Genomic DNA, 64,067 nt, shown 5'->3' with positions numbered 1-64,067 from the left:
TATTATAGAAAGAGAAGATTTTGATTCGGTCTCCTAATATGACGTGTCACATATATACATATTTAATATATATCTATATCACATGCAAATATATATACATATATAGTAAGTGTATAAGCAATCACACATCATATGAGCAATCACACCAGATGATATAAGCAGGCTTGAGCCAATGGGCCCAATCACTCATATCATGATCTATGTGTGCATAAGCGCATCTCCATACCCTATGATCATCCATCTCATCATCCTCGGTTCTGTCGGTATCTTGGCATATCTCCATGCATCGTGATCATCAGCTTCGTGGGTCCCGCTATCACCCCCACACTCCCACCGTGCCTCCTCGTATAGTTACAACATAATTACAAACACGCAAGCCCGACAATAAATAATAAAAAATAGAGGCTCATAGGCTCCAATAATAATAACAATCATAATATACATATACATCATATCATACAGTCCATAATCATCTGTCTAAATCACATATCACATGCATATGTCATCATGTAGGACTACTAGATAATAATAGTTAATTAATTATTTTATAGTATTTTGAGAATCCTACCATAGGGACCCACATGGCAAGTAATCCCTTATGTGGCTAGAAAATCTTAGCCACTAGGGACTCTCCTGTGGCCAGGAATCTTAGGCCACAAGACTGCCTTATGTGGCTAGGAAACCCTAGCCACTAAGAAGTCGTCTACAGCTAGAAAACCCTTGCTGCAAGGCAACCTTGGGTGGCTATGAAACCCTAGCCGCCAGAGGTGCCCCTTGCAGCTAGGAAACCATGGCTATAGGGGCTGCCAATGCTTAGGCTATGAGCAGCCTTGCTACTCTCGACCTTGCTACCTTTGGCTAGATCGAGAGTAGCAAGGTTTGCTTTCGGCCAAACTGTAGGGTAGCAACTATTGCTGCCCTTTTTCCTCTGTTATGCGACAACAATTTTGGCAACAAAATATTGATCTGAAGCATCCAATAACAAAAAGGAGATGTGTAGTCCAAATTTAAAAACTACGACAAAAATCATAGTAATTGTGCAAAAACAATTATACGCGATTGAACACAACACACATTGGTTATAAACCAATCTTTCATATGAACAACAAAGTCCTAGCCCTAGTGTGTCCATGCTTATCTGAATATATGATGTGACACATAAGATTGGTCACTCGACCAAGCAAACACTAGTTCGAACTCGACCAATATATGGTACACCTCCTAAAACATTTCTAAGTCGGAGGCTGGCACCACTAAGTCTGAGTCAAAGGACTCCACCATTGGTAGTGGAGCCACACCACACGGTTGATTCACCTCCATAGGGGGACATCCTCTAGTGGTGCAATCGATTTGCCACCTTTCGAGGCTAAAATTTTTGTTGTCAACACCAAGATCGTGATAGGATCGGTGACCTATCTGAGTCCAAAGTATTAGAAGAGAAGGTTGTGGATATCATTATAAATCTTTCACAATGTGAATGGCTCCTAGGGTCTTATTCGAGGGTGTTCAAGTAGTAAACTAATGAGCCACACCACATGGTGGATTCGCCTCTATAGGGAGGGGAAGCCTCCATCGATGTAGTCAATTCACCCGCTTTTGAGGCTGAAATTTTCACTATCAACACCAATAATTATGATGGGATCGGTGACATATTTGAGTCTAAAGTATTGGAAGAAAAGGTTGACAACATCATTGTGAACTTTCATTATGTGAATGGCTCCTAGTGTCTTATAGGGGGTGTTCAAGTTGTAAACTATAGTGAGAAGCAACTATGGCAGTAAACCATAATTTATATGGGCGAGGGTGGTGCTTCCTCTACCTGACCCTGTTCAACTCTTGAACGCTTTAAAGAGAGTGGAACATGTAGTGTCATCTAGCACACCCTAAGACGTATGGCACAATCCGAACAATACAATGATCATTCGTATCGTTAAGGAGATCATGCTAAATTTGTCATTATTTATGTTATGGCCATGCAGTAAGTAACAGTTATGTCATGTTCCCCTTCACCGCAGGCAGGTATGATGCATGATCAGTTGTAAGATCACATCCATATCCATTTGGATTCTCCTGCCCACCACAAGAAGAGTCATATTTAGTACATGCCCACATCGCCTTTGTGTGTTGCCAAGCCACCGACCCTCTACGCTGCCACACCCAGCCCCATTGGCCCTCTATGCCACTACACCTAGCCTATTGACCCCTTGTGCACCATCACACTTGGCCTTACTAGCCCTTTGCATCACCACACCTAGCTTATTGACCATTTGTTCACCATCACGCTTGGCCTTATTGGCCCTTTGCATCGCTACACCTAGCCTACTGACCATTTGTGCACCATCACGCTTGGCCTTACCGACCCTCTGCTCTACTGCACCCAGCCTATTGGCTCTTTGTGCATCATCATGTCTAACCTTACTAGTCCTTTGTGCTACCACACCTAATCTAGTGGTCCTATGTACACTGTCGCACTTGACCTTACTAGCCATCTACACCACCACGCCCAGCCTATTGACAATTTGTGCACCATCATACTCGACCTTGCTGAACCTTTGCTCCACCACCCTAACCTACTAGCCCTTTGTGTGCCATCGTGTCTAGTCTTACTGGCCTTTTGTGCCACCATACCTAACCTACTAGCCCTTTGTGCCACCATATCAAGTCTACTAGCCCTTTATGCACCATCGTGCTCAGCCCCACTAGCCCTTTAACACCACCACACCTAGCCTTCTAGCCCTTTGTGTGCCATCATATCCGACCCATTAGCCCTCTATGCCACTACGCTTAGCATACTAGCTCTTTGTGTATCATCATGCCTGGACCCCATTGGTCCTCTACACCAATGCACCCTGAGCTACTAACTTATCGTGCTATTGCATTATACCATCGCAATCGATCGTATCATCCCATTGTGCTATCGTGTTTGATTGAAGTACACCCATAACATATTGTGTTAGACATTCTAAATTGAGCGTCCCTTTGTCTTTAACACCAACAACAAATACAAACCTAATAGTACTTTCCAACCGGTTTCCTCTGTGTTGTGAGGGATGTGTTAGGGTGAAAATGACGTGGCTAATCCATCATTACTAATAGCATCACTATAACTCTACGTTTGACACCTCATTTGCATGTAGATGAGCTACCTAGCTAGCACTTGGAAAATGAGTAACTGCACCTTGACAACTCTATTTTTCACACCTCATTTAAGTGACATTCTGTCACGTCTAACTACACCTTGTAAGTGCCAACTAGAAAATGAGTATGAACACACACCTGTTATTGCACAAATAATAGATGAACAAGGATAATGGTTCGACATTGGTTGGGGGTGATTTTAATTGGCATAACAAACGAATATAATGACTCAGCATCAACTAAAGGCGATATGATCATTTCTTACACTTTCGTGATCATAACGAGCTATGTAACATACCCTTGTTCAATTAGATCACTGACTTGAGCATCATAAAGGTATTGTTGGGAAAGCCCCTAATGAAGTTTTTGCATGTTTGAGTGTTTGATTCAAAAATTTCACCTTGAGACTAGCTCGAAAAAGAACTAGATTTGAGTAAATTTTTAGCTTGGACAATCAAAATCTACTCTAACATAAATATTTTATAAATATCTTGAGAAGAAGCACCCTGCACAAATATGGGATGAAAAAAACCCAAACTCTAATTTTTGGGTACCCAACTAATCATACTTTTTATTATTTAGTTGAAAAAATCATGAAAAATTAGCTAGATTTGTTTTCATCAAACAACACCCTTTTAATTTTGGTGAAAACATAGTTTTATTGATTATTATCAAGATGCTATACATGTTCCTCTTTCTACTGTTACACATGTCGTTCATAATCTTTATAAAAAAAAGTTTATGAAATTTGTTCTAATTTTTTATGGATATGTTTATATTTGTTCTGTGGAGTGATCAATGACAAATGCATTCCTACATGAGAGTCACAAGCTGATTGACAATGATTGGACCATACAAAAAGGAGTTATCACATTTATATTTTTTTAATAAATGACATACAACTGATAATATCTATAGAATGATAAAAATTACTTTGGAAAAATAGGATTTGGTTATTTTTTAATAATTTTTTTGATAATATATCTACAAATATGATTGCTATTCCTGAATTATAAGAATTGTGTTAACTTGACTTTTGATGGTCCTCTTTTACATATCAGGTGTTCTTATCGTATTTTAAATTTATGCTTACAAGAACATGATAGATCTCTTGAAACTTTTTTTCTTCTATTAAATAAACTGTTATATTCTTATGCGGACCATCAAGTAATAAAAAAGTGAGCTGGATTTTGTGAATTAAATGGTAAAATCCCAAAAGATTTTCTAGGGATATCTAACTTGTGAATTACTTAATAAAGGTTTTAAATATAAATAATTATTATGTATTTTTATTATAAATAATGTAGAACAAGTAAGTTTACACTCACAATATTATAATGTTTATGCAAAAAAATTAGAAAATCTAAAATTTTTAAGGATGCTACTTATATGTTATCCCCACTACTCATGTGTTTTTAATTGTTAGCACTAATGTTGTTGAAGCTTTAGAAAAAAATATATGAACATGATACTGATTTAAACATGAATATTATGTCAATGAAAACTAAATGGATAGTTATTTTTGTGTTTTGATCTGATTATTTAACTACTTATTATGTAAGTTTAAGATTAGAGGTTGATATTGTAAAAAAAAAATTAAGAAAAATAATAAAATTAGAAGGCTAAAAGTAGAATTTAGAAAGAAAAAGCTGTTTGGCAATTATTTAACAGAGGTTTGTAATAAAAAATATTAGAGGAATTTTTTCGGTAAATTGTTTTTTAAGAAATTCCAAAAAAAACGATTCGCCGAAGGCAACGGTTCGCCGGGACCCACAAGTGCATGATAATTCACGTAATGAGAACGACCTACCTGCTTCGTGAATGGCTGCAAAGGTAGTCCCACAGTACGATTTTTGTGGGCATTATTTTGTTTCGAATCACGTGGCAGGAAGGTTGCCCATAATGCAGGTGGTGCACAAAGATGGGCCCCGAAGGACTATTTTCTGGGCCTTACCCATTGTCTCAAACCACATGGCAGGTACGTTTGCCCATTTCGTAGGAAAAAGGTGTGGCTCGTCAAAGCGATGCAAAGCGCGGGAAAGTGTTCCTGAGGAATCCCTTTTAAGGGGGAGTTCTCGGCGCATCTGAAGGAGAAAGAAGCTCGGCTGAACTGGCAACGGTTCTCGAAAAGGCTCGGATCGAGACAACAGATTGAGGCGCGTCGGCGACGGAGACTAAACAAGGTATTCTCATCCTTTGCTTCTTACCACCGTGTGCTGCATCGATCAACGGGTTTGGGGATATGCTGCACTGTTTTCTTGACCGAATCGTTAGGGTTTTCTTTGAATGTGTAGCGATTCGTTTTCTGCTGGAACGGGGACCAATTTTCTACGTAGTTGAGGTGGAACAAGAAAAACCCCGAACCAGCCCTTAACCCCAACCATTCCGTGATACCACCATGAATTCCGACAGTCGGCGGCGGGAAAGGTTGACCTATGGAAGAAACCCGTCGAAGCAGAAACACCGGCTCAATGCCGAGGAGGTGCTTGAGCGCAAGCTAGGGTTCGATCTCTTCACCGAGGGCGACAAGAGGCTTGGATGGCTGCTTACCTTCTCTCCTGTAAGAAAATTTCATCCACCCTTTCCCATTATTTTCTTGTAGCCGCACATTTACTTAGTACTTCCAAACCGTTCTCCTCACAGTATTCGTTTCTTGCTTGTGTCTGATATGTTATTGAATTTCCAGTCATCATGGGAGGATCAAGAAACCAACAAGATCTACAGTTGCGTGGATCTTTACTTTGTTTCTCAGGTTAGTTTTGACTAAGATATGTACCTAGATGATCTGCGCTGGCAAAGGAATTATCTTGGTTATTAGTCTGGTTTGTCATTTAATCGTGATGCAATTTTTTTTTTTTTTCGGTTTATAGGATGGATTGACCTTCAAAGTGAAACACAAATTTCCACCTTATTTTTATGCTGCCACCAAAGTGAGTGATAAATCCTCTTCAGAAGGAACTCTGGAAGTTCGTAGCTTAATGGCTTTCTGATGCTTGAGGCGTGATTCTTGACCGAATGTTTCTTTATTGTAAGTTAAAGTCTGATATGGTTGCAATTCTGCAGGATAAGATGGAGTTGGAAGTTGAAGCATATCTTAGGCGTAGATATGAAAGACAAATAACTGATGTGGAGATTGTGGACAAAGAGGACCTGGATTTAGTAAGCTAATGCTATCCAATGATGCGTTCTCTGATATATCATTTTGTATTACTTTTTTGTTTTGATGTTTCATTATTCATATCTTCAGCTTGATAAAATGATTTCTTCCATTAAGAATAATAATGCATAAATCAATATCCTGGAGCAGGTCATTCTCGCCTTTTGTTCATCTTGATCCAAGTGTGACATGCCATCATGGAATGCTTCGATAACTTAAGGAGATTGCCTTCTGTGCCATTTGCTCGAATAGTTTAAAGTGATTAGTGTTACAAACTATCTGTTTCTTAATGTCATTATCTAATCTTGACAAAGGTTACACTTTGGAAAAAATTGTAAGTAGTCACAAATGAATTATATGAATATGTTTATCCCAATTACATTGGCAAACAATTAAACCAGCATTATATGCATCTACAAAAATAAAAGTGGAGGAAGAGAAGGAACAAGGAGAAAATACATGAAAATAAAGAAACAAAAAATCTAGCTTGACCTTTCTTTAATCATGAAATGCCCATCATTTAAATCCAACATGTCCTTTATTTGGGGATATCTAGTTAGATGTTTTATTATAACTTCAATATGAACCAAAGGTAGTGAAAAGCCAGTACGATGAAACTTCGTCACATGTAGGATTATCCTTAGTTAAGAATATTTGTCCAACAAAATAGTATTTAAAGAATTCCATGATATTTTTGACTTCCATCATATTGATCTAATAAACCCTAGAATCTAATATTGGCCTAAAGTGATATTCACACATATTAGTCACATAATACTCTAAATACTAACAATCACAAAAAAATATTATTGAAATTTAACTGTCTAGGACTAAGAAATTGGTGTGTATATATGACAAACTTCTTGCATGGATCATGTAGACTACTGGACCTTTTCTAGCAAGGTTTTCAATTTTGAATGCTAGACCAGCATTGGTCCTTGGACCGGTATTCGGTTGGTCCATTCTAGCATATCGACACATGCTATGTTGGAACATATTGTGCTACAGAGATGGGGGATGAATACTGGTCGGACTGTACCGAACAGGGTGAAATTGCAGTCCTTATTTCTTGGAATATATGGTATAGAAAATAGAAGCATAGCCTAATAACTATATTGATCATGTCTTTTGAAGCACACATCTACTAGCAAGAGTCAATTTGACATGTGTTGGATGCTATGCAATATCAAGCCCTTGTTCTATGAAATAGTCTATTTGATATAAGGAATCAAATCATATCTCTGACTCATCTTTTTGACCCATTTACCTTGAACTAGTGAGTACATAGATTTCCATGGCTCATAAATTTGAGTTGTTGGATCTCATAAGATCCCTAATGAGCCATAACCTGGCTGCATGCAAAAAAATAAAATCCAAATAAAAGAAAAGGAAGGTGGAAACATTGAAAATTCTTTGTAAACCATCCTTTTCTTGCCTCATTCTTTTGTTGCTAAAGTCAGGGAAGGTTGGCCTTTTGTTGGTTCAGGTTGAGGTTCAAATCTACCCCACTTAGCCTTACCAAATGACTGCAATCAAAGCTAGGTTCTTCGTGAGCTCTCGTATCAGGTTTCATATGATGTTAGGTTGGTGAAGGATGATATTTGGATGCAAGGCATCTATTTCTTCTGATGGGAGATTTAATCAATTTACTATTCTTGTGAGGTTGTAAGTTTGTTGTCCATCTTTGAGAGCTCTGTTTCTTATGTTGATCCTGTTCCACCTATTCCTTTATCAGAAACTTGCTTGTTTCTCTTTCTTTCTACTTGGAGGGTCACTTCAATAAGATAATTATTATTTTTGATGCGCTTTTCCTTAATTTTAAATCATACATTGTGTTCACTGGTCTTCTTGATTATTGGGTCCTGATGTTTTTCTAAAGATCTATCTAGCTAAAACGGATAAGAGTACTAGTTGGTTCCTCAAATACAAGGATCAAACTAGCTTGGCATGATTGCTAGACCCATGCCTGTTACTCAGTAGCTTCACATGGTCTCTGATGGCATATCATGCCTTTATGTCTTGCTAGTAGCCTAGTACTTTGCTAGCATCATCATATATATCAATATTTTAAATGATTATAGCCCAAATATTGAATTTACCAAAGTACCTTGATGCTTTGACTTGGGTATGATGTGTCGAGCACAACTGATCATGTGCCCGACATGTTTCTTGCGGTAATTCAGGATATGAAAATACAACTTAAAAGAGTCCAAGTTTGGGATGGTGATACAGCACATATGAGTCCATAATTAAAATATTTGAAGACACATATAACGTGTTTGCATAACAAATAACTTTATGTTTATATATTATTGAAAATCACTATATATTTCTGAATGTTTTATTTAGCCATCCGAAAACTAAAAAGAGGTTTAATAGATTTATAATATTTTTGAAAATGATTCATTTTTTTGTTCTCTTTTTTATTCTTGTCTCTTATCTTCTTTCCTATCTTTGCTCTCTTTCCTTTAAGATGTGTTTATGTAGAGCTCGAATGAAAATGCATTAATGGAGAGGATCTATAGGACTCCTTTCTCTCTCTCTCAATAGTTGTGTGGAAAATATTGGAAACTCTAAACATGGTTCACTTATTCTTCTCTATTTCAAGCAGCTTGTAGTGACAATGACATGCCTTGTATAATGGTATGCAGTACCGAATGGTACCGCCCGGTACGGGTGGTACGTACCGGTCCGACGGCATACCAGTATGCGGACCGCCCAGTACCGCTACAGTGCTATATTGTAGTAGTGCTACAGTGCTATAGTATGAAAAATATATAAAATTATTCGGTACACCGGTAATGTACCGTACCGAGCCAATCTCGAAACACTGGTACGGTACGGTATTGCATACCTTGCCTTGTATACCTTTTGTCTTTCTCTTGCCTATTTCCTCTCACGTTCTTCTTTTCCCCTCACTGCTGCTATGGACCTTGAAGGAGTCCAATAATCTGAAACCTGGACTAATATTTTGACAAGGGATTTTTATTTTTCATTTTTCTTAATAAATTTCGTTGCTGTTGCACCCTCTCTTCTTCTCTTGATCTCTTCCCTCTGTTGATTACCTTCTCCTCCTTTGCTTCTGCTTCTATTTGTGTTCTTCTTTTGCTAGTGTGGTTGGTTGGAATCGGCTGATTGCAATTCGAATGAGCCAAGTTGGACTCATATTTCATATTGACATTTATGTATTATTGACAAAAGTTAAGTGGGGGTAAAATGTGGATAGATGGTAGTATCTATTTCATGTATAATAATATTCTGAAGATATCTGTATTTTGCTACATGCAATATTTTCAGTCATGAGACTTATGATTCTTAAACTATATACACCCTTTACACGATTATGGATCAAAGGAATTTCCAAATCCTCATATCTAGTTTAGCTTGATTAATTTCTTCCTAATGAAAATAAAATTATAGGTTTGACGGATTTGGTAGATCTTTGTTGTTACAAAGTCAATTGTTCTTTTATCCTTGATGAATGCATGTGTTGAGTACATGGGATTGCAATTATACTGGATATCTAAGTTAAGGAAATTGAAGCCGCAAACTATCTATCTTGGCATATGCTGTAAACTGCTTTAGGTTGTATGTTGCAGATGTTTAACTATTGTACACTGTACATGTCAACTGATATTTTACCCCTTGTAGTGTATCTAAACTATCATCATTTGCTTTTCTTATTTATAAAATGTTGAGCTGGGCTGCTGTGCTGCCGCCTATCCTAAAAGCTTAAGCTGATTGGAAGGAACTAAATTTATATTTAAATCTTGACATCCTTCCTCACCATGGACCTGACCCCCTTCTATTTTGAGCTTAAAGTTCCCTCTCACCTGCAAGCTGAATGAAAGACTAATGGACTTGACACATGAATGCAATTATAACTGATGGGCTGCTTTGATTCCATGATAAAACGATGAGTTTGGTTATCACATATCCTAAAAGCATAAGCTTTTGGGGATGGTGGCAACCTAACAGGTCAAGTTATTGTGGTATATGTTATAACAAATGTTTTGTATTTCTTACATGTGATTATTGATTCTTTCTTCGTTATTTAGCTATCATAAATGCGTGGTTTTCTAATCAAATATCTTGCTATGCCAGAAAAATCATCTTTCTGGTTTGAACAGGTCATATTTAAAGCTCAGCTTTGATACTGTCCAGCAACTAATACACGTCAAGAATGACCTTATGCATGTTGTTGAAAGGAACCAATCAAAATTAGATGCTGCAGAGGCATTTGAATCTATATATATTGGTGGAAGGTAGTAACTTACTATTTTACTAATTCTGTGCACAAAATAGTCAATGTTGTTGTATATGCCATAATGCCAATCATCTAAAACTTAAGTTTTCATTCTATGTTCACTTCTTTTCTTTATGGTTTGGTACCTTGGCTTTGTTTTTTGCCTGTATTAGGTACTCACATATTACTGTCTTATCTAAATGTTTTTGCTTTTTTGATTGTCTATTTCAGAAAGGAAAGGCCACAAGATCTAATGGATTGCATTATTGATCTTCGTGAATATGATGTTCCCTATCATGTTCGTTTTGCTATCGATAATGGTAGGTTTTATGTTTATGTTCTTTTCTTTGTTTGTAGAAACTGCATAATCCTATATGATCCATAGTGGTAATCAAGGATTGAAATATCGTATCGTACTGGAGTTTTGACGTTCGTTCGGTACAGTACGATAATGTATACCGAGTTGTACACTATTCAGTATACCGCTCGGTGTATATATATATATATATATATTCGTCTCTCTCTTCTCCTAAGGGGGGTGACGTCGCCTCGTTTATATATATAAATTAATAAATATATATTTCTATATAAAAGATTATATATATATATATATTTATAAAAGGTGACATCGCGTCGCCTTTTCCTTCTCCCATGCAGGGCGACGTCGTTGAGGTGACACGACCTCAGCGATGTCGCCTTGTTTATGTATATATATATTTATATATATATATATATATATATATTTATTTATTTATAAAAGGTGACGTCGCGTCGCCTTGGTGACGTTGCCAAAAAAAGGCGACGTCGCCTTTTATAAAAATATTTATATATAAAATAAATAAATAATATATATATATATATATATATATATATATATATTCTGTCCGATAACGGGCGGTCCGTGTAACGGTCAGCTGACGAACCGGTACGTACCGCTCGGTACGGATGGTATTATTCGAAACTGTATACCTTGGTGGTAATACCTAATAATGGAAATGTTATTTAATGCAGATGTTAGATGTGGTCTGTGGTATGATATATCTGTCTTTAGTGCTGGTATTTTGCTTGAGAAAAGGTCTGATCTTCTTCAACGGGCAGAAGTTCATGTTTGTGCATTTGATATTGAGACAACCAAGCTCCCTCTGAAATTTCCAGATGCTGAATATGATCTCATAATGATGATTTCATACATGATCGATGGACAAGGGTACTTGATAATCAACCGGGAGGTTAGACAGAATGCCATTTTAATTGACATCCTTAGATATTGGAGCTTGATGTTGCTAATTTCAAATTCTTGAATAGATATTATATTTGTTTTCCACTGATTAAATTCTCGTATTGTCATTGTTTTCCCCCATTTTTCTTAAGCTGCTATAAGCTATTAATGTTATATTATTCTGCACAACTAATGTTTTCTTCCTTCCGGAGATCCTTCTCAGTTTGCATGATACTGAACATTAATTGATAATCATCCTGGGTGAGTGAAATGGCTTTGGTGTTATTTTATGTCTTGAAATGCGACCTCATAGCACTAATGGCAATACTGTTTGAACTATTAATAAATTAAGATCTGATTTGGCAAAGGCAATAACATGTAATATTTCATTAAAAGTTGTCTTAAATTCTGTATTTCTTGGTTTGCTCGCATACTATCTCTGCAATGCTGGAACTCATCTTTCATTTAATTTTGGTCAATCAACTGTATGCTTATGCATCCCCTGTTCTGTACCGGTAGTGTGTTGGTGAGGATATTGAAGATTTGGAGTATACTCCAAAACCAGAATTTGAAGGTTGCTTTAAAGTAAGAAACGTGAAAGATGAGGTATCTTCCTATAAATCCTGTAAATTAATTATTATATATGTCATCTGTAATTTAGAATCTTGGTCTCACTTCTAAGTTTTCTTGGCATGGCAGGGAGAGCTTTTAAAAGCATGGTTTGCCCACATGCAAGAGGCTAAGCCAGGTATATATGTCACTTACAATGGAGATTTCTTCGACTGGCCATTCCTAGAGAAAAGAGCTTCTCATCATGGTATTAAAATGAGTGAGGTGTGTGCAGAATATTCTTTCAGATAACTATATGTAGCTGCACTCAAGATGTGGCGTATATACCTTATACAATTCCACCTTCAATTATGTGTAATGCTGGAATATCATGATTTGTTTGCTGCATTTGTACAAGCACAATTCAGCCTTTCCCCTAGATGTGCTCATTTGTTGTCTTATTATGCTTACTCTTGTTCCTTGTTCAAATCTATCTTTTGCTGCTATCACATAGTGAAGGTGCAAGTCTAGAATATCATGATCATGGTTTGACATTTTGGGTACCAGACCCATGCTGGCCGTTGGCCAGACTAGTACTACTCCAAAATGTGCTAGGCATACCAACACACGGTATGACAGCATGGGCCTAGTATTTTAGATTTTCAATTCTAACACTCTCCTTGAGAAATTAGACTTTTCCTTCAGAAGACTTTTAAGAATGGAAGATATTTTAGTGGAAGGGAGAAGGTTTGGAAGAGGGTTGAGAGGAGGGAAGGGAAAGATAGATCAAGGAAAAGTGTTGATGATGACTGGTTTATAGAGTGAAAAGAGGAGTGATCAGCAAGGGAAGGGGAATAGAACTAGTCTGAAAATATCATTTTCTATCAGTTTTAATTCTTATCCACTTGTGGCTTTGGTATGATGGTATACCAACACACGGTATGCCAGCATTAGCCTAGTACTCTTTTCTTAAATATTTTCGCTAAATCAAACATGAATTATAAATTAAGCCTCTAAATCAAGTCACTAAGCTGAAATATAGGAGCTGATACTTTAAGAAGAAAATGTAGTCTCCGGTGAAAATGGATCTGAATTTAGAATACCATTTGTATGATTCTACTCTTAAGTTAGTGCCCTAGCCTTATGGACCTCCTTTCTCTCACTGGCTGCCTTGGGCTCGATTGTGTGAAATACTCTTAAAGTGGACCAGACTAGTTCACTTCATTTATAAGTGAACTGATTAGCAAAACTGCTCGAGACCCCTGCTTTTTTGGCTGATATGTAGGTTAAATCAGTAAGGTTGCTCTACATACTAGTCATATGATGGAGCTGTATGTACCAAGGATTTACATACTGAGCTGTGTCAACAACGGCCATTGTCAGACTGGTTGGCATATTATACCATGATACACTTCTGGAAAATAATATAATTTTTTCAATTATCAGTCATGATATAGTGGTCAGTATGGTCGGTATGATTTGACATTTGAATCTTGAGGTATACAATTTTTAAGGGTGCTATCATGTGTGAAGCAATCCATAATTAGAGGTCTTTTTGCCTTGGAGAAATATGTTAATAAATTCTTCCAACTGTGAATTGTCTGATGTGCTTTGTTGCTTATTCTAAAATTTTGTTAATATTTTAATTTTCCACTAAATGATGAGTTGATTTTAATCATTTTATAATGAAACAACCTAAGATTGATAATTTGAGAGTGTTATGGTCCATGTAACACATGAAAGATTTCCCAGTGTCTGTATGATATGCTACTATTCATGCATATGATATTTCTTTGGTTTTTTTGTGGACATTTCAGTACATAATTACTTATCACTCAACAATTGTTCTTGTAGAAGTTATTCAGTCAGTATGCTGCTATCATTAATCTGTATCTTATCTCATATATAGCTTGCATTTACTCCTTTCAGGAAATTGGTTTCCAGTGCGACAGTAACCAAGGGGAGTGTCGTGCCAAATTTTCTTGTCATCTTGATTGTTTTGCTTGGGTGAAACGTGATAGTTACCTTCCTCAAGGAAGCCAAGGTCTTAAGGTGAATAAACTCAACTTGAATCTGATTAATCAAGTTCCATAGTTGGAACATTTTGGTAAAGACAAAGCACTTGAATACACATACACACACATTTATTTCCTGATTTGTTGAACTAGGTGGTTTGTAACTGTGTGTGTGTTTGTGTGTGTGCGCATGTGACATTTTCCATTTTCTTTAATCTTTAAGTTATATGCAAAAATCAAGGCATGTAAAATTATAGTTTTCTTGTGTGTGTGTGTGTGTGTGACGTTTGGACATATGTTGATGCAAGTTTATATTTTGTTTGAAAGGCATTAACTTCCTATATTAGATTTCTACAACTTTGGTTTTCTTTGATAGTGTAAGAAGTAGATACTATTGGTTATCTCATTGCTACTCTAAAGGACTTAAATACTGGTCAGATTGGTACATATAGACTTTATTTACTGGTTCAACCAAGAACCAGTGTTGAGATATATAGCTCAGTTTTGGTACAGTGCCATTCATTTAACCTTTTTTTGTTTTATTCAATTATGTAGGGTGGTGCTGGTTTGTACCAGTGATTTAAAAAGCGCTAAGGTCCAAAAACGCCCGAGGCGCTAGGCGCTCGCCCGAGCGAAGCGAGGTGCTAAAATATAAAAATATATAATATAGTTAATAAATATAATTATTTAAAATTTTAAATAAAAATAATTAAGAGGGCTCGCGGGAGGCGCGAGCAGCTGTGAGGTCTCGCGGGAGGCGCGAGCAGCGGGAGTCGCGAGCAGAGGGAAGGCTCGTGGGAGGCGCGAGCAGCGGGAGGGCTCGCGGGAGGCGCGAGTAGCGGGAGTCGCGAGCAGAGGGAAGGCTCGCGGGAGGGCTCGCGGGAGGCGTGAGCAGAGGGAAGGCTCGCGGGAGTCGTGAGCAGCGGGAGGGCTCGCGGGGGGCGCGAGCAGCTGGAGGGCTCGCGGGAGGCGCGAGCAGCGATAGCGACGAGCAGCGGCAGTGGGAGCAGGAGCGACGAGCAGCGAGATCGGGAGCGCCAGCGGTAGCGGGTTAGGGTTGGGTAAGGGTTATATCGGTTTAGTTAGTTCGATTGAACCAACTAACAACCGAACCAGGACCGAACCAAACCTAAAATCCTGGTTCGGTCACTTGGTTTACCCAGGTGCTCGCCCGAAGCGCCCAGCGCCTGGGCTCGGGCGAGCGCCCAGGCGGCGCCTGTTTGAAGCGCGCCGCCTGGGACATTAGCGAGGCGCTCGGGCGCTCACCTAAGCGCTCGCCTCGCCCGAGCGCCTCTTTCAATCATTGGTTTGTACACCATTCAGTATAGTAGTACTGTACCAGTCCGATAGATCACTAAAAGCAGTATAAGACCAGTATTGAATCCTTGCCCCAGCTGACACTGACAAAATGTGATATTTGTTTTTTTAAATGAAAAGTAACATTGGATTCTTGTACTGTCTTATTTTGTGAACAATCTTAATTTGTTTGGGCACTGACCCAGCAGAAATTTTATGGAAGGATTTTTTAGGCAATCCGACTAGAGTTACTAGAGTATTCTGAGGGCATATATTTACTTAATGGTGTACATATCAGTGGGTCTGCAGGCACTATGACACAGACTTAAAAAACCAGATAAGTTCTTATTTTTTGTGAATTTGTTCTTTCTTCAACCTTAAGGATTAGGTTGTACATTCCTGGATTACAATTTTTGTAACATGTTTTTTGGTCATTATATTCTCAATCAAATTGTGCCCGATTGTTCATGAACACAAATAATTCTATTATTTTTTAAATCAGTAACCACACATATTCATCTTAGCTTCATCTCCAGTAATTACACTGGATTCATTAGTCACTACTTTTGACTACCATGCTTTAGTTTATGAGTAACTAAGGTAGCTGCAGTCTTTTACACTCCAGGATCCTGCAGATACCTTCCCATAATCTGTTGACACTCTTTTAGACTCACACATTTCTGTTACTCACCAGGCTGTTACAAAGGCTAAATTGGGTTATGATCCACTGGAGGTGAATCCAGAAGACATGGTTCGTTATGCCATGGAACAACCACAGGTACATGAGATTTAAAGTTTTGACTTGCTCACTATGTGCTATTGTACAAATAAGGATCCTTCAAAATGATCCAAAAGATATCTTTGTTGCAGTCGCACTGCCTAACCCTTCTTTTTTTTGAGGCAAAGCAGCAATGCTACGAGCTTATTTCATTAATAACACAAAAAAGGAAGAAAAGAGAAAAAAAACAAAAAGAAAAGAAATAGAGAACAAAAAACAGAGAACCAAACAATGAGGAACAAAGCTTCTGTTGATTTTTTATATATTCTGCTCTAATTTGATTCTTGTTCATAATGTTTTTTATTTGAATTTAATTTTCCATGATGTTATCTCAGATGATGGCATCATATTCTGTGTCAGATGCCGTGGCAACATATTTTCTATATATGACATATGTTCATCCGTTCATTTTCTCTCTTGCAACTATAATTCCTATGCCACCAGATGAGGTCCTCCGAAAAGGAAGTGGAACACTTTGTGAAATGCTTCTTATGGTGCAGGTACGTTTATGGTTTGTTTTTTCTCAGTGCAAGCTTACTGTCACTCCATTACATCTGTTATCATATGTAATGCATTGATATTATACTCCTATAAATATGTTGTTTTGAAATGATTAATGTTTTGGTTTCTCAAGTTTTAGCATGCTCCTTTTATTCAATTGTTTTTGGTTGGCTTCATGCTACAAAACTTTTTGTGTGCTCTTGAAGAATCAATTCATTCTTTTATGAAGCACACAGATTAAACTGGTAGTGCACTATACAGTACATAGAATCTGGTGCACAATGCCCTGAACTGGCCAATGTGTCCACTGATGCACAGCACTTATCAACATGCATTGGAATATCAGTCCACTATAACCGGGGTAGGGGGTTTCCATTTGGTATTTGACTAGTACATACATATTCATGATACTTTAGTCCATGATTTAGGGTTGGTTAGGTAAGTCCATGATATAGTGGCCATCCCTGGGCTAACAAGGTCAGAAAGTGAAACTTATTAATTTGCATGACATGTCCTTAGACTTGGGTTCAGACAGAACCTGAAGGATCCATAAGAATCATAATTAAATTTCTAATGGTCATTTAGTTCTTTTTAGCACTGAACTCAACTTGTATTATAACAAGTGATCTTCAGTAACTCATGCTCATATCCTGAAGGTCATAAGTTTTACAGACACCCACAACATCATACATAATTTTCACCATAAGGTCTGCAACTTTCAGGAAAGTACATATTCCAGACTAAAGTGATAATAAGACGTGAATTGTAGCATTCTAGCATTGATTTTGGTGTTGATCATAATTCAAGAAAAACATTCTAGCATTGAAGATATTAATTGTAGGCTTGTAGCCAATTTAAACATTTGACAACAACAATAGCCAACTAAACATCCACAGGCAAAATAAGTCCATAATCCAGATTCCAAACAGTACTTCTGATCACAGATGAGATCAATTAGTTCCACATGAAACCTCACATGTAACTAAATGCTGATAATAGTAAATTACAAGATACTTAATGGTTTAGGCATACAACCAAGGCCCAAATGTCCCACCATTATCTTTGGTAAGAACGTGCATATGCTTGATGTTTGAGATCAAGTTTCATGTGTGACTTTACAGATGTCAATGATGATTTGGTGAGGTCTAAACAGACTTCCGAGTTCCAACTCCAACATACCACTTGCCAGTGGTCCAGATATATCCTCCTGGATGAAAAAAAGAGGTCCAAATTCCATGGAGAACATGTCTCCAAAAAGAGGTCCAGATATATCCTACTAGAATTCTCCACAAGACTACTTTGTTTTCTTTTATTCTTTATCATGTGGAACATGTCTCCAGTTGAAGGCATGTAGCTTCTCTCTATGTTTTCTTTATCATGTCATGTAATTAGCTTAAATAGTTTTATTCAATGATGATACACTGGTGACTAATGATTAATTAAGACATAATTAGAGTATTTAAGAAGAATTAGCTTAGATTGACCATGTATTGGCTTCTTACAAAGTTTATGAGCTTATTGTACTATGTTTAATGGATAATTAGAGGCTTATTAATGCATGTTTAGGTATATACACCTAAACATTTATGATATTTCAACATTTCATCCTTGAAGAAGTAAAGATAAACTGAACCTTTTGAGATATATTCAGTTGTTCACAGACTAAGATATTTAGATAGTTTAGATAAATTTATACTTTTAAGAAATAATTGCATTCTTAAATATTCTGAGTTGGATAAATTTGAAAATTTTGAATATATTCACATTTTCATATATTCAAATATGAATTAAATTGACTCGCATCACTATTTGTATATAAATTTTTTCTATATGAATAAGGGTAGGTGATAACATACTATGTAATATCCAGCTCCACTTGAGCACAGAAAAGGATTCAGATGGATATTGTTGATCCACTTTATCCCCCATTCACAGAGCTAATTTAGTTTAGCTGGATGTTCAATCCCCATAATTGCTAACCAATATGGTGGGGTACTACCGTACTAGTATTATAGAACAATGCAGAAGGATTACGAATTTTGTGTTTCTGATGTCATCTAATATGTTGAATATCTGACCAAAATAAGAATTCTATTTAACATGATTGAACTTGTATAATGTAAATCCCACATGCATCGTACATGGACACTTATGTATGCATCCTAAAACTGTTTTCATATATCAGTACAACAGCAGAAGAGTTGTCTGCATTGTCATGTGTTTGTCTGTGTGCATCTCCCTTTGTGATTATGTGGTTCTATGCTAAAACACTTGTACAAACAGTTGTGATATTTGTATTTCTGTTTAATACTTACAAAGATTGGCTAACACACATAAAACACGGCAATTTTCTCTGTTCAACTTAAGCACTGATATTTTGCTTCTTAAATTATTCAAGAGTAACAACAACATTTCCAGTAGATATTCTACTTTGTGGACAGGCATCTCTGGAAGGAGCTAACTCTTGGTTCGATTATTAATCTTCAGCATCAGTCAAACTTCGCATGTGCTAGCTATTTCTGTTTGACATGTAAAATTTTGTTACCAATAGAAGTCATTAATGAAATAACACGTTACATGAAATAATATGATGTTATGATGTTGAGCAGTAATGAACTCAAGTTTAGCAATCAACATATGCTTCCGTGATCATTTTCTTTCTTCTGTTCCTTGATGTTTATCTGACATTGTAATTCTGTTTCTGTACACAGGCATACAAGGCTAATGTTATTTGTCCTAACAAGCACCAATCTGATCCTGAAAAATTCTACAACAACCGCCCTCTAGAAAGTGAAACATATATTGGAGGGCATGTTGAATGCCTTGAAAGTGGTGTTTTTAGGTCAGATCTTCCTATTAAGTTCCAGCTTGATCCATCTGCATATGAGGTACAACTTTAATTGTGTTTGCTGCTGATAGATAGGTGGCTTTATTAGACTTCATACTTGAATAATTAACTTTTAAGATTTTTTGATTGGCTTTTATAAATATATAATTTATTATATCTTGTAAAACATGCAACAACCAAGTATAACATGCATAAATGCCATTCAATTATTTTGCACATTTACTGAGCTAAACTGGTACCTCTAGCTTTGATGGTAATGTCTTGGAAGTACTTAATTCTTGTTCTCTAGTTTTTTCCATTTTTACTCTATAAGAACATGACTACTGTGTCATGGGATTTCTCCAATAATTTGTTTTGTGTGGAATTTCGTGGTTTTGTTGAAGTATGCTGGTCCATTCCCAGACTGATATGTACTGCCCGTTTTATACCGTTTCGGGTGGTATAGAAGTCCTTGATCTATAGTATGTCTAAACTAATATGAAAGGCATGGTTTATTTGCACTACAAAGGAAGCCAAGTTTTCTTCTTAAATGGCTCCTGACTTTATGAAGTTGTCTTAATAAGTACCACATGTACATTGTAGCTTCCCCTTTTCCTATCAGGATCTAAATAATTTATTTATGTACATTACATTGATTCAAAATTTTTATTGTGAAAAGATTGGATAGCGATTAGACATTGGAAAAACCCATATCTGTTTCCACTTTCCATATCTAATCAAAGGATACATATTCAGCTATCTGATATAAACATATACTAAATTTTCTAGCCGTGTATTTTTTGAGACAAGAAGTGGACGTTTATTGCACTGGAAAAATGAGAAAAACAATAAGATTAAATAGTTGGAATAACTAATCAAATAGCAATTGTTATCAGGTTTTGTAAAAACTAATTTTTATCAGCTAGGAAGTAGGAAAAAAAAAAAATCAGATTTCAGGTCTCTTTCTCCTCTTTTCTCGGTTTCTACAATCAAGTTAAATGATAATAAATTAAATCTAAGATACAAATCAATGGGATATGAAACAAAATTGCTTAGTGGCTAAGCATCAAAGGTAGAAAATTTTCTATATGGATCCATCAAAGAACTCTTAATTCTTTATTTAATTAGGCCTTAATTATGTATACATGGACTAATAAACTCTTTTTAGTCGTTAAATACTAAATCTTGCGAAAATATACATTGTCATCAAGCTAATTAAATGAAATTAACTAAGTATTAGATTGTAACAAAACCTTGATTTGAAGAGAAGTGTGATCAGATTAGGAGATTGACTCACTCTTCTTATCCAATTGAACCTAGAATAATTGTAGGAAAACAAAATGGTATTACACTGTAATGTAGTTATAGTGTGAAATTTTTTAGTTTGGCTCAGAAGAAAAGAAACCTTAGGATCCACATCAGGATAGCATAATTCAAGAGTCTAATAAGTCTCTGACTAGCAGACATGTTGATATGGATCTGTCACAGCTTGTGGATGTGGACACTACAGGAGGGAGTCCCTTGTGGGTTGACTGTTGACTATTTATTTTTTTGTTCTTGTTGCATTGCAGATATATATATGAGTGCATACTTTCTCTAGATCTTTCCATTTTCAACCATCTTAGTCGTGCCTTTGTTTATTTAGTTCAAAGAGTAATGAGTTTGCCCTCAGTTATTTTTCCACCTCCATCATGAACTTTTTCATGGATTGAAATCTTTCTCCATGAAGTTTTGCTTATTCATTTGTGTGACTCTATGAGATTTTGTACTCACCAGAATTTTTTTCAGCAATTAATTGGAAATCTGGATCGTGACCTTCAATTTGCAATTACAGTGGAAGGAAAAATGAGCATTGAATCAATTGCAAATTACAAAGATGTGAAGAATGCTATAATGGAAAAGGTCCTTTTCTTTACTGTTTATTCAATGCTAAAGTTTCAAATGTCACATTAATGTCGCTTTTTCTGTTGTATTTTGATCAAATAAAATGTTGTGTTTTGAGCTTTTCATGCATTTATTTTCAATCAACGAATACAAAGCATAAAGGGATTTGGGGTGAGGCATTATATTGTTAATTGTCATTGGCATCCATATTATAAGCTTATGCGTAATAAGAAATTAAGTGGTTTCTTTTCCTTATGCATTCTTGTTTGGAAGCTTTACTTGTCTGATCTATAATAGCTGCTCCTTGGCCATTGTATTGTGCTGTTATGCGGCGAAGCTTATTATCCTTTATTACACAAAAAAATGTATCATATGAAATATATATGAAATGATGTTTTCACCAATTCTTATCAGCCTTAGGTGAATTTACTTATGTGGCCTGCACTTGCTCGCACTAGTAATTTGCTAACATGAATGAATACATTGTGGAGCTCACTATCTTCTTTTTGGTACTTTCAATTTGCAGCTTATCTTCTTGCGGGATCATCCGACATGTGAGGAATGCCCACTTATTTATCATCTTGATGTTGCTGCAATGTATCCAAACATCATTTTAACAAACAGACTTCAGGTACTATTATACAGTGCTCAACAGGATTTACCCTGCTATGATTACATTGTCATTATATTTGTTTCTTTAATAGAGCTTTTGAAGCAATATTTTCTTATTTTGACACAAAGAAACTTGATTGAAAAAATAGTTTATTTAGAAAAAAATGTGGTTAATCTTATTTGCTTCCAGTTAGTTGCATTTTGACTTCATAGCTTGAAGTCCATTCCAGTTATCTTGGCTACTAATCAAACCAGTATGAGGAAATGTGTTTAGATATTTTTCTTTGACCTGGGAATACCCAGGAAAACATTATCTTTCTTAAAAATAGATTTGATTGTGTACTGCTGACTGTACTAGTTATCCTGTACATCAGACCAGCTGTACATCATGTAGATTCCTGAATATACTTGTTATCCTTAGCTTGCTTGCTTGTCATTATATCTGAATTAAAGTATATTAATTAAATAAATTATTGGATCTGAATTGGAATTTATTAAACTAATACACTGTCACCTCATGTACATGAAAGCACCTTTATAATGTATTTACTGACTTGATTATTTTAAATTATTTTTGCTCTATGCTAGTCATCTGCCACTTTATTTGAAATATATATTCCAACTAATGATTTTTTTTATGAAGAAAAATTTAGAACATCTATGAGTCTATGTAATGCTGATGAAATATCTGAATTTTATTAATAATTGCAGCCTCCATCAATAGTTACAGATGTAGTCTGCACTGCATGTGACTTTAATCGTCCAGGAAAAAATTGCCTACGTAAACTAGAATGGGTTTGGCGAGGAGAGACCTACATGGCCAAGAAGAGGTTCGATTTTAGTATTTTTATTTTTTTTCTTTAGAAAAAGCATCTTCAGTACTATTATATGAAAACATGCTATTTCTGTGTATAGTGATTACTATTACATAAGGAAACAAATTCAGTCAGAACTTGTTGAATTTGGTGATGGTAAAACAATGCCATTTCTTGATCTCCCCAAATCAGAGCAACAATTGAGGCTGAAAGAACGCTTGAAGAAGTACTGTCAGAAGGTACAGACAACTCCCTAGCTAGAGATTTTGTTCCTCTTAAGAAAACTCATAAATAACTTGGTGATGACACAAAACAGGCATATAAAAGGGTTCTGGACAAGCCTGTGACAGAGCTTAGAGAAGCAGGGATATGCATGCGTGAAAATCCCTTTTATGTTGACACAGTACGAAGGTCTGTTAGTATTAGCTTTTGGTTCCTTGAGTATGCTTGTTTGGTACTTGGTTAAGTCTGCAGCAGTCTTGTCATTCCCCTTTTTTTTTCTTATGTTGGGTTGGTAGTCTTTGTCAAATTTTTTAGTTTTTTACTCTTTGAAAGCACATAAATCCTTCTTGTTTCAGTGCATGCATTCACTCATAAAATCTTTTAAAATCTATTCAAATTTCAGTTTCCGGGACAGACGGTATGAATACAAAGGACTTAATAAGGTATGGAAGGGAAAATTGGCAGATGCAAAAACTAGCAGAAATCAAATGAACATTCAGGAAGCACAGGTTAGAGTCAAATTATTTTTTAAAGAATAAACGTGGGACTATATTAATCTGCTTATTTCATTTGACATTTCAGGATATGGTTATCCTCTATGATTCCTTACAACTCGCTCACAAATGTATACTCAATTCCTTTTATGGATATGTCATGCGCAAGTGAGTTCAGTAATATGTTTGATCATATACATTTAATGTGATTGGATCTACTTTGCTAGTTTGGCCTGATGATAGCAAGTGGATACTATTGACAATCTTCATGTGAATTATAAAGGGGTGCAAGATGGTACTCAATGGAAATGGCAGGAGTTGTCACTTATACTGGTGCAAAAATTATACAAAATGCTCGTTTACTTGTTGAAAAGATTGGGAGGCCACTGGAATTGGATACAGATGGCATTTGGTGTGCGCTTCCAGGATCTTTTCCAGAGAACTTTACATTTAAAACAAGGTAAGTTCCTTTTGTTCTCGTTTCTCCTCAAGTGTCATACACTGCTTTTTTTTTGTCTTCTTATCAAAACATGTGTTTTCATGATTTGCATACTTGGTTATTTTTTCACTTGTTGGATAAGGTTTTTACCTCTAGGTTAAGTGGCCCAGGCTTTACTATGATTCTTTGGCATTACTATTAATTTTCTACTCCAGGTGCAATCTATACTTGGGCTTCCAAGACAAGGCTCTACTAGGAATTTCCTTGGTTTTATTTACAAGATAGTTTTCTTTTAGTTGTCATTCTGAGAGTCAATATATGTTTGCTCAAAGTTGGAGTATACTTATCTGGATTTTGATACCTATGCTCATTTGCTGCATATGTTGAATATGGAAGCTGGTGATGCACAAATTTAGTGAGATAAGGAGCTTTGGTCTAGATATGGTTAACAAGTAGCTGCTTTTCTTGAACAAATCATTTTATCATCCATCGATCTGTCTAGATATAGGCAAAATACATGGCAGAGATGCTCTTAAAAGTTAAGTACACTAAACTAGGATATTACTTTGGCTTACTATTGCTTCATGATACCGAACACATCTGAACAAAGATGATGAAATTGGCTGAAAGAATTATGTTCCGTAAGAGGCTGTTAAAACAGTTTAGTTCTTTTAATTTCTTAAAGTTTTAACTAAGCTTTTCTGGCTTCCTTGCTTAAAGTGATACTGTCCTGATATGCAATATTGTCGAATATGCAAAACTGGTGGTTGCATATGTCGCTGCGTAAACAGGAAATATGAGGCAGCATTTGCTTTTTTTGCCTCACTATTGCTGTTGTTTATTATTACTAACATAGAATTGAACCTTTTCACATTTCTTCTACCTTACAACTTGAGCAAGTTTTCATAGTAAAAATCAATCAATTCTTTTTCTAAAATGGAAGCATATCATTCTGTAAATTCTCAATATAGCTGCAGTTAAGTTCATCTATGAAAATCTAAAACAAACTATATATCTTTTTATTTGTAACAAGTTTTAAAATTTTGATATTGATTGGACCCTGACCGAACTGGTATGGATCCAGCATGTATGGGCATACGAGTACACGGAATGCCACATTATAATTAGCATCAAGAAGTGGGGAGGAGAAAGAGGAGAGTAACAGGCAGGTGGCAGCAGTTTTACTGCGAGCAGCACGAGCAGCAGGTAGTAGTGCCGGGGAGCAGGGATGAGAGGGAGGGAGAGGGTGGTTGTTCTAAATTCTCAGACATGAACAGCCACTGGGATCAAACTTTTTAGGTTTTAATTAAAAGGATAGCAGCAGCTATCAAATTTAGAAATAAAAGAAAACTCGATCAAACTGCGTGCTGGTTCAGCCTGGTACTATTCAGTCAGGCAAGGCTTTTAACCAGGGTTTGTACTTTGCACTACACATGTTACATATTGTCTTCATTTGTCCTGACATACTGTGTCTATTGTACCTCGACTTGCCCACATACAGTTTTGAACCGTGGTTTATACTTTGTACTATATGTGTTGTCTTCACTTTTACCCATGTACTTTATGTGTCTATTGTACATTGACTTGCTCACATGGAGTTGTTGCTTTACGTTTGGCTTTCTGAGTCTTGCCCACATACTCACAACTGTCCGTATATGTAGTCAGAATTGGTAGTCTGTGCCAAGGTCTACAATACCGAATGATACTGCTCGTACCGAGCAGTACGTACTGGTCCGTCAGCAGACTGGTACACAGACCGTCCGCTACTGAGCGGTACCGTTGATTGAGGCGTTATCGTCGTTGATTGAGGCGTTATCATTGACGGTGACTAAGGGAGAAGAAAGAAGAGGGAGAAGGGGAAGAAAGAAATAGGAAAAAAAGGGAGAACCTAGAGATCGCCGCTCTACTCCTCGTCTGTCGGCGACTTCTCATCCGCGTGCTAGAGAAGATGCATCGGCGTCACGGGGCAGAGAGAGGCGAAGATTTTTTTTTTCTTCTCTTCTCGGGTGACGTTTCTTGCAAATCTTTTTTAGGCAATGTCGCCGGAGAAGGAAGGTGACGTCGCAATTTTTTTTTTATCTATGACGTCGCCTCGACGACGTCACCCCACATAGAGGTAAACCGAGAGGTTTCCCTATATATATATAAACTTTATATATATATATATATATACCGAGCGGTATATCGAAATATACCACTCGGTATACAGTATCGTACCATACCGAATAAGTCTCGAAATTTCGGTATAGTAAGAATTTCAATCCGTGCTCTATGCTGTATATCAGTATGGGTCTCGAATATGTAATAGTATGTTCAAGTTAGATTAGTATATGAATGTGTGCTTCCTAGTTCCTACTTGCATTCCAAGAATCGCCAGTTAAAAAGTTTACTTTGGTTCACCTTTTCCCCTTAAGTCTTTTTTCCTTTTTTTTTTCCTAAAATTCTCATCTTCATTCTGTTAGATGGCAGTGTTGGTATCTAGATTCTATGTTGACTAGGCACCATCTAGAATTCTAGTTAATGTGGAGAAATTTCTTGCAAACTAGGTGTTCAAGTGAGGTTGATTGGTTAAAATATGTTTGTGATATTTCCTGTTTAAGATATTCAGATTTTTATTTTATTTACTTTTTGAAGTCCTGACTGCAATTTTGCATTTCTTTCAGTGATGGAAAGAAATTCACAATTTCTTATCCGTGTGTTATGCTTAACGTTGATGTTGCCAGAAACAACACTAATGATCAGTACCAGGTGAGGATAAACAAACCACAATTTGCATTTAGATTTAGCTAAGGTTATGCTTTTCTTTATATCATTTCCTACTTCAAATATTATATGATTTTGTTATCTTTAGGAAGATTGTCTAATATTTTGGTGTTACTTGTCTTGCTAACTTCTGTTTGCTTTCCTGATGTCACTATCTCAGACACTTAAAGATCCTGTCACCAGAACTTATACAACCCACAGTGAGTGTTCCATTGAATTTGAAGTGGACGGGCCATACAAGGCAAGCAAATTGCAATTTTTTCTGTTTCTAAGGTATAACTGTTTCTCCATGTACGTCTTTGTGACGGTTTCTCTGAAGCAGGCAATGATCCTTCCAGCTTCAAAGGCAGAAGGAATTTTAATCAAGAAGAGATATGCAGTATTCAATTATGATGGCACCCTAGCAGAACTCAAAGGTTTTGAGATCAAACGCAGAGGTGAGCTGAAGCTCATAAAAGTATTCCAGGTATCTTTCTCTCTGGTAGAATTTTGATGTCCATTTTATTGAATGACTCTGAGTTATGATAGGCACTTTATGATTAAAAAAAGAAATGTAAGTAATCATTATATTCACATGGAACAGAGTATAAGAATGCTATTGCTATTTTAATTGTTTGGTAGCCTTATATGGTTTTGTTGGTTAATTTTTTGGTTGTGCCTTGCTGTTGGGTATGATCATGTTTCCAAAGCTTATTGATCTAGACCATTTTCACTTAATCTTCTATATTTAATGCCAGTGTTCATCTAAACTAGGACGTTGCTTCAGCTCTTGAAAGTCAATATCCAGTTAATTGCCAGACATAAGTTTATGCACAATTTTTATGAAGCCTTCTGGGAGGTGCTCCATGACTGATTCTATATTGGTTGAAAGGAGTTGGATGATCATGATGATGTTCAAGTATTATGATTGCCATTTTTATCATTGATATAGTCACTTGTTTGAAAAGTACTTTTAACTTCAGGTAGAAATTTACTAGAATAGTTGGAACCAAGGTTCGCTGTACCGTACCGACGTTCCGACCCTGGCTCGGTACGGTATGGTACCAGTGTACCGGGCAGTACATCAGGGCATACCGAATATTTTTTTTATTTTTATACTGTAGCACTGTAGCAATACTACAGTATAGTACTGTAGCACTGTAGCGGTACCGGGCGGTCCGTGTACCGATAATCTGTCGGACCGGTATATACCGCCCGGTATATTTTGGACCATCATATTGGTGCTCATCCGTGGTTTAATATCTGTAGCAGACTAACAATTTTTGCTATATTTTGGATCAGTGTAGATAAAACAGTTGTTGCAGAATCATAAGTGAGAATTATGGTTTTGGTTTTTGCTAAATCTTGTGATCTCATTATGGTCAGTTCTCACTTAATAAAAATAGATGATCATTTGATTACTATCAAGAATGATATATTATAATAGCCCTCTTTTTTCACTAAGAGGGTAGTTACACAGAAGGATTTTAAAGTCTTCTGGAAAATCATGGCTAATCAATATGAATTGATGGTGTCAGATTTATGTTCTAGGAAATTGATGAAAAGGAATAGACATTTTAACTAAAATTATTCCGTTAGATGCAGACATTTGCTGCTGGTGAATGTTCCAACAATCTCTACTGTAGCCACAATCCACTTTCTTTTTCTTTTATGAAGAGAAGAAAATTTTTGATTTGTGATAATACCTTATATATGATATGTATCTTTGACCACAATTAATTATTGGATTATACCTAACTTCTGTCTGAGCTTAGTAAAATGATATTAACTTAATGTCTAACCCTAGTCAAATCAAGTCTTTCCTAGAGTGGGGCATCAAATCTTGAATATTAGTGGACCATCAGAAATATTTGCATTTATTTCAATTGAAATCCGGATGACATTATGAGCAGCAGTCCAAAATTGGCTTGATTTGTCAATGATGGAGCCAGAAGAACATTTCTTCCTTGTATAGCAAGTAACTAAATGGTGTTTTCTGGAGGTCAGTGGTGACTTGTATAGCATATTGAGTTATAACCCATGCTTGGCGTGGGACTAGTTTATGGTATCATGGATGATATCTAATGCTTGCACTGTTAGACAATTTGTTTTTTGGCAAATAACTTTGTGCAGTCAAGTGGCCCAAATCGAAACCTTTCAGAATCATAACTTATACTATGTTGTTTAAATGGAGTTGATTATCTGAATTGGATACTCCAAATATATAATGAAGGTTATCTTGTAGATTTGCTATCTAATTAGCTACACTCTGCATGATGCCTACTTCCAAATCTTTTGTTAGTCACATACAGTTGTAAACATAATATCAAAACTGCTTCTGCCTTCATGCTGTAAGCTTATAGTTCTTTTTCAACAAACCTTATTGTAAAAATAAAGCCTCATTTGAGCAAGCACATGTCCAAATTCTTCATGAATTCCCACAAATGTCCTTCTACCAGGCTGAGGTTTTTGACAAATTTCTTCATGGATCAACCTTGGAAGAATGCTATGCAGCTGTTGCATCTGTTGCAAACCGCTGGCTAGATCTTTTAGATGTAAGCTACAATGCTGCTGTTACCCTTAGGTTTTTGAACAACTGGTTGACATTTAGTGTCTATGTAGTTAACAGTTTTTGTTTTTGTCAGAATCAAGGCATTGATATTGCCGACAGTGAGCTTCTTGATTATATTTCAGAGTCGAGCACAATGAGTAAATCATTGGTTGATTATGGGGAACAGAAATCATGTGCTGTAACTACTGCAAAAAGGCTTGCTCATTTTCTGGGAGATGCAATGGTTAAAGACAAAGGACTCCATTGCCAATATATAGTCGCTCGAGAACCACAGGTTAGTCAATTTTTTTTGGTCTATATCGGATTGTAAGTAAATTTTTCAACAGAAATTTATAGCATGATAACTGTTGAACAAATTCTTACAAAATGCCATCATTTTTCATATCAATTGCATTAACTTATCTCTTTTAGTTGTAAATTTTATTTCTGAGATGAGGAACTAATTGCTATTTTTCTTTTTTCTGTTTTCTTTTTCAATTTTCACTAATTGGTAAGTCAGGTAGTTGATATTTCTATTACTATAATATTTCTAAGTGACTTTCATATGCTTTTTCTATATTTTAACTAATTGTTGTATCGACTTTACTACAAATGAAAAAAATTGCATGCTTTGTCAAGACTGTTATATGACCTTTTATCAAACTAATCATGCAGGGAACTCCAGTAAGTGAGCGTGCAGTCCCTGTTGCAATATTTGAAACAGATGCAGGTATTGTTCTCTTTTTCCCATGGTTCGCCTTACCAATCCATACCAGTGTACTGATTGGTTGTCAGTACAGTACATACTGACATATGGTATAGTGGGGCGTACTGACAGACCGATATGTACTGCCTATACAGTCCCCTATTGGATCGGTATGTACTGCTCATATCGGGCCATGGTATGGTGAACCTTGCTTTTTCCTACATCTGTGCTAAGTAGATTGATGGGTCTAGTTTGAAGTTTGAACACATATCTAACACATGTATTCTTCTATATGCAGAGATTGCAAAGTACTATTTACGCAAGTGGTGTAAAATAACTTCTGATGTGGGCATTCGGTCTATTGTTGATTGGTCTTATTACACGCTACGACTTAGTTCAGCTATTCAAAAAATTATCACCATCCCTGCTGCAATGCAAAAGGTTTGAACCATCATTCTTGTTGAACATTTTCTTGATTTACTCAGACCAAAACCCAATTTATCTCAGGTTTCTAACCCTGTACCAAGAGTGGTCCATCCGGATTGGTTGCACAAGAAGGTTTGCGAGAAAGAGGATCGTTTTCGCCAGCGTAAACTTGTTGACATCTTTAATACAGCAAAAAGAGATCAGGTGGCTCAAGATGAGACAATTGTTGGGGATATTGAAGAAATTTTGGTCAAAGATGGTGCTAGAGTACTTCCACCTCGACCTGTAGTTCATAGCTTTGAATTCAATAGAGAAATCAATTCAAGAAAACCATCTTCTCCAGTATCTGGGATGCCTGTTGACCTCCAGGAGCAAGATCTCACCCTATTTGGGTCAAATCAATCGCTAGTTTCATCGAGTAATAATGGTATTTCCAGTGAAAATGTGGATAAGACCATTGATTATCAAGCTTGGCTCGAAACGAAGAAGAGAAAATGGAAGGACTCTCGTGAAGAGAGGAAGAGATGCAGGTAATATATTATTTTTGTTCTTTGGTTATCACTTGTCAGCATTCAAAATCTGATGTGTTATATGTGAACCTTCTGCACACTTTCTGTTGATTCTTCGTGTTGCTAGCTGTCTGGAATTGTGAAACTTCCAGTTGAATCTTTCTAGGTGCATTGCATCTTGGTTCTTGATTTTCCTGCACCATTATTCTGGTTAAGGTTTATGATCTTTCCAGTAACTGAATCTAGTTAGATTATTTTTTTATATTTTCAGAAATTTAATTTGTCAATTGATTAATCATATATACATTATTTATATGTTAAATGACACACATTGCTAATAGTTGTTTCTCAGTGCTCGCCTCCTGGTCTTTTTTCCTAATATATTAAAGTAGATAGTTATACTCTAGCAGACTTTTCTGTGGTCCTTCCTACATATGTTAAAGCAGTACTTATTCTTCCTTGGAAGTCTGAATCAGGGAAAAGATCTTTCCAAGAGGTATTTTCCAAGCTATTAACACTATTGATACAAAAGTATTATGATTCAATCCGTAATAATGAATTATGATGAAGAATATTTTGTATTATGTTCTTAAGAATTAATGGACTGGCATAATTGAGAATTTCCTCAAGTACGAGCACCGCAGTATTTTGGGTTATGTAAATGTTATTGAAGGTACATTACTCAGTTTGACCTGGCATTTTCTTGGTTGCCAGATTGGGTAGCACAAATATATCAGATGAACCTGTTGGCACAACTAAGTTTCCTGACTCAAGTTTCAAGTACAAGCATAGCCAGAGATTTGGTGTCAGTGGATTCTTCAAGAAACATGAATCAAGTCTTGTTCGGTCTCACTGGCAGGTAGTGACATAGAGCCAGTCAACATTGATTGAACTTTTCTAAATTTGTGCATGGTGAATGTCACTGAGTCGAATTTCCTGAAACAGATATTACAGCTTGTCCCAAGAACACAACCTGGGCACTTTTATGCCTGGGTTATTGCTGATGGCACCATGCATAAGGTCCCAATAAATGTTCCAAGAGTGTTTTATCTCAATTCTAAAGCTCCTATTACAGAAGAGTTTCCTGGAAGGCGTGTTAAAAAGATTCTTCCTCATAGCAGACCTAACTTCAATCTCATTGAGGTATCCTTGGATTTGTTTCTCAAATCCTCTCTCTCCTTGTTTTTTATAATCAATTACAACTAATAGTTAATAGTGAAAAACTGGAAATATCATAGTTTGCTTTAGTCTTTAAACCAAAAAGTTATTTTAGAGTTTATATTTCTTTTTATTATCGGTCTGATTAAATTAAACATGTTCTTTTTAAGGTTGTTATTAGTGAAGAACAATTCAGGGCCGAAAGCAAGAAACTTGCCGCTCACCTAGCAGATCCAGAAGTTGAGGTGAAAAATATTCTTCTTGTGCATGACTAAAGATAGTTGTTTTCCTAAAATCTTAGCAAATGACTTTGCTATTACTTTTTTCATTGTACAGCATCATCATCTTTTTCTTTTATCCATCATATTTCTTTTTAGTGTTACTTTTGGTTATGCTTCCATCATTTGATAGTGGATAAATAATACTTCAATCTATTATATGTTAGATCTTTGTCTCGGTGTTCAAACTAATGTAAAAAAAATATGCATTATACATGTTAGGTCATGAGGTTGTAGATAAGGTTATCCAACCATACTAAATATTAAGTAAATAAATATAATCTATTTTACATTCATAGTTTGATATGTATTATGTGCACTAAAATTGGAGAACTGAAAAACATTTTACAAACTGAATAGAAGATTAAATTAGTTTACAATGTCAGGGAGATAAGCCTAAGAGATCTTAATTAGAAACTTTGTTTTGCTGATCTCAAAGCTCTAGGTGACTTGATAGCTCAATCTCATTGTTGTTGGTCTATTTAAATCTGATGACATTTTGTTTGTATTTGTGTAAATACATTAAGTTCACTATGTATAGGCCTAGGTTTATCAAATATTCTAAGCTGATATATAACGGACCATAATGGATATGAGCTTGATGAATGTGACTCCCAAAAGAAGATTTATGACTTCATATCATTCTGGTCACCTGGAAAGACAATTCTTTATGATGAGCAAGTAATTTACTTTCTTATCTTCTGTTATTTGTGAATCAGTGAATGGTGCCACTTGTTCACTTATATGTCCCATATATGATCAAAGTTCCAAAAATAAAATCAGTTAAGCCTCATTGTTTCTTTTGTCTTCCAATTTAATTTCTTTTGTTGGATTTAGACTTGCTTCACTGTTTTGTTATTATTGTGACATGGTTTTTACAATCTTATTATTTCCTTTAAAAGACTGTCACGCAAGCACATTTCACATTAACTTTTTTTTTTTTTGGTGAATAATCTGAATCTGCTTGTCTTTTAACTCTTTATAGGGGATATATGAGACAAAGGTGCCATTAGAATTTCATGCTATTATCCAGATTGGTTGTGTTTGCAAAGTAGACAAAGCTGCTAAATTGCGAAATGCTCAAGATGGCTGGAACCTGGATGAGTTGCATATGAAGACTACGGCAGAATGCTCTTATCTAGAACAAGGAGTTACCTACTTTTATCTGTACCACAGGTATGCCAGTATTTTTAATCCTTGCTAAGGTATGGATAATTGAGGTTCAGGAGAGCTTTGTATGTATTACTGATTTAATTGTGTATACATCTATATACTGATTTTTATGATATCTCAGTAAATAATCTGATAGATGAATTGTCACTTATTAGCAAGGTTCGCCATACCGATGTGTACCGCCCGGTACGGGCGGTACGTACCGGTCCGAGAGGCGACCGGTACGCGGACTGCCCTCTACCGGGCGGTACACCAAAAAAAGCCTGTATCGGGCGGTAACGGTCGAAATTTCGACCGTTACCACCCGGTACCATTCGGTAACGGTCGATTTCGACCGTTACCGCCCGATACCACTCGGTAACGGTCGAAATCGACCGTTACCACACTGTAGCAGTGCTACAGTGCTCCAACGGTCAAATTGACCGTTGGAGCCATTTCTCCTCCTATTTAAACTAATCTTCTCTCCCCTATTTCATTATACACTTTTAAACTCTCTCTCAAACATTTCTTTTCTCTCATAAACTCTATAAAACAACGATTTGTGAATTCAATCGAGGTAAATTTGGGAAGATTAAGAGGAAGAACTTTCTAATCAAGAGGTATGAGTTAAATTGCTCGAGGAACTACCGATACCCAACGGTCACACTCGTCCGCCCAACGTGCAAAGGCAAAGGGGAAGGCAATAGCATCAGTTGCATCGTTGGAAAGAATCGAGTCGGGCGACGAGACACCTTCACAATCACATTCTCTTTCTCGTTCGGTCCAGAGACATGACAGCAACACGGATAGCAGTGCCTCAACAGATGATGGCGGTGATACCGGGCAGTCGTTGGTCTCGTCTGCACAACTTGAGGGTGGTGAATGGACTGAGGAGCAATATTTTACACATGCCACTCAAGATTCAGATCATGAAACTCGACAAGGTACTGGTTAAGTTTATGCGCGGAAGGGAAAGGAGAAGGGGAAGGCAGTGGATGAATATGAACAAATGCGACAGAGCATACATGATATAGACACAGAAAGAGACTCATCGTATTCACAGCCATCGTATTATGAAGAATCATATGGGCAACAACAGTATGGTGATAGTTGGTCATCCTTCTCTGAGCAACAGCATGATACAGAACAACACCAATATATGCCTCAAGAGCTGCCTCGGACAAATATGATTTATGACGATCAATCTACGATCAGTATCACATTGATGCATCAATGACATACAGTGTATCAATACACTATGTCATGGGATCAATTTCATGATTGGGTCCAACAAAAGTATCATATTGATATGTATCGGATCGAGGACCCCGATCCACCACCCGTGGAGGCCCGTCGTTCGTTTTGGTGGTAGAATTAACAATCAGGTATATCTAGATATATGATTATTTAATTTATTTGAATTTTAGAGTTTATATTGTAACAAAATAGTCTAACAATTCAACTGATTTTTCTATAGATATTTCAATCTATAACGAGCTGAAATACGAACCTCGAACAAGACTACCTCAAAGCCCGAAAAAGATATGTGATGCTATTTTTACCAAATTTACATTGATTTTGCTAAACTTATACTATTACTATATTTATTTGTAACTTGAAAACTCTATCCTAACTTTTTTTTTAATTTTCAGGTATTTTCGGAGGGATAAATCGGTGAAATCAGGTGTACCGAGCGGTACACCTCGGTATACCGCTCGGTACGCCGTACCGTACCGTACCGAGCCAGCGTCGAAACGCCGGTACGGTACGGTTCGGCGAACCTTGCTTATTAGAGCATAAAAGACATCATGTTTAGAGCATATTCCTTAAGTTCAATATTGTAACTTTATCTTACTAAGAATTTATTTAATGCAAACTAAGGCTAAGAAGATTTGGATGTGGTGTCAACTTATGTTTATTTGGTTAAGATGGAGTATTTGCAAGTAATAATAAATTCAATCCTTTAGGAAGAAGCATGCTTCTAGTGTCAACTTATGTTTTTTGTGCCTGGACACACTTTTTTACCTTTTTGCCGTATTCAAGTTAACTACAATATGTTCCCACCAATCTTTCTTGTTTTGGTGCCAGCTTCTCGGAGGGAAGGGCAATATACGTTATATACTTCCCCACATCTTGGACAATATCTGTTGTTGTTGTAAACCCTTTTCAGAACAAAGAACTATCATCAGCAATTCTGGAGAAACAATTTCGTGAAGCTTGCCATGCATTATCTATTGAACCTCCAACGAATGGTAGTGCTACCTTTAAGGTATGGTTGTTGTCATACTTTTATTTATAGATTGCTCATTCTATCTTCCTATCTTCCAGTTTTCTTTAACACATCTCAATCACTCTTTTCAGGTTGAGTACGTCCGATCAATTGATGTTGGAAGCAAAATTTTGCAGAGAACATTAGTTGCACACAGGTTTTTCTAAAACTCTTCTTTGGATTTTAGAATTCAGATTTTGACAAAATAGTCCACATCGATCTTTAATTTTCTGGGAAAAAGTACCTCATTTGTTGGAGGGTTCTTCCCTTTTTCAGTATTTGGGTGCTATATTATATTTCTCAAGTCAATTTATGTGGCTTTTGGTATAACATGCAAGGAACCCTATTTTGCCTGGACCTGTCCAGGCATGGACTGAGAAGAGGACTGTCCTTTTTCGGGCAGTTCCGATCTGGTACAGGGTAGACTGGATGGTCACCTGGTAACATATTATTGAAATGTTATTTGAACATATAGAGATGGATCCTATGTAAAATTCTCTTTTTATCCAACTTATCCAGTGGTAGTTTCTTATATGATGTGTTAGGAATTTAGGAATTTCACAAAAGCTTTCTAGAATGGTACAATTTTTTCACTTCCACAAACTTCTTTAGGATAGAATTCTTGTGGAAGAAAAAAACCTAATAAAGAATTTTCATATTATATTTATATTTCACTTCTACTACAGTTTACAGGAATCTAATTGTAAATTTTGTGATAGGCATCAACATCTTCAACCTGCTATTGGTATCATAGAATGTCCAGGGTTTCAAGTTCTCAAGTCAAGGATAAGAATTCTGGAAGACTTCCCTTGTGTCACTATGTCTTTTAATGCTTGTGATAGCAATTATCAGGTATTCTTGAAGATGCCATGACAGCCAAATCGTTCTTGCTTTCTCTGTAATTATGCACATCCAGCAAGCTTTGACTTACTTGAATTCATATACAGGCTCTTGGATGGCAAGTTACAGCTGGTAAAATTAGCATGCAAAGATGTGCTGCATCATCCCAGTGGTTTAATGAAAGGATTTTGCTATCAAGATATGCACATGTAATAATCATGTTCTCACTTCTATGCCTTTATGTTTGAGCTAGTGTTCACTTATGAAATTTTATGTCCATGTTCTGTGATCAAACAGGTGCCATTAGGGAATTTTGAACTTGATTGGCTTCTATTTACTGCTGATGTCTTCTTCTCTAGGGCATTGCGTGATAAGCAACAGGTTGGCCTTTTCACTTCACACAAATGTGTACTTGGGATTCTTTTGCTTTGTTATCTTGATTTTGTAATTTTATCGATTTTCGGTTCTTTATGATACAAATAGTTCATCATGAAAGCTCTTGCTTGTTGTCCGACATAAATGGCCTGCTTAATTTTATTGTGTGAGGTTAGATGAGTTGAATCCATAATGTAGAATAGTGCAGGCCTGAATCTGTCCCATGACCATCTGATTCAAAAGCAACTTTTGCTATAGTTCATTTTGAGACAGTTACTAAAGTGTGTGAAACTAGTTATCACAAGTCAAAATGCCTACAAAATGGCTTGTGTTGGCATTAATTAAAAAATTAAAGGCTTTGCCTGAATGAATTTCTTGATTGTTTTTTTCAATGTGGTTGGAATAGATTTTATGGAAAGTATCAACTTTTAAGCAGTCTTTGAAAAAAATATGTATTTACGTTTTAAAAAATTGACCGTATTTTTGCTGGTGTATATCCTCTTTGTCAATCAACGCTTTAGTGAGAACGTTATAAATGAGGAGGATTTCTGCATTTTTTTTCATATTGGTTGACTTGTCATACAAATAAGTTCTTGTAGTCATTCTTTTTGTATAAATACTAGCTGCTCTTAGTTTCTCTAGGTTTGTCAATTTCTATTTACATGAATTGAGTTAGTCAATGTACTATATACATTTCCACATTTACAAAATTAAGTTCTTCATTGCTTATTATCAATATGGCTTAAGATGTTCCTGGAGTGTCTTTTAGGTACTATGGATATCTGATGATGGAATTCCAGATTTTGGGGGCATTTATGAGGGAGATACATGCTTTGCTGATGAAGTAAGGACTTCGGTACACTGAAGATAATTTTGCTTTACTGACAGCTTATCAAATCACTACATTATTCTTTTTCTCATGTTTATAGTTCTTGAAGAACATAATCCTCAAATATTTTCTTAAAGTATATATGATTATTGGAAGTAATATTTGCCTATCAAAGATCAACGTTCTCAGTATTATTCAGTGTTTGTTGTTGTACTCAATGGTGTATTATGACTGAAAACAGGTCAACCAACCAGCTGCCAGTTATCCTGGAGCATATAGAAAAGTGGCAGTTGAACTGAAGGTTAGACTAACATCATCAAACTTTACATAAAGTTGATGCTAATGCTTGCTCTTCTGCAGATTCACCACCTAGCTGTTAATGCTCTTCTCAAGAGCAGTCTAGTGGAAGAAACGGATGGGGGATCCCTATTTTGTCATGAATCTGACTCACATCCCCCTGCTCATGATAACGAAACTGATTATGATGAAGCTAGCTCGTGTGCGCCTGCATTTCAAGTACTAAAGCAACTAATTCAGAGATGCATATCAGATGCTGTGGCTTCTGGTAATGCCTTTGCTGATGGAATATTGCAGCATCTTTACCGGTGGCTTTGCAGGTTGAGAAGTTGAAAGCTTTTGCACTCAATGTTCATTATTTTGTCAATTTCTCAAGCTAACATTTAACATTTGTCATTCAGCCCAATGTCAAAACTTCATGACCCTGCCCTCCATCGGGTCCTGAACATGGTAAGTTGCACATTCTGGTTATTTAGTCTACTTGATGCAATATTCTGCAGCAGATATTATGAAACAAGCTCTCAAGTATTTTGCTTCTCTTCATATGAGCATTGACAGTTTATGAAAAAGGTGTTTGCATTGCTGCTGGTTGAGTTTAAAAAACTAGGAGCCACCATCATCTTTGCAAACTTCTCTAAGATCATTATAGACACGGGTAAGATTGAACTATCAGCTGCTAGAGCATATTGTGATTGTTTGCTGAGAACACTGCAAACAAGGTTTGTCATTGCAGACTTATTAAGATTAATAAGCATTCTATCTACCTTTTTCTGTTATTATGATTTGATGCTATTTTCACAGGGAACTTTTTGAGTGGATTGAGCTTGAACCTCTGCATTTTTGGCATTCATTACTGTTTATGGACCAGGTCTGCCTTTGCTTTTAACTTGTATTTCTTTTACAGATCTTTCTATGCTAACATTCATTTTCTATAAAGAGAGTCTACTATCAACTCAGCATATTATGATTGACTCATTATTTTACATATATAATGATTTAAGCTATATTAGATTGCTAAAATGTACTCATGAACTGCAGTTAAATTATGGAGGGATTCAAGCCAAATGGCCTATGGGGTTGCCGGTAGAGGATATGGAGGATAATTCTCAAATGAACGTGGTATCAAGCTGGAATATAGCAGAATACCTACCAAAGGTCACTAAGGTTCGTCATTTCCCAATAAAAATATCTACTTCTCATGAAAACAATAGCTTTGATTTTATTAATCTGACTAGTATTTGTTCCTTTTAACTATATTGATACCTGTATCATGCACTAAATGGAAGAATAATTCAAACAATATTTTGGTGCCAAACAGGATCACTTTGTCTTGATAGTGTCAGAATTCTTGTATATCCCATGGAAGTACTTGAAAGAACAAGTTTTGATCCGAACTACTAATATGATGGATGATAGTACTAGTACTCAATCAATCACAGTCACAGCTGCCGAAACAATTGAAGCTCGTGTCAATGAATACATCAAAGAACAGGTATATATAACTTGTAGTAACAACAGACACAAGCTTATCTCTACTTATGCCAAATTTTGCTTGTTGCAGATCAGCAATTATTTTACTGAGAAGCTTCTTAACATTGTGTGTGATATACTCCGCCGTTTCAAGGGAGAAAACAAAGGAATTAAGGACCTACATGCAACTCATGTTCTCCCCTGTTCTTATGGATCCCAAGGAAATAAGGGAGATGCAGCATTAGAGTTCATCAAGCATGTGTGTGCTGTTCTTGCTCTTGATCAGAATGTTAAACATGATGTTCTGGTATACAACCCTATTTCTTTTATCTTATTTAAATATATAATAAGAAGAATATCTGATAGTGCTTTGTTCTTTATATTTTTGTGCAGAAAGTTTACATGCAATATTTTTTAGGAATATGTTCGTCAAGCTAAATCACCCTATCTAATAAGAATGGCTAGTGCTATGTTAAATTGTTAATTTTGGAAGAAGGAAATTCCCAAATTCTTGTTTATCTAAATTTCATTATGTGCCTTAAGTTGCTAGAACTAGGTAATCATTGTTTCTCAAACTTTCTGCTCTGTGAGGGACCCAACTTTTTGGAAGTTGTTTCTGCCATGTCTAGATAAAGTTGTGCTACTCATATGTGTATCATGTTTATTGCATCATCCCTGTGAGGACACTGTACAAAATATCTGCAGAGTTCAGCAATTAGTTTTGGGTACATGATTGGCTCATGACCGAAATGGCAAGCATGGTAAATGTTCTCTGATCAAGTTGGAAGTGGATTTATATAGTTTTGAAATTAACTATGATGCATCAAACTTGTTGGTACAAGACTTCGCTGGAGATATCTGATCCAAATAAATTTAGTTTTCACTAATGCACATATGGAAATAACAATTCAAATGAAGTTGAAACCTACTTTTGTTGGTAATTCTCCAAAGTATTATTTGATTCTAAATTTTACTGAGTAGAAATTGGTTGTCTTTCTTTGATCCCTGAGACAAACAAGATCCTCTTAGTGGTCCACTAGTAAAACTCATCCTTGTCATAACAAATAATTTTTCTTATCTATGAGTTATTTTTCTTATCAAGGAAAATGTGCGCAAAATAAAGGGTTGCATTAAAATCTACGTTGTTTGTTTGCAAAATAAAGTCCATTTCAAAGTCCAAAAGAGTGAATGAAATACAACCTAAAAATAAGTTTGCATTTGACATGCAATTTATTTCGGTTTGTGGTTATGTGTATTTACATTAATTTTATTATGTTGTGTTTATTGGTTGTCATTCAAAATATTATAAACTTCTAGCAATGGTTGCTGAATTATATGCTTTGACTTGACAGCGGATGAGGAAGAATTTATTAAAACGGATCCATGTCAAAGAGTTTTCTCCAGAAGCACAGTTTCGTGATCCATGTCAGTCTTTTACACTTCCGAATATTATTTGCAGGTATGGTGGAGATAAATTTTGTTTATGTTGTGGTAGCTTATTTGCATCTTAGACATCGAGTAACAAAATAATCTAAAAGGTCATATTATGCTCCCAGTTTCTGACAGTAGATTCTTACTCGTGGAACTTGCCCGTATTCTACACTCCAGCCTTTCTTTTGTACTCCATTCCTAATTCAGGTTTTCTATTTGCAGTTACTGCAATGATTGCCGGGATTTAGACTTCTGTCATGATTCAGTACTTTTGGAGGATAATTGGCACTGTGCGGTGCCACATTGTGGACAGCCATACAATCGTGAGCAGATGGAGAATGCTCTCCTTCAAATAGTTAGGCAGAGAGAAAGGCTTTACCACTTGCAGGATCTTGTTTGTGACAGGTGCAGACAAGTTAAAGCTGCTCACTTAGTGGAGCAGTGTGCATGTGGTGGCTCATTCCGGTGCCATGAAGACTTGTTGGCATTCCTTGGCAAAATGCAAGTGTTTCTCAGCATAGCAGCATGTAAGAAGTTCCAGCTACTCCATGACTGCACCTCGTGGATCTTACAAGTCAGATAGATGGTGCTTCCTAACCACTGGCTTAAAAGCTTAAGGTGCAACCACGGAGGAGGGAGATGATGAAGATTTGGTTTTGAGCTGGACAACAACAGTTCGACTGTTGTGCTATGCTGGCTTCTTTCACGTAAGAAGTCAGCATATCATATATAACAAAATATGAGAACAATTTCACGTTGGAATACATATCTTGTGTCTTGTGCACTGACTTCTTTCTGGCATGTACACGAAAATCACCACTGGTGGTGTGACATTTGTCCAGATATCATTAAGCAGTTACCGATACAGAATTTGTATTAACAGCTTATGAAAGCAACTTTTCAGTGTGACAATGGTTTTCCAGCATATAATTACCAACTGATGATGTGTTATCATATGCAGAAAGTAGAGAGCGCGTGTGCTAGCTTCTCTGAACTGGGTGGTACAATACGAGATGCTATAGATTTCTGGTTCCCAGCTTCTGTTGATAGAAAAATTGTTACAGAATGGGTTTTGAATTTGAAGCTTTTTTGTAGTCAATAAAACAGTCTTCTTGAAGATTTTATAATTCTATCCTTCCTTTTGAAGTCTTATCGGTAGCTAGAAATAGAATTATCCTGTTGATGAAAATGAATAGATCTAATTAAGAAATTGAGAATTGGAACTTGAGTGCCAAGAGCGAAGAGGATGTGGAAATTGAGAATTGACTTGTAAGGCTCATTGCACTTCTCCACCCGGCAATTTAGACAAGTCAAACAACATCACTGCTGGAAAAGATGGTTCTTGCTCTAACAACCCTAACCACACATCTGCACAATTGTCTTCACCAAGGACCTAACTATAGGAAAGTTGTGAGTTTGTTTGCTGCAAAGAATGAAAAAGGCACTCTTGACTAGTTGGCTAATGTAGCTGCGCGCACAAAAGGTGTAGCCACGGATTGTACGTCATAACAAATCATTTGGAATATGAGCCACAATGATTAAAAACATGCATGCAGTGCAAGAATCATTTCCTCAAAAGGTCTGTCGATGTGGGATGAGGAGGCTTCTTCTACAACTATTGTGATCTAGTGGGTATAACCACTCCCTCTATGGTAGTAGTGCAACTGTTCCTCCGAGATTGAGCCCTCGGATTGGTGAAAAAATTCTATACAAGCACTGTTTTTCTCCACAATTCAAAACCTAATCTTCCAACCACAAACAAACCCATTACCTCCGTTTGTATATAAATAACGTAGCCCTCTCAATCGCTGTTGCATCACCAAACAACTGGACAAGTACTGGGTTGGAACCTCTCAATCGCTTCTGCTGCATCACTACCTGGAATAGGATTGAGTAGGGGGATGGAGGCACTCAAGAACTCATACAAGTGCTCCCTCCTCCTCCTCCTCCTCCTGCTGCCTCTGCTTCTGCTGTGGTCCTCCGTAATGTTCACTTGTGCCGATGCAGAAGTCCACTACCATGAGTTTGTGGTATGCCATCCATCCTCGATCCTCATCTGCGTTGTCATCTACCCTATTGGGTTGGTGTTCATTTTCTGAAGTGAACCGGATGTGAACAGGTCCAAGCGACGCCAGTGAAGAGGCTGTGCAAGACCCACAACATCATCACCGTCAACGGCCAATACCCCGGTCCGACGCTAGCGGTTCGAAACGGAGACACACTCGTGGTCAACGTCGTCAACCGAGCAAAATACAACGTCACACTTCACTGGTACGGCTGCTACCAAACCAAGCAATATATATATATATATATATATATATATATTTACATATATATATACAAATATACGTAAATATATACATATATATTTACATATATATATATATATATATATATATACATATATATAGATAAAATCTGTGCATGCAGGCATGCTTGCATGGACGCAGATTAACGAGATCCGAGTGATGCGTGTTGACAGGCACGGGGTTCGACAGATGCGAACGGCGTGGGCGGACGGGCCGGAGTTCGTGACGCAGTGCCCCATAAGGCCCGGCGGCAGCTACACGTACCGGTTCACCATCGAGGACCAAGAAGGCACGCTGTGGTGGCACGCACACAGCTCCTGGCTCAGGGCCACCGTCCATGGCGCCCTCATCATCTATCCCGGAGATGCCTCCTCCTACCCATTCCCCAAACCCCACCGAGAATTCCCCGTCATCCTCGGTACTAATTTCCCTTCCAAATCTTATACACATGTATGCATAGATTTGAATGACGATATGGCGTTGGAACAGGGGAGTGGTGGAATGAGGACCCCATCAGCGTAGTCCGGCGGGCGACGAGGACCGGAGCAGCCCCAAACGTCTCTGACGCCTTCACCATCAATGGCCAGCCCGGCGATCTTTACAACTGCTCCAACAAAGATACAACGGTCTTCCCAGTGGCGTTGGGTGAGACCAACCTACTACGGTTCATCAACGCCGCCCTCAACAACGAGCTCTTCGTCAGCATCGCCGGCCACATGATGACGGTCGTGGCCGCCGACGCCGCCTACACCAAGCCCTTCACCACCGCGGTCCTCATGCTGGGCCCGGGGCAGACAACCGACGTCTTAGTCACCACCAACCAGCCCCCCGGCCGCTACTACATGGCCGCCCACGCCTACGCCAGCGCCCGAGGCGTCGCCTTCGACAACACCACCACCACCGCCGTCCTCGAGTATAAGAACAGCGGCTGCCCCACCAAGAACAGCCCGGGGCTCCCGCCGGCGTTCCCTGTCCTCCCGGCCTTCAACGACACGCCCACCGCCACCGCCTTCGCCGCCGGAATCAGGAGCCCCCACCCCGTCCAGATCCCCGGCCCCGTCGATCACCACCTCTTCTTCACCGTCGGGCTGGGCCTGTTCAACTGCCCGCCTGGCCGGCGTTGCGGCGGCCCGAACGGTACTCGCTTCGGCGCCAGCATGAACAACGTCTCCTTCCAGCTGCCCACCGGTCTCTCCCTCCTCCAAGCCCACCACCTGGGCGTGCCGGGGGTGTTCACCACCGACTTCCCGGCGGTTCCGCCGGTCCCCTTCGACTACACTGCGGCCAACGTCAGCCGGGGGCTGTGGCAGCCGGTGCTGGGGACGAAGTTGTACCCGCTCAAGTACGGGTCGGTGGTGCAGCTGGTGCTGCAGGGCACCAACATCTTCGCGGGGGAGGAACACCCGATGCACATCCACGGGTACCACTTCTACGTGCTGGCGACGGGGTTCGGGAACTTCGACCCGGCGAGGGACTCGGCGAGGTTCAATCTGGTGGACCCGCCGCTGCGGAACACGGTGGGGGTGCCGGTGAACGGGTGGGCGGTGATCCGGTTCGTGGCGGACAACCCAGGGGTGTGGCTAGTGCACTGCCACCTGGACGTGCACATCACCTGGGGCTTGGCCATGGCCTTCCTGGTGGAGAACGGCGTCGGCGAGCTGCAGTCTCTGTTGCCGCCTCCCGCGGACCTTCCTCTGTGCTGATCCCTCTCCACGGCTTCACCCTCTCCTCGTCTCTGTAATATGCAGTAGTCGTATGGCGTTCTTCTTCTGCTTCTTCTTCTTCGGTTTGGTTCACTGCATGTAAGGAGGGATGATAGAGTCGCCGAGTCTCCCATTAATCTGTTGTGATGCATTTATATGTCAGCAAAATAATTCACGCAATTAAATTAATGAATATATCAAGAAAGAAGCACAAGTGGATGGTAGAGACATGTGTTGGATAATGATACCCATTTAGTGATAGCATTCCATACAACACATTATTAGAGAATATTCATCAATGATTTTATTTTTTGTTTTGTTCTGTGAAATTGCAATACTTGAATATTTGAATAAAAAAATAAATAAAAAGAATATACAAATCTTGCACAACCTCCTCCTTCCATTAATTAAATACCATCATCTAATCCAAGCTCCTTTATTTTCCTCGTTGCTGTCTTCCAAACTCAACCATATCTGTTTTGTTTCCTTCCAAGAACAAACATCAAATCTAAAGCAAGTTTTCTTAACTGGATTTGTACGGTCAAAGGTCTCCTGATTCGAATCCTTCCTTCACAATGGAGAAAGAACAAGTCAGCGTACAATAATACTACACCGTACTTAGCACACCACTTGACACTGCTTTTTATGTACACGGTATCAAAGTAAGGTGGAAAGAAATAATACTTTGGATGGTGAAAGTAGCAAGTGGAATGCAGAGCTGTAAAAGAAATAATACTTTTGTGAACTTGTTTTTGAGCTCAAAAGATCCATCGATTGGCAGAGTTATCGTCGTGTCGCAGTCTGCTTTCCTTAGGATTAGATGGTCACAAGAGCTGCCACAACTAGAGAATAATGGAAATGGACATCCGACATTGTTCTCTGTGCGGTGTTTACTCGGAAGAAGACATCCCTCGGCTGATGCAGTGGTTGCTTGGTTTAATGCTCTCAGATCATCTTCTGTTGAACTTCATCTTGATTGCATTACTATTATATATATATATATATATATATATATGTAAAGAATATTATAATGGTTTTTTTTTTTAGTGTTATACAATAAACATTTTCTTTTCAGTGTTGATACGATGGAGAAGAAAAGCCGAACATGATCTAATATTCTGGTCTTTGTTGGTTTGGAATTGAAGCACCCAATCTCCGGGCGACGGTTTGTTGTCGGTAGGGAAGACCTCAAAGAGAGCGGTGCCTTCGGATGCTGGGACGCACCCTTCTCCAGCTGCAGCGGCAGCTCCTCTTCCTCCTCCATCTTCTCCCTGCTTCTACCTTTGTCTCCACACACAGGTTTAGCTTACTGGTCATGGTGGATTGGATTGCATTGGGTTTTCTCTCACTTAACCTTATCTTAGACTTTAGTTTCTCATATATAAAAATAATAATAATAATTTTGTTATTATTCTAAGATCAGTCGAGTCTCACTCAGACCGATCAAATCTTAACATACATGAAACTAGACACAAACGCAATATAAAATCTTAAATCGTTTAGGATTTGAGTCAAACTCAATGTATGATGCTCGACTCTTTTTTTATCTTATACATAAATCTTATAGATAAAATATCTTTATATTTATGTATTAGTTGCTCTAATACTCTTTATTCATAGAGTTGTCGTTTGGCTGCACCCAATATCATCTAATTCCTAAGCACAATATATATCGATCGACTCTCTCATTCCAAACTAAAATGAGAATTTTATTATTATTTTTTATTCTTTCCACTCGATCATCACATGTAAATATTTTTCGTCACACCCCACCATTTTGGAGGTGGAAGAAACGATTCCTTAAACGCAGTTTCACATTTGGCATTTGGATCTTTTGTCGAGCAAATGTAACATCAGCCTTCCGTATCCAATCTTAAAGTTCTTCTTTAAAGCACTTTTGATGCAACCAAAGAAGAAGAATAGTTTAAGCAATGTGCAGATAAAGAGGGCAAAAAAAGAGAATCCCACAAATCAAAGAAGAAAGCATTCACGGATCCGCCATGCATTCCTCTCCCCATCTGCTCCAAATGGTCATAAAAGCTCAAGTGAAGGACTCCCCCTTCACGCCATCACCATAATTCCACCTCCCCTTCCTTCCACCGCTCCCATTCATTTCAAGTCAATTCAATTCAATTCAATTTAGCTTCCCTCCCCATCTCTCTCTCTCTCTCTCTCTCTCTCTCTCTCTCTGCAACACCACTAGTAATGGTAGTAACAGGAGCTGAGCTGTAGTGGAACCCAAGCAAACAAGAGGATCGAGCAAGACGACGAGCTTGAGCTCTCTTCCTTCTCTCAGCTCAACTTTAGCAATGGAGTCATCCCAAGCAACCACTGAGCCCGTCCCTTCTCCCAATCCTGCCACCAAGAGAAGCCTGCTGAGCTCCCTCATGGAAGCCACAGCCGGCGCCACGGCAGCCCCCACCGCGCTCCACGTCTCCCATTCGTTCAAGGAGGACTGCTACCTCCTCTCCAGCCTCAAGCTCGCCGAGCTGAAGGCCCTCCAGGAGCTGCAGCAACTCCTCGCTGTCTCCCCCAAGCCCATCTCCATCTGGGGCGTGCCCCTCGCCCCCTCCTCCGCCGCCGCCGCCGGCGACGAGCGGGCGGTCGTCGTCCTCCTCAAGTTTCTGAGAGCGCGCGACTTCGACGCGGGGCAGGCGCACGCCATGCTGCTGCGCTGCGTGGAGTGGCGGCGCGAGTTCGGCGCCGACGAGGTGGCGGAGGAGGAGCTGGTGGGGTTCAAGGAGCTGGAGGGCGTTGTGGCGTACATGCACGGCTGGGACCGGTGGGGCCACCCCGTGTGCTACAACGCCTACGGCGTCTTCAAGGACAAGGACGTGTACGACCGCGTGCTGGGCGACGCCGACAAGCTACATCACTTCCTCCGGTGGCGCGTCCAGGTGATGGAGCGCGGCGTCCGCTTGCTCCAACTCCGCCCTGGCGGCATCAACTCCATCATCCAGGTCACCGACCTCAAGGACATGCCCAAGCGCGAGCTCCGCGCCGCCTCGCAGCACATCCTCTCCCTCTTCCAGGACAACTACCCTGAGATGGTCGCAAGAAAGGTCAGTAAACGTCAAGCTCTCCTCATCACGACGTCACCTCCTCTTCTCTCTGCTAACATCAACCGCAGGTGTTCATCAACGTGCCCTGGTATTTCACTCTGTTGTACGCCATGATTAGTCCATTTCTGACGGAGAGGACAAAGAGCAAGTTCGTGATCGCCAGAGAAAGCAATGTGGCCGAGACCCTTTACAAGTAGTCCACGATAACCTCTCTCTCTCTCTCTCTCCCCCCCCCAACTACTTCCACAGAGCCTTTAAATCTCTTAAGATGTTGCAGATTCATCAGGCCGGAGTTCGTGCCGGTGCAGTACGGAGGGCTGAGCCGGCCAGGGGACCTACAGAATGGCCCGCCCAAGCCCGCCACCGAGTTCACCATCAAGGGCGGAGAAAGAGTGAACCTTGAGATCGACGGCATTGAGGTAAGCTTATCCTGAAGCGGCGACACCACCTTGGACACTGAGCAACGAGTAAATGACCACTGCATTGTGGAGCAGGGAGGGGCAAGCATCACATGGGACATAGCGGTGGGAGGATGGGACGTGGACTACGGCGCCGAGTACGTGCCGAGCGACGGCGGAAGCTACACGATCATCGTGGAGAAGACCAGAAGGGTCCCGGCGACGGCGGACGAGCCGATCCACAACGTGTACACCGCCAGGGAGGTGGGAAAGATGGTGCTCTCCATAGACAACACCAACTCCAGGAGGAGGAAGGTGGCTGCTTACAGATACTTCGTCCGCAAACCATGTACTTAGTGCCTGCAGTTGTCTTCTTCCTAGAAACGCGTTTGGTTCACTTGCTTTTGCTCTTGCCATGTTGTTCTATTACAATCTACCGCAGTCAATGACTTCACATCCATGAAATAAGTAGAGTGATGATCTGTGACTTAATTGGTGTTACAAACCAAGAACGAATACTCCCTCAAGCACATTATAATCTCAACCGCAGATAAACATAGACAGCATCAAACTCTCTCTCCACTCTCATTACATTGTCATGGGTTCTGAGAGATGGTGGAGTCTAAGCTTTTGTTTGGCGCTTTCTCGCCTCTCGAGAGGAGGCAGAGAGCGTTGGAGCAGCGGCAGCAACTGCGGTCCACTTTGACCTAACGCCATGGACTCTGCAACTTTATCGGAACCAGGTCGTCTTTATTACAGAGGAGGTCTCCTCCACCTTACCCTTCTTTTCCTACTCCCATTTGCATGCTCCTTACTGGCTCGGATTTGTCTTAATCGGGTTTATATTTTAAAAAGTAGAATCCGCGTCTGATCTTGGATTCGAGTAGAATAAGTGATCTGGATCCGTAAAGATGAACGGCTGGGATGCATTTCTACCGCTGCGATCAAAAAAGCCAACGGCGGGAGTAAATCGGAGGTTCAGCACACCGCGCACCCGAGAATGTGGCAACCTCGTTCCAAAAAACAAGCCTTGAGCCTCTTCTTTGCCCAGGTGAGTGGTAAGCTAAGCGAAACGGTCTTCAGACCCGGCTAAGTTCCGCTCACCGCCGTATGGTCTCTCTCGCTCTGTCTTTCTGTGTCCGTGCCGATGCAAACCCCGACAAGAAGATAGCATCTATCCAAAGCTATCTTAAACAAACAGATCGGATAAAACCGTTGACGTGTAAGCGATCGACTGGCGCACTTTTTCCTTTCCTCGTGGCACGCCTTCTTTCTTTTTATTTTCTCAATGGTTACGCTTTTTCCACGCGATCCTCTTTACCCCAAGTATACCTGCTCGATCATTGTTCAGAAATATTGTTGTACACCTGTGGGTCCCAAACGAGCTCAGCCAGGAAAGTGAGGGTAAACCGTAAACCGGGAGAAAACGTAATTGTTGTTTCTAAAGTATCCAACGTCTTCCAAATGGTCCCAACCCACCACGCGGCCATCCACCGTTTCCTGGTCCCGAGAGTCTACGGTTTATAGCAACGCTTGATTGGAGAAGGCGTGGGCCCCATTTGATAACCAAAGGAGGTGGACAACAGTGGGTGACAGTTGAATGCGAAAGGAGAAACGATGGGACTTCCGCTCCAACCTCTATCGTCACCGTCCATTTCAGATCACACGGTCAGAATCTCGTGTCCGCGGTAATAGAAATATCCTGTGGGCGGTCTGGTATTACCGATATTTTGATCCAACTCGAGGGGCTCATTCGTTGAAACGTTTTTATATATACGGATTCCTCTCTATCTTATCCATTCGTCAACCATCGGATATCGAAAGAGAGAGAGGGGAGGATAAGCAGTGCTCGAAGCAATGGAGGTGATGGCGAGGAGGACGAGGTCGGGGCTGAACCCGGATGCGGCCCCGTACGTGCCGGCGGCGCAGCGCGCGGTGGAGGACTTCTCGTCGGAGTGGTGGGATCTGGTGCATTCGTCCCCCTGGTTCGCCGACTACTGGCTGCGGGAGTGCTTCCACGAGTCCGTGCTCGACTTCTTCGAGGACGACGACCCCGAGCTGCCCGACGACATCAACGACGCCCTCTTCTCCTTGTCCGCTCCTCACCGTAAGCCCTCATCTCGCATCTCTCTTTCCTCCTCGATCCATCGCGTTGATCTCGTCTTTGTTGGAACAGAAAAGGAAGCCGAGGAGGAGGAGGGCGGAGGAAGGAACAGAGAGTTGATCACATGGGGAGCGGAGAAGTGGAAGGCGTCGAGGGGGTGCGCGGCGGAGGGAGCCAAGTACGCGGAGAAGGCGGCCAAGGTGGTGAGCGTGAAGCTGAGCCCGAGGACGATACAGCAGCCTAGGTAAACGGCGGAGGAGTGAAGTCGAGTGCAAGAAGAAGAAGAAGATGAAGAGAAGTGAGACTGTGAGAAGAGTCGCTTTAGATTTCCGCTTGTGCCTTCTGTACATATTCTGACGTGCAAATAAATTGTGCATTTCATTCTCCGAAAAAGGAAAAAAAAAACATGCCATATTTGTTGAAATTATTCCTTGAAATAAACTCTGGATTTCACCTAATAATCTGATCAATTGTAATTGAATTATTCCTTGAATTTTAAGGATTAATGTGCTAGATCTTGAATCTCTCACATGGAGGTGATGACGATGCAAGAGATGAGCGTTTCCCTCAAATATTGGTCTAATTGGATCATATCTATATTTATTTTATGTTTTTAATACACTATCATTGATTTCATCATGTTCTCATCTTTTTCAACGATGATGAGATGTTTGATTTTTCAAAAGATTGTTTAGTATATATATATATATATATATATATATATATATATATATATATATATATATATATATATATATATATACACTTTTTGGCAAACAAAAAAAATATCCATGGTAAGGTGGTGGATGATGCAGGCCACCTAAACCATTGGCCAGCTTGACTAACCAGGTGAAGCTAGTCAAGCCACCATGAGAAGTGTGTGGCTATGCAAGCAGAAGCCTCTCATGGAGTCAGCAAACATGAGAAGTTTGACGAACTAGATAGACTTTGTCAGGGAAGTTTGACTAAGGTGGATCTTTGACTTCCTCTCAGATCTTGTTCATATGGGTAAGAATTTTTTGTTCTTCCAGCAATTGGTACTCATTTATTGACTGAAGCTAATGAGATTATTTTGTTCTTGCTAGCATCATCTACTATCTTGTTTTCTCTTGCAAGACATCAGTAAGTTTCAGAAAGATTGCAGAAACTGTTCTTTTTCCTGGAACTGTCCTCCAACCACTTCATGTTTTGTGGCTATGTGAACTGAAAAGAACAATATGAGATTGAAGCCTTTTCATGTTGCAGCATGTATCAGAAAAACAAAGGTTGATATAATGAGTAAAATGAATTCAATTCTCCAAAAGAAATCTTTTCCTTTGGATTGTAGCCATTCTTAGCATCAACTTATACTTGTAGAACGGATGTCACAAGAATAAATCATAACATAGTTTTATAGATCTTAAGGCCCGGTTTATAAATAATATCCACTGAGATCTCCAGTACAATCCCTACTTGCTTCAACTACGCAATGAATCGAGCAACGTATCAGTCTCTCTCAGTTCTTTAGGTTCTTCAGCTCTGTGGTGTGCAGTGCAGGAAATCCACAGTTCAGAGTTATGCAGCACTATGAGTTAGAACGGTTGACATCAAATGTGACATATTTATGAAAATAAAGATATAATAGAAATAAATAATACGTAGATTTTGTAAAAAAATAGATAATTAAAATAAGGACTTCTATCTTAATATACTCCCATAATTTTCTCACAAATCATAAAACTCTCTCCGATATGTGAATCGGAGACCCCCGATAGATCTTTAGTGGGGATTGAGATTCAATTGACGTCTTAACGTAATCTCGAGTGACTCAACCAATTACGCTAAGCCCTTAAAGATAGGCAACTCTTGCCAATCACAACTCCTTGTGATTTCCATCATGTTTGGCCTCCGAATCATCATTGCCTCGAGTGACTTGACCAACCATCGTGTTCGGTTATGTCATCACCATTATTATAAGATGAATCTGATTCGACAATATGCCCTCGAGTGACTCGACCAAGCATAACATGTCCTTAGGTCACTCGTGACATCTTTATATCGTAGGCAAGATAGCAAATCGCGAAATAGGTGAGCCTAGAGTGACTCGACCAACTCAACTTACGTCGAGAATTGATTCCTACCTATAACGATGGAAAGACCACGTGAGTCAATCTGATTGTCACATGTTTACTAACTTAATATTATAAAGAGAGGAGATTTTTAATTTGGTCTCCTAATATGACGTGTCATATATATATATATTTAATATATATCTACATCGCATGTAAATATATATATCTAGTAGGTATATAAATAATCACACATCAAATTAATAATCACACCAGATAATCATGGACCACATCCTAATGTGATTAGGCCCGAGCTAGTGGACCTAATCATTCACATCAAGATCTATATGTGCGGTGGCATATCTCCATGCCCTATGATTGTCCATCTCATCATTGTCGGTTCCATCGGCATCTCGACATATTTCCATGCGTCATGATCGTTCATCTCGGCCTCGTGGGTCCCGTTATCGCTTCCACGCTCCCGATGCACCTCCTCGTGTAATTACAATTTAATCACAGGTATGCAGGCCCAACAATAAACGAGAAATAGATTATAGGCTCGCAGGCCCCAATAATAATAATAATAATCACATATACACATATATCATATGGTCCATAATCATTTATCCACATCATACATCACATATATTCATCATTATCGTATAGAACTACTAGATAATAATAATAATAATAATAATAATTAAAAATTTTAATTAACTAATATTTTTAAAATCGGGACATGTAGAAAATTTTTAGAATTATAAAGGGTATTTTGGTAATTTGGATAGAAGTGACAAATCTAGAATTTCTTAAATTCACAAGGGAAAAATTAATTTTTTTTTTGCCCAAAAACCCTACCCTTCTCTTGCTTGCTACCGCCGTCGCCACCCTACCGGTAGTGGCCCTTTGTGGAGTAGCAAGAATTGAGCACGAAATTGAGTTGAAAAAGGGATAAAAAAAATTAGAAACTCTCTTAGGATTTAGAGTCCCTTCCTAGTATTTAGAAAGTTCTTCTAAAGGGAGAAGTGAGGTCTAAGAAAGAGAGGTTGTAAGGGTTGTCTCCTAAACCCGTGAAAAGGAGAAAGAGTATAAAAGGGTAGTTGATCTTCGCCTATTGAAGAAAGATCGTTAGTTGATGCTAGTAGCCTTGACGGAAGAGGAATCGACGGAGTAGATGTAAGTCACGACGACTAAACCATATAAAAATCTGGTTTGCATTTCTATTTATGCAATTTACCTTACTGCAAACTTCCTTACTTGTTTTACTTTCTCATTACACTCTTACGAATACTTTCAAGTTTAATATCTTTCCAGAACGGGTTTAATCGAAACGAAGATTTTTGAATCAATGATATTTTTATCCTAACATTTGGTATCAGAGCCACGTTTTTCTTATTTGGTTTAACAAAATGACTTTTTTTTACTTTCAAGAGGGTTTCTCTATCGTTCGTCCTCCCATGTTTAATGGGACGGACTACATTTATTGGAAGACTCGAATGAGAGTTTTCTTGCTTTCTATGGATTTGGATTTATGGAACATTATCGAAAGCGATTTTCAAAAGTCTTCTACTCTAATAAACGAATGGAATGATTTGGAGATTTTTTTTTTTAATGCTAGAGCTATGAATGCTTTATTTTACGCCTTAGACAAAAATAAATTCAATCAGGTTTTTACTTGCGAAATGGCTTTTGATATTTGGCATACTCTAGAAATCACACACGAAGGCACAAGTAGGGTTAAAGATTCTAAAGTTAATATTTTGATATATGATTTTGAGTTGTTTCGAATGGAATCAAGCGAGACTATTAGAAACATATACACTCGTTTTACGGATGTCGTCAATAGTCTAAAAGCAGTTGGTAAATATTTTTTGAATTTTGAACTCATTAATAAAATATTAAGATCATTTCTAAAGAATTGAGACCCTAAAGTAATAGTCATTCAAGAGACCAAGGATTTGAATAATTTTCCTCTCGAAGAACTTATCGGGTCATTAATAACCTGTGAGATGACTTGCAACGCTCATGAAAAGCTTGAGAACAATCTTCCAAAAAACAGAACGGATTTGACACTTAGAACAAATGAAGACCACTTGAGCGAAAGCTCAAGTGATGATGACTTTGAACTCTTGATTATAACGCTTAAAAAAATTCTTAAAACAAGAATCAAAGAAACAAAATTAACTTAAAAAGAAGATACCATAAAAAAAAAACCATTCAAGGTGGCTTAAGACGAATCGAGCTCATCCGAAGATGAGGAGCAAACCAACAAGGGCAAGGTGGCGAACTGCGCTTTAATAACTTTCATCAACAAGGTAAGCGACTCAATCAAATCTCTTTTTCCTTATCATGAAATTACTTAGTACTTTTTATGATTAGTTTTAAATATATATACTTGCTTGGGACATTACTCTAATCCAAATACATATTATCTCATTCCATGATCAATGCATTTATGTTGTAGTTCAAGAATCTCATTCTAAATCTTGATTATTAATAGTAATTTATGCAAATAACAATGTCTCTACTAGAAATGCCCTTTGGATTGCTTTAGCTTCTTTGGATTTTAGCGAAATTCCGTGGTGTCTAATTGGAGATTTTAATCATATTATTAATAAAGAGAATAAGAAAGGTGGTAGTAATTTTGCTATTTCGATTTCAGTTCATGTTTTTTGATACATGTTTCATTTGATTGGATTTAATGACTTGAGCTTTTCTGCACTCCCCCTACTTTGGACTAATAAAAGTAAGGGGCAAGCTAAGATTCTGGTGAGATTCGATAGAGCTATTACTATTACTAGTACTAGCTGGCTCAACTTATATGGTAGATCTAAAGTGTTTCATTTACCTTGGGGATATTTTGACCATTGCCCTCTTAAGATCAAAATTTCTACAAATTCTCATTCTCGAAGAAAGTTTTTTCATTACCAAAATTTTCGGAATTATTATCCTCAGGTCAAGGACCTTGTGAGTTTTCAGTAGAATATTTTATATGATACTTCTTCTACTATGATCTCTATCTCTAAAAATCTCCACTCCCTTAAGGGTATTTTACCCCATTAAAATTGGTTTATCCTAGGACATTGAGAAAATATACTATAATACTATCAATGAGATTAACACTTTTGAGTTGCTTGATACCTCAAAATTCTATCATGATCTAAATTATTTCTCATAGGTGTTATATAAGATCTACTAATATATATGTCTATCCACCCGAGTTAATTAAGAATGAATATGTCAACTTCTATTTGAAGCTTTAGAGTAATGACCTTGGTCCTGCAAACCATTTCTGTTGGAAAATTTTGGGAGCGACATCATATGCATAGCGGAAGAACAGAAAACAAAATTCCCAAATTCCTAAAGTTGTGTTCATCGTCGTGCGAAGATTGGTGCGTAAAAATTCACGAAACTTAAAACTAGGTATAAGATAAATTATATTACATAGGGAGATCATATATCCTTGAATCCTTGTAGATCTCTAGGAGAGGGTGAAGGAGGTCAAGCGTCCTCCTCTCTAGCGATGATCTATACAGTAGGGCTGTGACGACGCTCCTCAAAACTCCAAGCCTACTCTGAGGTGGAGAGGGTGAGGAGAATAGGAGAGGCAAGCAAAAGCTCTAGTTTATGAACCACTGAATCCCTCCTATTTATAAAAGTCCCCTATCAAACCCTAATGAATCTTCCCCTATTGGGTATTAGATTTACATCCAACAACTCAAGCCTCTTAGATTAGTGGATCTCTATCCAATAATCTCTTATGAGCTCTTATTGGATCTCATCTATAGGATCCAATAATTCATGGGCTTATTGGATATCCAATAAGTCAGGGGCTCCGGCGGATGTTTCATATCCGAACCTCTACTCATCGCAATGCCTACCATATGTGTGTGACCCTCTAAGCTCAATATCGAGCTAACCGTGAGTCATACCTGTCAGAACTCCTTCTAGTTCAGTGAATTATTATCGCCATAATAATTCACTCGACTCATTGACTACAGACGTACTAGGCCACTACACCGTAGTCCCCCAGATGATACAGGGGAATCCAATCCATTGGACTTGTCTGTCCTCAGTTACCGTGTACCTATAATCCATCATCCATCTAATATCCCAGAGACCGTATACCGGGTATGGTGTTGTCAGACCCATATGGTTTCTACTCGAGTCTCGCTCTAATCGGATTCTCCCAGAGAACTCTTTCTCTCTCAATCCGAAATGACCTTGGCTAGAGATTTGTCTGAGCAAGAACATATAGGATATTCCTCTCATGATACCGAGGGTGGATGATCCTCTATCGATACTCAATAGCCCTCGTAAGGTCGACTGTCACTCTTAATGATCGGTTGTACTAGATCCGGGACATTCAAACCTATAAGTCCGATATCAAAGAATGGAGCACTTATACAGGACATCCTTGGTATCTCAAGTCTAAAGACTAGATACACCACTTGGACTATGAAATTGTTGTCTAACAATAAGACATCATTAACCATCCAACATTCCGTAAGCGGATCAATCAGTGAACTCATTCTCCAATGAGCACATGTACTATATCCCTAGTGTCCCCACACGGGCAGCTATGAGACCAGTTGTATCCATCATATGAACAGGTATACAACACACTAGTCTGTCCGATTATCTCGATGTCCCTTTTGAGTAACCTATGACCGAGATTATTTAGGATCTGTGTTTAAAGGTGAATCGGTCTCATTATCGTGATCTCATCACGATCCAATTCCCATTGCACAAACCTAAGGACATCACAATATATACATGCATATATGCAATAGTCTCATTATTGGAGAACTCTTTCTCTCTCAATCCGAAATGACCATGGCTAGGGATTTGTCTGAGCAAGAACACATGGGATATTCCTCTCATGACGCCAAGAGTGGATGATCCTCTATCGACGCTTAATAGCTCTTGTAAGGTGGATTGCCACTCCCAATAACCGATTGTATTAGATCCGGGACATTCAAACATATAAGTCTGATATCAAAGAATAGAGCACTCATACAAGACATCCTTGGTGTCTCAAGTCTAAGGACTAGATACACCACTTGGACTACGAAATTGTTGTCTGACAATAAGACATTATCAACCATCCAGCATTCCGTAAATGAATCAATCAGTGAACTTATTCTCCAATGAGCACCTATACTGTATCCCTAGTGTTCCCACACGAGCAGCTATGAGACCAGCTGCATCTATCATATGAATGGGTATACAGCACACCAGTTTGTCCGATTATCTCGATATTCCTTTCGAGTAACCTATGACCAGGATTATTTAGGATCTGTGTTTAAAGGTGAATCGGTCTCATTATCATAATCTCATCATGATCCGATTCTCATTGCACAGATCTAAAGACATCATAATATATACATGCATATATACAATAGTCAATATAAAGTGATAAATGCCAAAATATAATAAGCAAAAAGATTCTGTGTTAAGTCACATGTGTCATCACTCACGTGATTGGCTTGCTGGGCACCTATGATTAGCAATCTCTTACTTGGCCTAAAGCCAATCACCTATGTGTTTGATCCTCATCAAACCCATGTGACGCTCAAAGACAATATGAGACAATGACTTTGTTAGTGGATCTATAATGTTATCTTTGGATTGAACTCTTTCCACTACTACATCTCATCAGGTCATGATTTCTCTAATAAGATGGAACCTCCTCAAAACACTTCTGATGAGACCCGGGTTCCCTTATTTGAGTAATCGCCCTGTATTTATCACAATATAAGGAATCAGCTCCTCGCTAGTTGGCCCGACTCCTAGATCTATGATGAACTTCTTCATCCAGACTCCCTCCTTTGTTGCCTCTACTGTAGTAATGTACTCTGCTTCTATGGTCGAGATAGCAGTAGTATTTTGCTTGGAACTCTTCCAGCATACTACTCCTCTATTCAAGGTGTATACATACCCCGAATTTGACTTGCTATCATCGACATCAGACTGAAAACTTGAGTCTGTATAGCATTCAATCTTGAGGCTACTACCTTCATATATTAATAAAAGATCTTTAGTCCTTCTCAAGTACTTAAGGATACACTTTACTGCTTTTTAGTACTCCAAGCTTAGATTCGCCTGATACTTACTCATGACACTCAGAGCATACGCTATATTAGGCCTAGTACATAGCATGACATACATGATAGACTCTATCGCTGAGGCATAAGGTATCATATCCATGTTCGCCCTTTCTTCTGGAGTCTTTGGGGACATACCCTTATAAAGCGATATCCCATGTCTCATCGGTATGAGGCCTCTCTTGGAATTTTTCATGCCAAACCTTTTGACAATGGTTTCTATGTACCTAGACTGGGACAAGCCAAGCATCCTCTTGGATCTATCTCTATAGATTCGAATCCCCAATATATAGGATGCTTCCCCTAAGTCTTTCATAGAGAAGTGTCTAGATAACCAAGTCTTTACTATGGATAACATTCATATATCATTCCCAATGATCAGGATGTCATCCACATATAACACCAAAAAGGTGATAACGCTCCTACTTACATTCTTGTACACATAAGGCTCATCTTCGTTCTTAACGAAGTTATAAGATCTGATTGCCTCATTAAATCTTATGTTCCAACTTCAGAAAGCTTGCTTTAGTCCATAAATGGATCTAAGCAACATGCATGCATCATCTTGGCAATCCTTGGACACAAATCCCTCGGGTTGTATCATATACACCTCCTCCTCGAGGTTCCCATTGAGGAATGCAGTTTTCACATCCATCTGCCATATCTCAATTCATAGTGTGCTGCAATAGCTAATAGAATTTGGATGAATTTTAGCATTACTACGGGTGAGAAGGTTTAATTATAGTCAACACCTTACCTTTGACAATACCCCTTAGCCACTTTCCTTGCTTTATAGGTCTTTACCTTTCCATCTACTCCGATCTTTTTTTTAAAGATCCACTTGCAATCGATGGGTACAATATCTTTGGGCGCATCAACTAGGTTTCAAACCTTGTTGGAGTACATAGAATCCATCTCAGAATTCATGGCTTCTTGTCACTTCCCGGAGTCTATACTCATAATAGCCTCCTCGTAGGTCTGGGGATCAATATTCTCAACATCCTCTCCTCTAATATATCTCATATATCTCTCAGGAGGATGTGATACTCTGCTGGACCTACGTAAAGTTGGAACTTGTGTATTAGGTACTTGAACAGACTCGGGCTATAGAGTGGTGCTTGAGCTAGGTTCTCCAACCTCGCTCAACTCTATCATGCTCCCACTATCTCCGCCAAGAATGTGTTCCTTCTCAAGGAATACTGCTCTCTTGGCTACAAAGACCTTTTGGCCCTCGAGATGATAGAAATAATACCCACAAGTTTCCTTAGGGTATCCCACGAACTTGCACCGCTTTGTCCTCCATTTCAACTTATCGAGGTTGTATCTTTTAACGTTGGCAGGGCAGCCCCAAATCATAACAACCTTAAGATCGGGCTTCTTCCCTTTCCGTATCTTATATGGTGTAGACATTACCGACTGCTAGTCATAGGTGCCCAACAAGCCAATCACGTGAGTGATGGCACGTGTGACTTGATAAAGAATCTTTTTGCTTATTATATTTTTGGCGTATATCACTTTATAACTATTGCATAAATGCATATGTATTGTGATGTCCTTGGATTTGTGCAATGGGAATCGGATCGTGATGAGATCACGATAATGAGATCGATTCACCTTTAAACACATATCCTAAATAATCCCGGTCATAGGTTACTCGAGAGGGACATCGTGATAACCGGATAGACTGGTGTGCTGTATACCCGTCCATATGATGGATGCGGCTGGTCTCATAGCTGCTCGTGTAAGGACACTAGGGATACAGTACAGGTGCTCATTGGAGAATGAGTTCACTGATTGATCCGCTTACGGAATGCTGGATGGTTGATGATGCCTTATTGTCAGACAACGATTCCGTAGTCCTAGTGGTGTATCTGGTCCTTAGACTTGAGACACCAAGGATGTCCTGTATGAGTGCTCCACTCTTTGATACCAGACTTATAGGTTTGGCTGTTCCCAGATCTAGTACAGCTGGTCATTGGGAGTGGTAGTCGACCTTACGAGGGCTATTGAGTGTCGATAGAGGATCATCCACTCTCGGTATCATGAGAGGAATATCCCATGTGTTCTTGCTCAGACAAATCCCTGGCCAGGGTCATTCGGGTTGAGAGAGAAAGAGTTCTCCGGGAGAATCCGATTAGAGCGAGACTCGAGTAGAAACCGTATGGGTCTGACAGCACCATGCTCAATATACGGTCTCTAGGATATTAGATGGATGAGGGACTATAGGTACATGGTAACTGAGGACAGACAGGTCCAATGGATTGGATTCCCCTGTATCGTCTGGGGACTACGGCGTAGTGGCCTAGTACTTCCGTAGTCGATGAGTCGAGTGAATTATTACAGAGATAATAATTCACTTAGTTAGAAGGAGTTCTGACAGGTATGACTCACGGCCAGCTCGATATTGGGCCTAGAGGGTCACACACATATGGTAGGCATTGCGATGAGTAGAGGTTCGGATATGAGATATCCGACGGAGCCCTTGTCTTATTGGATGCAGATCCAATACCCACTAGGGAAAGGACCCATTAGGGTTTTGACACGGGATCTCTATAAATAGGAGGGATTCACAGCCTCATAGGCTAGAGACTTTGCTTGCCCTTCCTATTCTCCTCTCCCTCTCCACCTCAGAGTAGGCCTGGAGTTTTGAGAAGCGTCGTCGCAACCCTGCTGTGTGGATCACCGCTAGAGAGGAGGACGCTTGACCTCCTTCACCCTCTCCTAAGGATCTGCAAGGAAACAGGGATATACGATCTCCCTAGGTAACACAATCTCTATACGCAGTTTTTGTGTTTTTGCGGATTTTGCGCACCAATCTTCGCACGACGATGAACATCTTTTTGGGAATCGGGGATTTTTGTTTTCTTGTTCTTCCGCTGCACATATGATGTCGCCCCTCGGAATTTGAGAAATTCCAGTTTCTGTCTTTTGTCCAAATTACGAAAATACCCTTAGGAATTGAGAAATTCCCTACATGTCCCTGATTTCAGAAAATATTAATTAATTAAAAGGTTTAGTTGATTATTATTTTTATTATTATCTAGTAGTCCTACATTATGATGATTATTTATACATGTGATGTATGATGAGTGGACGGATGATCATGGATCGTGTGATGTGTGTACTTGTGAATATTATTATTGAGGTCTGCGAACCTCCATTATATTTCTCGTTTATTGTCGGGCCTGCGTGCCTATGATTAAGTTGTAATCACATGAGGAGGCGCAGCGGGAGCGTGGAAGCCATAGCAGGACCCACGAGACGGATGATCGTGATGCATGGAGATGCATCAAAGATATCGACGGAACCGACGAGGACGAGATGGACGATCACAAGGCATGGAGATGCACCATTGCACACATAGATCTTGATGTGAGTGATTAGGCCTACTGGCTCGGGCCTAATCATATTAGGTTGTGGTCCATGATCATCTGGTGTGATTGCTTATACACATACTAGATATGTATATATATTTGCATGCGATGTAGATATATATTAAATATGTATATGTGTGACATGTCATATTAGGAGACCAAATCATAGAAACATCTCTCGATAATATTAAGTCGGTAAACGTGAGGCAATTAGATTGACCCACGTGGCCTTCCATCGTTATGAGTAGGAACCGAATCCCGGTGTAGGTTGAGTTGGTCGAGTCCCTCGAGACTCACCTATATCGCGATTCGCTATCTTGCTTACGACATAGAGATGTCACCGGTGACCTGAGGGCATGATATGCTTGGTCGAGTCCCTCGAGGGTATATCATCAAATCAGACTCATCTTGTAACGAAGGTGTTGACTTAACCGAGCATCATGGTTGGTCGAGTCCCTCGAGGCCATGATGATTCGGAGGCCGAACAGGACGGGAATCACAAGGAGTTGTGATCGGCAAGAGTTGTCTACCTTTTAGGCTTAGTGTGATTGGTTGAGTCCCTCGAGGTTACACTAAGACGCTGATTGGATCCTGATCCCCACTAGAAGTCTGCCGGAGACTTCCGTTTCACGTGCTGAGGGTGTCGCGTGACTCGTTAGTAAAATAGTGGGAGCATATTAAGATAGAAGTCCATATCTTGATAGTTTATTTCTTGCAAAATCTGCATGTTATTCATTTTTGCTACATCTTTATTTTCAGAAAATGTCGCTTTCAAATCCCTTACGTGGCATACTTGATGTCAACCGCCTCACTGGTCCAAATTATACGGATTGGCTCCGTAACTTGAGAATTGTTCTCACAGCGGAGAAAATCGTGTACGTCCTTGATACAGTGATGCCTACGCCCGAAGAAGGGGCAAGCGAGGATGAGATCGCTCGCTACGTGAAGTACATTGATGACTCCACTCTTGCTCAGTGCTATATGTTGGGCTCTATGACTCCAGAGTTACAGAGACAACATGAAAAGATGGATGCCAGATCCATTCTCCTACATGTCCGTAAATTGTTTGAGGAACAGGGAAGGACTCAACGATATGAGATATCCAAGAGCCTTTTCCGCGCTAGGATGACTGAGGGGACACCGGTTCAGAACCATGTCCTAAAGATGATTGAGTGGATAGAGAAACTCACAGGTCTAGGAATGGTCCTAGAGGATAACTTGTGTGTGGACATTGTGCTTCAGTCCCTACCAGATTCCTTTTCACAGTTCATAATGAACTTTAATATGAACAAGCTTGAGGTGACTCTCCCAGAGCTCCTCAATATGTTGAGGGAGGCAGAGAGTACTATTAAGAAAGAGAAGCCAGTTCTCTACACTAGTGAGACCAGAAAGAAAAGGAAAGCAGAAAGGTCCCTTAAGAAGGGAAAGGGCAAGGGCAAACAAGGTAAAGCAAAGGTTGCTAAGAAAGACCCAACAAAGGACAAAGGCCAGTGCTTCCACTGTGGTAAAGATGGGCACTGGAAGAGAAACTGCAAAGAGTACCTTGCAGAAAGGGCGAAACAAAAGCTTGATGAAGCTTCAGGTACATTCATGATCAGTCTCCATTTGTCAGACTCTTATGATAACACATGGGTATTAGATACCGGTAGTGCTTATCATATATGCAATTCGTTGCAGGTTCTGGCAAGGCCTAGGAGACTAGAGAGAGGCGAGATGGACCTCAAGATGGGTAATGGA

At 38.8% G+C, this 64,067-nt stretch overlaps 4 protein-coding genes across 5 annotated transcripts; all 4 read left to right on the top strand.

Moving 5' to 3' along the window:
• The first annotated feature begins 5,187 nt into the window (after positions 1-5,187).
• LOC135650271 (DNA polymerase epsilon catalytic subunit A-like) lies at positions 5,188-42,137 on the top strand. Its single transcript, XM_065169558.1, has 50 exons — positions 5,188-5,321; positions 5,433-5,698; positions 5,825-5,890; positions 6,009-6,068; positions 6,202-6,297; positions 10,400-10,560; positions 10,773-10,861; positions 11,553-11,770; positions 12,280-12,366; positions 12,460-12,594; positions 14,239-14,361; positions 16,315-16,398; positions 16,734-16,898; positions 19,611-19,787; positions 21,515-21,628; positions 22,137-22,241; positions 22,934-23,052; positions 23,138-23,276; positions 23,354-23,448; positions 23,663-23,768; positions 23,842-23,921; positions 24,037-24,213; positions 26,856-26,940; positions 27,116-27,196; positions 27,278-27,421; positions 29,394-29,489; positions 29,580-29,780; positions 30,161-30,215; positions 30,490-30,632; positions 30,699-31,147; positions 31,841-31,985; positions 32,072-32,269; positions 32,455-32,529; positions 33,548-33,738; positions 35,803-35,983; positions 36,076-36,140; positions 36,703-36,835; positions 36,931-37,032; positions 37,121-37,204; positions 37,968-38,042; positions 38,269-38,328; positions 38,388-38,644; positions 38,726-38,774; positions 38,883-39,043; positions 39,126-39,192; positions 39,363-39,488; positions 39,643-39,816; positions 39,886-40,101; positions 41,147-41,253; positions 41,448-42,137. Exons 2-50 carry the CDS (start codon positions 5,537-5,539, stop codon positions 41,806-41,808), a joined length of 6,639 nt encoding a protein of 2,212 aa, XP_065025630.1. The 5' UTR covers positions 5,188-5,321; positions 5,433-5,536; the 3' UTR covers positions 41,809-42,137.
• Positions 42,138-43,052: 915 nt separating this feature from the next.
• On the top strand, positions 43,053-45,461 carry LOC135650272 (laccase-3-like). Its single transcript, XM_065169559.1, has 4 exons — positions 43,053-43,255; positions 43,345-43,496; positions 43,708-43,952; positions 44,024-45,461. Exons 1-4 carry the CDS (start codon positions 43,127-43,129, stop codon positions 45,235-45,237), a joined length of 1,740 nt encoding a protein of 579 aa, XP_065025631.1. The 5' UTR covers positions 43,053-43,126; the 3' UTR covers positions 45,238-45,461.
• A 1,784-nt stretch (positions 45,462-47,245) lies between these two features.
• LOC103998273 (patellin-6) lies at positions 47,246-49,165 on the top strand. Of its 2 annotated transcripts, none has more exons than XM_065169560.1 (4): positions 47,246-48,299; positions 48,368-48,492; positions 48,568-48,718; positions 48,794-49,165. In XM_065169560.1, exons 1-4 carry the CDS (start codon positions 47,547-47,549, stop codon positions 49,052-49,054), a joined length of 1,290 nt encoding a protein of 429 aa, XP_065025632.1. In that variant the 5' UTR covers positions 47,246-47,546; the 3' UTR covers positions 49,055-49,165. The 2 variants fall into 2 exon arrangements, with proteins under 2 accessions (XP_065025632.1, XP_009417975.2); XM_009419700.3 differs by having other exon boundaries at positions 47,251-48,299; positions 48,577-48,718.
• A 1,329-nt stretch (positions 49,166-50,494) lies between these two features.
• Positions 50,495-51,316, top strand: LOC135649936 (protein EARLY RESPONSIVE TO DEHYDRATION 15-like). The gene is made up of 2 exons (XM_065168918.1): positions 50,495-50,804; positions 50,874-51,316. The coding sequence occupies exons 1-2, from the start codon at positions 50,555-50,557 to the stop codon at positions 51,047-51,049; spliced, it is 426 nt and encodes a 141-aa protein (XP_065024990.1). The 5' UTR covers positions 50,495-50,554; the 3' UTR covers positions 51,050-51,316.
• Positions 51,317-64,067: the final 12,751 nt, after the last annotated feature.

This window comes from Musa acuminata, chromosome BXJ3-9, assembly GCF_036884655.1.
Source record: "Musa acuminata AAA Group cultivar baxijiao chromosome BXJ3-9, Cavendish_Baxijiao_AAA, whole genome shotgun sequence".
Taxonomy (NCBI): Eukaryota; Viridiplantae; Streptophyta; class Magnoliopsida; order Zingiberales; family Musaceae; genus Musa; species Musa acuminata.
The sequence above is the reverse complement of the archived record's forward strand: the minus strand, read 5'-3'. Positions and strand labels throughout refer to the sequence as shown.

Excerpts from the sequence above, each read along its gene's own strand:
- LOC135650272 (XM_065169559.1), top strand. The coding sequence starts at position 43,127 with ATGGAGGCACTCAAGAACTCATACAAGTGCTCCCTCCTCCTCCTCCTC. Across the intron at positions 43,256-43,344 it reads TCCACTACCATGAGTTTGTG|GTCCAAGCGACGCCAGTGAA; the intron begins GTATGCCATCCA and ends GGATGTGAACAG. Across the intron at positions 43,953-44,023 it reads AGAATTCCCCGTCATCCTCG|GGGAGTGGTGGAATGAGGAC; the intron begins GTACTAATTTCC and ends GCGTTGGAACAG.
- LOC135649936 (XM_065168918.1), top strand. The coding sequence starts at position 50,555 with ATGGAGGTGATGGCGAGGAGGACGAGGTCGGGGCTGAACCCGGATGCG. Across the intron at positions 50,805-50,873 it reads CTCCTTGTCCGCTCCTCACC|AAAAGGAAGCCGAGGAGGAG; the intron begins GTAAGCCCTCAT and ends TTGTTGGAACAG.
- LOC103998273 (XM_065169560.1), top strand. The coding sequence starts at position 47,547 with ATGGAGTCATCCCAAGCAACCACTGAGCCCGTCCCTTCTCCCAATCCT. Across the intron at positions 48,300-48,367 it reads CTGAGATGGTCGCAAGAAAG|GTGTTCATCAACGTGCCCTG; the intron begins GTCAGTAAACGT and ends CATCAACCGCAG. Across the intron at positions 48,719-48,793 it reads TTGAGATCGACGGCATTGAG|GGAGGGGCAAGCATCACATG; the intron begins GTAAGCTTATCC and ends ATTGTGGAGCAG.
- LOC135650271 (XM_065169558.1), top strand. The coding sequence starts at position 5,537 with ATGAATTCCGACAGTCGGCGGCGGGAAAGGTTGACCTATGGAAGAAAC. Across the intron at positions 32,270-32,454 it reads CTAACTTCAATCTCATTGAG|GTTGTTATTAGTGAAGAACA; the intron begins GTATCCTTGGAT and ends GTTCTTTTTAAG. Across the intron at positions 37,205-37,967 it reads CATTGCGTGATAAGCAACAG|GTACTATGGATATCTGATGA; the intron begins GTTGGCCTTTTC and ends AGTGTCTTTTAG.